This window comes from Medicago sativa, chromosome 3 (genome assembly GCF_051527215.1).
Source record: "Medicago sativa cultivar Bolivia chromosome 3, Bolivia_mono, whole genome shotgun sequence".
Lineage (NCBI taxonomy): Eukaryota > Viridiplantae > Streptophyta > Magnoliopsida > Fabales > Fabaceae > Medicago > Medicago sativa.
Genome location: NC_140751.1, coordinates 76,638,088 through 76,701,347, shown reverse-complemented (window position 1 = coordinate 76,701,347; position 63,260 = coordinate 76,638,088). Strand labels below are relative to the sequence as shown.

At 34.5% G+C, this 63,260-nt stretch overlaps 3 protein-coding genes and 2 long non-coding RNA genes across 5 annotated transcripts; 2 read left to right on the top strand and 3 right to left on the bottom strand.

The window, feature by feature from the left end:
• Nucleotides 1–13,124: 13,124 nt before the first annotated feature.
• LOC146940351 (protein MICRORCHIDIA 6-like) lies at nt 13,125–27,636 on the top strand. Its single transcript, XM_085754055.1, has 20 exons — nt 13,125–13,293; nt 13,797–14,151; nt 14,380–14,454; nt 14,551–14,585; nt 16,396–16,474; nt 16,612–16,701; nt 16,786–16,861; nt 17,708–17,786; nt 19,749–19,877; nt 20,782–20,880; nt 20,962–21,063; nt 21,148–21,297; nt 21,501–21,590; nt 22,522–22,573; nt 23,080–23,191; nt 24,369–24,460; nt 24,642–24,751; nt 26,703–26,782; nt 26,956–26,998; nt 27,260–27,636. The coding sequence occupies exons 2-20, from the start codon at nt 13,806–13,808 to the stop codon at nt 27,350–27,352; spliced, it is 1,932 nt and encodes a 643-aa protein (XP_085610181.1). The 5' UTR covers nt 13,125–13,293; nt 13,797–13,805; the 3' UTR covers nt 27,353–27,636.
• A 9,049-nt stretch (nt 27,637–36,685) lies between these two features.
• LOC146940350 (uncharacterized) lies at nt 36,686–37,011 on the bottom strand. Its single transcript, XR_015033491.1, has 2 exons — nt 36,830–37,011; nt 36,686–36,720 (listed from the first exon to the last, which is right to left on the bottom strand). It is a non-coding gene; the product is annotated as an uncharacterized LOC146940350 (long non-coding RNA).
• A 2,351-nt stretch (nt 37,012–39,362) lies between these two features.
• LOC146940349 (uncharacterized) lies at nt 39,363–43,973 on the bottom strand. Its single transcript, XM_085754020.1, has 5 exons — nt 43,746–43,973; nt 42,481–42,547; nt 41,493–41,909; nt 40,200–40,543; nt 39,363–39,940 (listed from the first exon to the last, which is right to left on the bottom strand). Exons 1-5 carry the CDS (start codon nt 43,830–43,832, stop codon nt 39,725–39,727), a joined length of 1,131 nt encoding a protein of 376 aa, XP_085610146.1. The 5' UTR covers nt 43,833–43,973; the 3' UTR covers nt 39,363–39,724.
• A 1,398-nt stretch (nt 43,974–45,371) lies between these two features.
• On the bottom strand, nt 45,372–48,301 carry LOC146940348 (uncharacterized). Its single transcript, XM_085754019.1, has 5 exons — nt 48,065–48,301; nt 47,758–47,834; nt 47,430–47,563; nt 46,424–46,846; nt 45,372–46,054 (listed from the first exon to the last, which is right to left on the bottom strand). Exons 2-5 carry the CDS (start codon nt 47,782–47,784, stop codon nt 45,640–45,642), a joined length of 999 nt encoding a protein of 332 aa, XP_085610145.1. The 5' UTR covers nt 47,785–47,834; nt 48,065–48,301; the 3' UTR covers nt 45,372–45,639.
• Nucleotides 48,302–56,260: 7,959 nt separating this feature from the next.
• On the top strand, nt 56,261–58,571 carry LOC146940347 (uncharacterized). The gene is made up of 2 exons (XR_015031983.1): nt 56,261–56,389; nt 58,198–58,571. It is a non-coding gene; the product is annotated as an uncharacterized LOC146940347 (long non-coding RNA).
• The last annotated feature ends 4,689 nt before the right edge of the window (nt 58,572–63,260 follow it).

Below are 63,260 nucleotides of genomic sequence, written 5' to 3'. Positions count from 1 at the left end.
TTTGATGGATCAGCTAGTGGGTGCACGTGTGTTTAGTAAAATTGATTTGAGGTCAGGTTACCATCAGATTAAGGTGAAGGATGAAGATATGCAAAAGACGGCATTTAGGACACGGTATGGACACTATGAATATAAAGTGATGCCTTTCGGTGTTACTAATGCGCCTGGAGTGTTCATGGAGTATATGAACAGAATTTTTCATGCTTTTCTAGATAAATTTGTTGTTGTGTTTATTGACGATATTTTGATTTATTCTAAGACTGAAGAAGAGCATGCAGAACATTTGAAGATTGTTTTACAGGTGCTGAAAGAAAAGAAATTGTATGCAAAACTATCAAAGTGCGAGTTCTGGTTAAGTGAAGTAAGTTTTCTTGGCCATATTATTTCTGGTAGTGGTATTGCAGTTGACCCGTCGAAGGTTGGAGCGGTATCACAGTGGGAGACTCCTAAGTCAGTTACGGAGATCAGAAGTTTTCTTGGTTTGGCTGGTTATTACAGAAGATTTATCGAAGGATTTTCTAAGTTGGCACTTCCATTGACTCAGTTGACCTGTAAAGGTAAAGCTTTTGTGTGGGATGCTCAGTGTGAGAATAATTTCAATGAGTTGAAGCGAAGATTGACGACGGCTCCAATTTTGATTTTACCAGAGCCGGATAAACCTTTTGTTGTATATTGTGATGCGTCCAAGTTAGGCTTAGGTGGTGTGCTTATGCAAGATGGCAAGGTAGTGGCTTATGCTTCAAGACAATTGAGAATACATGAGAAGAATTATCCTACACATGATTTAGAGTTGGCTGCTGTGGTTTTTGTGTTGAAAATTTGGAGACACTATTTGTACGGTTCCAGATTTGAAGTGTTTAGTGATCATAAGAGTCTGAAATATTTATTTGATCAAAAAGAGTTGAATATGAGGCAGAGAAGGTGGCTTGAGTTGTTAAAAGATTATGATTTTGGCTTGAATTATCATCCGGGTAAAGCCAATGTGGTTGCAGATGCCTTGAGTAGGAAAACATTGCACATGTCGGCTATGATGGTGAAAGAATTTGAATTGCTGGAACAGTTTAGAGACTTAAGCCTTGTTTGTGAATTGGCACCTCAGAGTGTGCAGTTGGGTATGTTGAAAATTAATAATGATTTCTTGAAGAGTATCAAAGAAGCCCAGGAGGTTGATGTGAAATTTGTAGACTTGATGGTTGCTAGTAATCAGAATGCAGATGGTGATTTTCAGGTTGATGATCAAGGAGTGTTGAGATTCCGAGGCAGGATTTGTATCCCTGATAACGATGAATTGAAAAAGTTGATTTTAGAAGAGAGTCACAGAAGTAGCTTGAGTATCCATCCGGGAGCTACAAAGATGTATCATGACTTGAAGAAACTGTTTTGGTGGTCTGGATTGAAGCGTGATGTCGCACAATTTGTTTATGCATGTTTGACTTGTCAGAAATCGAAAGTTGAACATCAGAAGCCTGCTGGTTTGTTGACACCATTAGATGTGCCGGAATGGAAATGGGATAGCATCTCCATGGACTTTGTGACGAGTTTACCAAACACGCAAAGAGGGCATGATGCCATTTGGGTTATTGTCGATAGATTGACGAAGTCGGCACACTTCATTCCGATTAATATCACCTATTCAGTAGCTCAGTTGGCGGAGATCTATATTCATAATATTGTGAAGTTGCATGGTGTTCCATCGAGTATTGTGTCGGATAGGGATCCGAGGTTCACTTCGAGATTTTGGAAGAGCTTGCAAGAAGCTTTGGGCTCTCAGTTGAAGTTGAGTTCAGCGTATCATCCGCAAACAGATGGTCAGTCAGAAAGAACGATTCAATCATTAGAAGACTTGTTGAGGGTGTGTGTACTTGAGCAAGGTGGAGCTTGGGACAGTCACCTACCGTTGATAGAGTTCACGTACAACAATAGTTACCACTCGAGTATTAGTATGGCACCTTTCGAAGCTTTATATGGTCGAAGGTGTAGGACTCCTTTATGTTGGTTTGAGTCGGGTGAAAGTATTGTGTTGGGGCCTGAAATAGTTCAGCAGACTACGGAAAAGGTCAAGATGATAAGAGAGCATATGAAAGCGTCGCAGAGTCGACAGAAGAGCTATCATGACAAGCGTAGGAAGGACCTTGAGTTTCAAGAGGGTGACCATGTGTTCTTGAGAGTCACTCCTATGACCGGTGTGGGTCGTGCATTGAAGTCCAAGAAGTTGACTCCGAAGTTTATTGGTCCTTATCAAATATATGAGAGAATTGGCACAGTGGCTTATAGAGTTGGTTTGCCACCACATCTTTCGAACTTGCATGATGTGTTTCATGTGTCGCAACTTCGGAAGTATGTAGCGGATCCTTCACATGTCATTCCTAGAGATGATGTGCTAGTTAGAGACAACCTTACGGTAGAAACTTTACCTTTGAGGATTGATGATCGCAAGGTGAAGACGTTGAGAGGCAAGGAGATACCTCTAGTGAGAGTTGTTTGGGGGGGAGCAGCTGGTGAAAGTCTTACTTGGGAGTTGGAGAGTAAGATGCAGGAGTCTTATCCTGAGTTGTTTACTTGAGGTAATATTTCGAGGACGAAATTCTATAAGTTGGGGAGAGTTGTAACGCCCCATTTTTATTCTAATATTTTAGTAGATGTGTGAATATTTTATATATGACTTTAATTGCTATATAAATGATTTTATGTGAAATATATGTTTTATATGATTTTTATATGAAATATGTTATGATGCAATTTTATTATATGAATATTGGGGTTGTGTATTATTTAAATGAATGTTGTTATTATTTGATAGAAATAATATGAGAAATAGAAATATTATAGAAATAGTATTTATTTTTGGTTAATGGGAATTAAGTGGAAATTAATAGAAATTAAGGGAGTTGGGTGAGAAAAGAAAAGAGAGATATTTTTGAAGTAAAAAGAAAGAAAAAGGGAGAGAAACATTTTCACGTGAAAACATTAGAAGAAAACCTGCTTTTGGAGAGAAAACCTAGAAGAGGCAAAGAGAGAGCTAGGAAGGAATCGATTGCGGTAGCTTGTCGTTTGGTGTTGCTGAATTAAGGTAAGGGTGGGATTCCTTTCAATAATCTTGATATATAATTTGAAAATTGATGAAATTGTTGTTCTTGAGTTTAGGGTTTGAGAGGTTATGTTAGATGATAATTTATGATAAAACATGTTGTTTAATTGTATGAATATAGGTTGTTTTACCCCTATGATGTATACTAAACCTGTAAACATTGTTCTAATTCATTTTGGGTGATTGGGGGATCAAAAATTGGGTTTTTGGAGTGAAAACTGGTCTTTCCCGTAAGCTGTGAATGTCCAAAATCGGGCCCCGAACTGCCAAAATCGGGCCCCGAATTCTGAGCTGATTTTTCAGCTTTGGTTCGACAAAAATCGGGCCCCGAACTGCCGAAATCGGGCCCCGATTTCCTGTCAGTCAAAACTGGAAAACACTCACTTTTTCGCCCGTTTCTGTTTTGAATTAGCTTTCGGTGTAAACATAAAAGTTGTAGATAATTGAGTTAGCCTTCTAATGGCCTTGGTTTGGAGTGGAAAAGATTTGTAGATTTTGAGTTATGATAAAAATAGTCCAAGTGGGTCTTTAGCAAAATTTAAGAAAACTTAGCATAACTAATCCCAAGTTAGTCCAAAAACTTATGGTTGGTTTCCCAACTTCAAACTTAAGTGTTAGGGCTTTAGTTGAGGTGTTTTATGGATATTTGACTTATGTTCTATTGATCAAAACTTAATTGCTTTTGGGGGATGTTTTAGACTTGAGCTGAATGTAATTGATTTATAAATATATGTTATGTTGTTGATTCCGTTGTTGACGTTGTTGTATCATCTAATGTCAAAGTTGGGGAGTGTGTCATAATTGTTTTAGGCACATATGTTGTTGTTGTAGTCGCTGTTGAAGTTGTATGTTGATATACACAAGTTGAGTCCATTTGCATACTCACATCTGTTGGGGGCTTATGCCCTGGAATGTTCATCATTCAACCCGTTGGGGGCTTATGCCCTGGAATGTTTATCATTCACCTGTTGGGGGCTTATGCCCTGGGATGCTTTAACCATCCAAATTGTTGGGGGCTTATGCCCTGGAATGCTTAGCATTCAACGCGCGTAGATTGGTACCACCTGCATGATGCATAGTTGTTGTTGTCGTAGCATTGTTGAGTAGTTGTTGTTGTCGTAGCATTGTTGAGTCGTTGTTGTTGTCGTAGCATTGTTGAGTCGTTGTTGTCGTTGTAGCATTGTCGAGTTGTCGGTGTCGTTGTGGATAATGTTGTTGTTGTTGTTGTTGTACCTTGTTGCTGAAATTAATTATGTTGTTGCTTATGTATTTATTTATATACTTTATTAATGATGCATGTTGTGATATGTTGTTGTTTTCATTAATTCGATGAATTATATATTATTATTATTGGATAAGTTTCTCACCCCTTCTGCGTATATGTTGCCTCGACCGTGGGTAATGTGCAGGTAATGATGGCTTGTAGGTTGATTGGCTCAAGTGTCTAGGGCTCTGATACATATTAGGATGGGGATCGTCGCGAGTGTCTTCTCATTCTTTTATGTATCACATATTTTGGAAAGGACTTGCTATTAGAATAAAGTTGAATTATGTTGGGGCCTTTGTGCCAAGATTTTTATTGATGTTGAATTTTGGTTGCAATTATATTTTTAAAGAATTATTCCGCTGCAGTTTATTAAGATATTCTAAATGTTGGATTTAAATAAATAGATATTTCCTATTTATGAAATTTTGATTAGCAGTGTGACACTCCGTTGTGTGGTTACTCTGATTAAATTAACTAATATTACGCTGTTGGGAGAACGGGGTGTTACAGAACAAGCCAACTTATTATCCAGATTCAAGTAGTACAGGTCTTCTCTCTTATCACCAGAACCAATCATCCTCATGGTTTTCTTGTCCTGAATCAAACATTGAAAACCATTAAAACTGACAATAGTATTCAGGGAACTATTCATTTTGGACACAGAAAGCAAATTGTAATTAAAATCAGGGACATAAAGAACATCATAAAGAATAAGAATGGAAGAAAATTTAACAGTTCCTGAATATATTGCCATACTAATATGACCTGTAGGTAACTTTATGGACATGGGAGCAATTTCATTGTAAGAATGAAACCACTTTAGATTGCAACAAATATGATGAGAAGCTCCTGAATCTATGATCCAGGAGTTTTGAGTGAAATTAAAATTTGCCAAAGAATTAATGAAACTTGTACCTTGCCTATCTGATGGTGAATGACCAACAGACATAGAAGTAACCTGATTGGAAGCATGCACAGTTCCTGAACTTTGATTAAGAGATGAACCTTGAAGAAGAGTCATTAACCTTTCATACTGCTCATGTGTAATAGCTGGAGCACTACCCTTGCTATCAACACTAGTTGGGGATTCTGCAACATTATTATCTCCCTCAGGTGCAGCATGATTGGCATAAGCAGAATTGAATTGTTTCTGAAGATGTGGTGGAACTCCATGCTTCTTCCAACATGTTTCAACGGTGTGATTGCTCTTTCCACAAAAGGTGCAAACACGAGAAGTACCTTTAGAATTTGATCCTTGAAATGATGATTTACCAAAAAAGTTGTTGCCTTTAAACTTCTTGGAATCAACAGAGTTGATTAAAACAGAGTCATCAACAGTAGGAGAAGGATTATATTGTCTTTCATATTGTAAAACCATGGAGAAAATCTTGTTCATAGAGGGAAGAGGATCCATTAACAGAATTTGAGATTTCACCATACTAAAGCTTTCATTCAAACCAGTAAGAAAACGAATAGCGTAGAGCAGAGTATGATTACGTCGTGCATTTCTCATGAATTCACAAGAACAACGTACTCTACAAGTGCAGTTTGGTATAGGCATGTAAATCTCCAATTCTTCCCAAAGAATCTTCAATTCAGAGTAGAAAGTGGTAACTGTTTTGGAATCTTGTTGTAAGGAGTAAATTTCTTGCATTAGTTCAGAGATCCTTACCAAGTCACCTTGTGCAAATCGTTCCTTCAAATCCACCCAAACATCACATGCATTTTCCATAAACACAATGGATTGAGCAATTGAAGGAGAAACCGAATTCACAATCCAAGAATGAACGAGCATGTTACAGCGATTCCAAGCGCGAAAAAGAGGATCGAATTCATCAAGAATTGGAGAGATTGATCCATCAACGAATTCAAACTTCATTTTCCCGCCCAAAGCTCTTCGCATTGAACGAGCCCAAGAATGATAATTTGATCCGTCAAGAACCGGAGAAACAGAAACTGAAGAAGGACCATCGCTTGGATGAACAAAATAAGGACTTGAATGATTTGTGGGATCCTCCTCGAAAGTAGAAGAAGTACCAACGTCTTTGTTGCGTGGCGCCATTGATGAAGAGCTTGAAAAGCTTCAAAAACTTGCGGAAGAAACGTGTTTAGATCTGAAGGCTCAATGATACCATATTGAGAAGATGAAATTCAGAGAAGAAAAAGAGAAAAATATGAAGAATGAAGAATAATTCTCATTAGCCTTGAATCACTGATACAACAGCCTTATATAGATGTATAAAATGAAGCTATACTATAAGCTACTATGAACCATCTCGCACAGGATTATAACTAACTAATTGACAGCTAAGCAAGTTAGTTACAAGAAACTTGGGCTGCAAGTTAGTCATATAAGCTAGTGACTTGAGCTAACAAGGCTTGTAACATGAGCTGCAAGTTATTGAACAGCAGCTTCTGGAGTACAGCAGCTTCTGATCATGTGCTTCTGAAGTACAGCTTCTGAACATGTGCTTCTGAAGTACAGCTTCTGGACAGCAGTTTATTCAACTCTAGCTTGTTTCTGCTTCTTCTTCATTTAACAGATGCATTTCTATCTTTTTCATATCTTCTTTCAACATATATAGACTACAATTACTTAATTAACTGTTAATGAAAGAAACCATGAAAGGTGAGACGTAAGTGTTGGCGTATACCTAGGTAAGTTGTATGTTTTTTTTAGAAGATACAACAATACTGTTAATCATCATAGTAAAATGTAAGGTCAAATACTACCAACATACCATTTCCAATTATACCATGCAATTATAGTTGAATTAATTGGTAGATTTTTTGTAGAAGGTAGAACAATACTAATTAATCAACATAAAATGTAAGGTCAAGCACTACTAAAATATCGTTTACAATTAAACTATGTGATTATAGCTGAATTAATTGGTAGATATTTTTTTTAGAAGGTGGAACAGTACTATGTGATTAATCATAATAAAATGTAAGGTCAAATACTACCAAAATATCTTTTTCAATTAAACTATGCAATTATAGCTTAATTAATTAGGAGTGAACTGATATACGTATTTTTTACGAATGTTGATTGCCCTCTTCATGGTAAACTCTTTCAAAATACTAATACTAATGACATATATTAATTAATTTTTATTTTAAATACACAACAAGAATAATTTATCATTTGTTATAAAGATATTTTACAGATGTTGAATATAGCTCCTTTTTTTTTTTTACAGAAGGGAATAAAGCTCCTTAAAATTGATTTTTTGTTTAAATTTTTATATCTTTTATAATTGTAAACATTTACAATGTTATAACAACATTATAAAGCTGATATATATATATGTGTGTGTGTGTTGCTAACTTACTCCCACAAAAAACATGAAGAAGTAAGTTAGCAAGTCTACTTCCACTTGTATTTTACCAAAAAACCAAATCTTTCTTTTTTACAACTAGTTAATATAGGGATATTAATGTAATTTACAACTAGTAAAAATATAGGAAGTTTTGTGAAAGAAAATGTGAGTTTTTGGTAAAATACAAGTGGGATTAGGTTTGCTAACTTACTCCTTCATGCTTTTAGGTGGGAGTAAGTTAGTAACCCCCTATATGTACATGACATACATATGTGAAGTTGTAACGTACAGTGCTAGTGCTATGAAGTTACGAACAATAGTTTTTATGAAATTTTGATTTTGATTAAAATTATTTTGATTTTATTAAAATTATAGGTATAGACATTTTTCAATTTCATATTGTAACAAATTATACTTTTCTTTTTTAATGACATCTACAATATAACAAATATAATATAAATTTTTATCTCTTTGAATGATACCTACAATATAACATTCTTATAGGCAAATTTGTTTAACGGTATAATTGAAAGTGAAAAAGTCATATCAAGACCATGTATTCTGTTATATATGGTACAAATACATGTTAATGACTTCAAATTATAACAATTTATGTTTATATTTTAACAATAATATAGCAAATATGATACTAATTCTTCTCTTTCTCAACGACACAAACAATTTAGCATTCTTATAACCAAATTTATTTAAGATTACTGTTGGAATAATGAAAAATTTAGCCCAATTACACTGTTATCGATTTTAATATTTTATATTACTTCCAATTAATTGGGAGCATACAAATCACAGGGTGGATTAAAGCAAATTTAGGTGCCTGTTTAAAGGAAGAGTGTGCCTGAGGCATAGGCGTTCTGCTCCGAGATGAAGATGGCAGTATGCTTGCAGCTGCTGCTTGGAAAAGGGAAGGCAATATGCATGCAGATTTGGCTGAAGCTTATGCTTTCTATAATATTATGAATCTGGCAAGAGATTGTTGCTTCCAATAAGTGGAATTTAAAAGTGACTGTAACAAGTTGATTAGGTTGGTGAATTGGGACGAAAAGGTTCCTAGAAATTACTTAGGGTATGTTTGGTACGAGAGTTTTGGAGGGGAGGGAAAGGGAGGGAATATTTTTAATTTGACATGTTTAGTTCGATTTTTAGAAAGGGAAGGAGAGGTGAGAGGAGGGGAGGGGAGCAAAGTCCTTTCAAGACCCACTTTTAACTTCCCCTAATTGGAGTTTTTCATATAAGAGGGGAGACGTTCTCTTTAAAATTTTATTGCATTGTCAAAATTATCCTTAGATTAATTTAAAATCTCAATTTTATCCTTGTAACAACTTTTATTATTATAGGTTATATTATCCTTGTAACAAATTTTTTTTGACAAATTGTAACAACTTTTATTATTATTTGGTTATATTATCATTGTAACAACTTTTATTATAAGGTTATCTATCATTATTATTTTTTACCTGTAAAAACCACTCTTCCAACCATAGTGCTACTTTGTTGCCGCCAACTTGTGGGTGCTGTTTTGAATTAACAGTGATGTGGGGTGTTGTTGGTGTGGGCATCACTAAATGGTGGTTGATGATGTTGAGTTCGAAGTTGTCAAGGTGTTTTGGGTGCTTTGAGTCTATGAAGTGTTGTTCAGATCCACTGTTTCGCTCCACCATTGGTTCTCTTTTACTCTTGCGACAGGTGTTTTCTTCTTGTCATCGACAACCGCCTTTTTACGATCGAGATTGTGTTTCCGCTTCAAACCGGCGTAGCTGCCCGTGCTTTGTGATGTAATTCGTTTTTAGCATCAAACGAGATAAGTATTTGTGTATCGTCTCCACAGGGAATAGTGCGTTATCAAGGACAGTTTAACATCAATTATCATTCCAAGTATTAAGAGTACTTGTTTGTTTGAATTGAAATGTAACTAGCTAAACTAATTGCAAAAAGTAAAAGTTGAGATAAATAAGGATTGAAACTTGTTAGGAGTAGAGTTCCTTAACCAAGCGTCACACGTAACCTAATGATCCATACGAATTCTAGCTTTGTAAACAACATTATCACAATCAATTCTAAACTATCCTTCGTGTCCAAAGTGATATAATTAACTCTAAGGTATCGTTTAAACATTCGTGTCCAAATCCCTTAAATGATAACAAAGTCGATCAAATAACCTAATCGACTGTGTCCAGCCTGATTAAGTATCCGAAAGCATTTAACTCTTGATTATGGTGATTATCACAAGATTAACAAAGATGTCAAGTAAGTTAACCTAAGATATATTGCTACTCTAGCTCTAGATTCAAGAGTTTGTGTCCAAAGCATCTTGAATCTCATTGAAAGCATTAAAAGCAAGAATAACAACAATATTGAATATAAATTGCTAGAACCATATATTGCAAGATCAAAAGATTACATGTTTAGCAAAGATCAAGTACCTCTCATCCCAACAAAGAGTATTTAGCTACACATCATCATGGAAGCCTTGCAAGGATGGATTGAAAAGGAAGAAACCATTACACTTGTGATGTCTCAACAAAGGAATAAAGATCCAACTTCCAAAACCACTCTCACTCTATATGATCTACCTTACTTCTCTCTATAAAATTACAAGTTAAAAGCTATGAAAAACTAAGAGAAAAGGATCCTAAAAATATCTAAGAAGGTCCCAACATAATATCTTCAAGGAATAGCAAGTGGGCTATTTATAGAGGTCTGCCTTGCCTGAGGTCGCAGCTGCGAGCTACACCACTCGCAGATGCGAGTTGAGAAAATACAAAGGATTCCAGAGAGATACGCTATTGGCGTATCTGGGCAAACCGCCCTTACTCGCAGTTGCGAGTAAATGAGCTCGCAGATGCGAGCACACATTTCCTCATGCTGATGAACTTTTGCCATTTGCACTTTTTCATGATTTTTCGTCTTCGCTTAGTGTCTTGGGGTAAATTCCTGCATAAAAGGATAGAGTAAGATATATAAAGCATAATAAGGCATTTCACACTTATTTCTCGGCTTTTCCTTCAATAACTTGCAAAACAAGCAACAAAAAGTGCATGAAATACAACATGAAATTAACACTTCTTGGCACTTATCACTTTGTTGTTGGGTTTCGTCTTCCTCTAGATCTATGTTTGTGTTGTTGTCTGTTTCTTAGTGAGGTTGTTTGGCGGCGTTGTAATGTAGAGGTGGTGGTGGTGATGCGCGATGGTGATGCAGTAGTGGTGGAGGTTCTTTAGTGGTGGTGGTGGTGGTGATGTTGTGGGCGATTTCTATCGGATCCCGCTTCTGTTATTCAGGTCCATACTCGTTGTCGCTAGCTCTTGTTTGAGTTAATGGTGTTTTGAGGGTGTGTGTCCTTCGAGTTGAGCTTTTTTCCCTTTTTGATTGTTGTTTGCTCCACCGCAAGTCATATAGTCTATCTTAATTATTGTATGCTGGGTTCTGATGGGTCGGTCATTTTGCTTCGAGATCGGGAGTTGGTGTCTAGCGACATTATTGTTTGGTTGGCTACAGTGTTTCTCTGGTGGACCGAGGGTAAGGGGTGCCCCTCTAAATTGGTTCTGAAGTCTGGTGGGCCGATCACTTTTGATTCAAGATCGGGAGTCAGTTCTTTGGTTCTAGTTTGGTTTTGGGCTTTTTTGGTGTTCCTTCGATGGACCGGAGGTTGCGCGGTGGTGGAAGCTGAATGATCTTTAGAGAAGGAGTTCTTCGGATGTGGCTCAGTGTTGGTGATGAGGATTGAGTTCTCTTTTACAAAGGTGTTCTTTTGAGGTGAGTAGTGGCGACGAGTGATATGGATGTCGTTTTTTCAGTGGTTGGTTAGCATAGGAGTCAGTTTTAAGGGATGTTTATTTTGGTGGGTGTTGTCATTATGGGCGTTGATCGCAGGGGTGTCTTTGTTGTGTGTTTATTTTCGGGTGTTCCGCCTTTATACGGCGCCTTAGTTTGTATTTTCTGTAACACCGGTCTCTGTTCGTCTTGTGTAGATATCTGGTTTTAATAAAATTTTGCTGATTAAAAAAAAAAACTGCTGCTTCAGACCTCCTCCAACGTGAACTATCAGTAATCCATTATCTCATCGTCTACATCGTGTTGTTATTGATTACATCGTTTTTGTTTCGTCACTTTATTATCCTTATTGTTATCACTGCCTCATACATCGTTTCTGTTTCGGAAGCCTATTTATATCGTTCATATATTTAATTAAGTTCAAGGGCAACACAATAAATTAATTTTAAAATCCTTCATTCCCCTTGTGAGTCAAACACATTTTTAATTAAAACTCATCCCCTTTGTCAAAAAAATAAAATAAAATTAAAACTCATTCCCTCCGCTCTTTTGAACTAAACATATATTTAATTAAAATATCTTTTCCCTCCCTTTCTCTCCCATCCATCAAAATCCCTCACCTTCTCTCCCTCCTCTCCCCTCCGTTGAACCAAACAGAGGAGACATTATTCTAGGTAGAAAGGATATGAAAGGTTCCTTGTTAGACATATGTTTAGTTGGACTAGTAGGGAGAATAATAGATTGACCCGTGACATGACCCAATATGTTTTAGGTGATCCAAACCATGTTTGGATTGAGAACGAGTCTGATCTTCTTAATATGAATCGTAACTCTAACTGGAACCATTAATAAAATTCTTTTTTGGTAAAAAAAATATATAGATCACACAATAAAATATTTAAATCAAAAATTAAATATTCAACTAAATATTTTAATTAATTGAAAGGAATGGGCTTGCGGTGTAGAAAGCCCACCAGGGTAACAAAAGATAGAGAGAAACACTATATATTGCCTCCTTCAATCTAACTTGTAATTTCTTTTTGTCGTACCTCCTTTGTTGTAGTCATCAATTAGTTTTGACGCTATTCAAAGACAACTGTCTCGTCTCTGAATTGAATCAAGACATCCCGTGGTTGTGGTGTTGACGATCTGTCTCCTCAAAACTTCAAGAGGTAAACATATGAATATATATTTTCTATGAATTTTTTACTTATGTAGTCTTTTTTTTGGGGGTACTTATGTAGTCTATGAGTTTAGTGTGCTTTTGATTTTAACCCTTTTAATGGTTACTATCTATTTATGTAGTCCTTGGTTGTGAGTTTATTTGCTATTGATCTTGATCCTTTTAATGGTTAGGTTATCTCACAAAAAACAAAACCAAACCTAATGCCTACTATAATTATAATTTTGAAATAAAATACAGAATCGAATACACTCATTCAGAAGACCTAATATCATATTTTTGACTAGAATCGTTTAATTAAAATTTAAAATCTTTTTGTTGACAATAATTAATATTCAAATCTTATACATATATTTCCTTCTTTTTTTTTTTTTAACCCAAGTAGGAGAGAAGAAGTACAGTACGAGTTTAGGGAAGTGACAGAATTACAGTTGTGAAAAGTATATTTGTTTATTTGTTTACCAAACTAATAAACAACCTCTCTCTCTCTCTCTCTCTCTCTCTCTCTCTGGCTTGTGTTCTCTCCGGTGAAAGAAAAAGTGAAAGTTGAGAGTGTCTGCATCTACATCCGTCACTCGCGAACACAATCTCCCTCCAATCTCTTCTCCAACAAACAACTACTTTCAATTATTTCTCTCCCGTAAGTTTCTACAATTTTCCTCTGCATTTTCTTCCAAACCCTAACTCTCTAACTCGCTTCAATTCGTTTCATTATTTTTTCCTTCCACATTCACTCTCTAATCATGCGCTGCATGTTTCCTTTTCACACTCGCCGTTCTTTTTTCTTTCTATTTTTTAAATTTTTTTTCCAATTATATAAATTAGGAAATTCATTCATTGCTTTTCTTTTATGTTTTCAACTTTATATGTTAAATTACCAATGTAGTTTGACTAACTTAACTAACCTGCATGTTCATATTTCATATCTTGTTGTTGAATTCTTTGAGTACCGACACAGATACCAAACACGACACTGACACGTCTGATCAAATTTTGAACAAATAGATTAATTTAACGCGTTAGTGTCGGTGTCAGACACGCTTTCTACCAGAAGTGTCGGTGCTGCATAGATTGATTGAATTTGTTTGCTCTTTTTGGATAATTTATGTTAATCTGTTTTTTTATGGTTTATTTTGTTTATAGGGATAAATTATGGGGAGTGTAGAGGTTATTGATTTATCCAGTGACGATGAAAGTGAAAAGGTTCGTGATCTTGTACCTGTTAAATTGGAGCCAGGTGTTGTGAAACAACACAGGCGAATAGCCAAGTGTGAGAAATCTCAAAGTCGCGCGACGGGGAAAGACGTTGAGGAAAATTTTAGTGGCAGTGTTCCAAGTACAGGTCATAGTAATTCCAGTGTGTTGGAGCAGGGGCCGTCGCCAATTGATGATACTGGTATCTCTTATGCATCACCCCTTTGCGCTGCTCCGCTTTCGAGGCAGTTTTGGAAAGCTGGAAGCTATGACGATGGACATGCTTCTCAAATTGCAGTTAAAGGTATACATACATATGTTCATGTGTATGTGAAATTGATAGAACTTACTATTTGGTTCTATGGTTGTAACTTCATTGCACAATCTTTTGTTAACAATTTTTTCTTTCCATCTGACTTTTGCGTAGGATTTTAGTTTTCAGATATCCTAAGAATTTTGCCTGTAGGTACATTACACTGAGTTTTGTCCATTCCAGATTTCTTATGCATTTCTTATTCTTTTTGGGTTGCAGATGGGAAAAACTATCTACATGTACACCCCATGTTCCTTCACTCAAATGCAACTTCCCACAAGTGGGCATTTGGTGGTATGTTCTTATTCTAATCAGCTATATAGACTTCTTTATGACTACTTTAATTGTCTATCTTTGTGATTATTTATGTTTGTTTGTTTCTGTTTGCAGCCATAGCAGAGCTTCTTGATAATGCTGTTGATGAGGTGATTATTCCTGTTGGTTAAACTATTATTATATGTATATATATGAAAGTCTGTCTGGTAACTGTGAGATAAAAATATGGATTAGACACGCTGTTGTTTGATTTAATTGACGAATGTGTGATATTTGAACTATTGTGAATGTGTATATAATGTGTCTGTTGCTCTATGTACCATTTATGTATAACCTTGAGATTATCATGATGGAAAAATGTGATTGCTTGTGTATACCGATTTTGAAATATGGAGTGTTGTGTGAATGATTTTGTATTTCTCTATATGAATATACGTGATCAGATTACTTGTTGAATACCTCAAATTGGTGATTTTTTTTAACGAATTATGCATTTGATGACTTGAGAAGCTACAATATTTATTGAATAATTATAAAATGCATATTGTGAATGATTGAATTGTGAATTTGTGATGAATCTGGCTCATGTCGAGGATGATGTGCTCGATGGAGTAGCTTAAGCAAACGAGGGGAGAGAATTATATGTCAGGGTCTATGATCCGGTGGAGTATTTTTGTCATCATGTAGGTAGGGTCTGACAAGACCCAGTGATTCGGGGAAGTACTTTTGAATGAGCCAGTGTCTCGGGTTGAGGAAGGGGTCTATGAGGGCAGGGCCAACCTTGAATTGTCCTTATGGGCAGGGCCGACCTTGAATTGTCCGAAAGGGCAGAAACCATCGTATAGATTCTGTATTAAGAATAAATCCCTAGAGGCACAAAAAGACCTAGAAAAACTATAAGAGAAACTATTAGCAACGACTTGGAGATTAATGAGGTGGAACAGAATACTGTTTATGATAGAACATTATGGCATAATTTGATCCATGTAGCTGACCCCACTAAGTAGGATAAGGCTTGGTTGTTGTTGTTGCTCAGTATCGGCCCAAGGACCGACTAATCCGATGGGTCCAATCCCACCCATTTAAAGCCATAGCAAAGCTCTATATGTACTAGCCCACCGAAATTGGCTCTGGAGGGAATCAAACCTGAGACCTTGAGAGGAGCACACTCCAAGTCCAAGGTCCCAGGCCAACAACACTAGGGCAACCCAAGTGGGTTTGAACTATTGTTATATTAGCTCTAATAGAAACCGAAAATGGCAGAGAATTCACGAGATAAAGTGAGGTAGAAAATAAGGGAAAGTCTATTCTCAATATTATATGTATTGAATGAATAAATTGTTAACTCTGAAGTGTGCTCTGTTATTTATACCAGAAGGATCTAATTGACTCAAGGTCAGTTAGCTACACAGGCTGTTAGTCTAGATGCTTACTCAGCATTTTCTATTGCAACATTTCTTTTTTTCTTTTTCCGGTAGATAGACGAAATGACAAAGCCATTATAAACTCACACACACAAGTGGAGGTGACGGGGTTCGAACCCCGGTCATGGCGTCCGGCCTAACAATTTCAACATTTTGCCGGTTGAACTAAGACTTGTGGACATTTCTGTTACAGTTAGAAGCCTTCTGCCATATTTTTTCATTTGTAACACACCGACTGGGCTATTGCAAACTAATAGTATTGTCTATTGCTTTGTGGTACTGGCATTTTCCTGTGCCAGAATCTTTTATAGATGTCGGCATTTCTGTTTTTGCTTCTGCCTTAGTAGCTTTCTGGTTTTTGTTTATTAAAGTATTTTTTAATTTTCATTGCATATGTTGTTGTAAAACCTTAATGTCTATTGTTGTCACTCGTTTATGTTTTTCAATGTTACAAGCCATCATTTCACATTCTACCACCTTTATTTATTTTTCTTCGTATCTTATATTTCATGGTTGACATTTGTTCTTAGGATAGATCCAAAATGGGGCTACCTTTGTCAGTGTAGATAAAACTTCAAATCCAAGAGATGGAAGTCCGGCATTGTTGATTCAAGGTATGTTGGTTCTGGAACTCTTTGATATAGGTAGTTGGTAGTCATTTTGGTTGAGTTCCTACGTTGTGAAGGAATATGCTTGCACTGAGTATGATCATTCTAATTGTTTTGATTTGGTACTGGCATTTGACAATCAGATGATGGTGGTGGCATGGATCCGGAAGCAATGCGACGCTGCATGAGTTTTGGATTTTCAGATAAAAATTCAAAGCTTTCTATTGGGCAGTGTATGGAGCGTGACATCCTTTCTGCAATAATTTTGTTATTCTCTTAAATCCCTTTCATATATTATTTTTTATTTGATGTTCTAGATGGAAATGGCTTCAAGACCAGTAGTATGAGGCTTGGTGCAGATGCTATAGTCTTCAGTCGCCATCTGAATAACGGGTATGTGTCAAAAAGTGAATATAATGATATGTTGGTCAAGGCTATATGCTTCCTGCTGTATTGGCAAAGACAATCATTGCTACATCTCCAAGAAAGATCAATTTTTATTAATTATTTGCATCCTGAAGGAAATGCTTACTCAGATGTATTTATTTATATATTATATATGTCCAATTTGGGTTTTCTACTAATACAGTCCTTTGAAAAAGGGTCCAAAGGCGGACCCTTACCAGGGAAGAGATATAATATTTTATTAAGATTTACTAAAAAAGAGTCAACCTTTGGACCATTTTTTAGAGGTCCATGCATATTTGACGCACCCATCCAGTTCAGCTATTTTTAAATTTTTTTCACCGACTTCCTGATTGGAAAAAATTGAGAAGACTCAAAAATTTATTTCTCTCTTTTCTGTCCATAACCTTTAGAGAAATGCGATGATTTAATAAGGTGTTTTATAACATTAAAACTGTTGAGAAGTCCCACATTGGGTGCGATATGACCTGGGTATGTGTTTATAAGTGGTGGGTAGTCCTTATCTTATAAGATAGATTCGTAGGGTTGAGTTAGGCCCAACTCAAAATTCAAGAGAAACAATCTGCTCTCTACTATTGGGAATCTACCCTTCTGTAGCATAAGGCTATAGCCTAATGCCAATTTATTCTATATACTTTTATTATAACAACCGTGAGTCTTCTTTCTCTTGCTCTCTTTCGACTGTCACTTCACTTGTTCACATGACAGTAAGGCACGAAAGGCTTTTTAAATAGACAGCAATATGTGAATTCATGTGTGAAAAGTAAAATTGCTATTTTGTTTCTCTTATCTTACTGTTTATACCTTGATCAGGATTTTGACTCAAAGCATCGGACTTCTGTCATATACATTTTTGACGCAAACACAACTTGACAGAATAGTAGTACCAATGGTAAGTGGTATTTCTCATTTTATTACTACTTAGGTTTTGATTCAAATCAATCTCACCAAATCCAGACTGTCATTGACTAGGTTGGTGGCTGGACTAGTGAGTCACTAGTTGAACGACCTGAACTGATATATATATATATATATATATTACACCTCTGTTTCTTTTTAAGTGTGATTTTACACAAGACAATGAAATCAATAAATTTGATGGGTATTTCTTTTGCAATTAATTGTGTTTTTCCTATGATGCCTTTGACTTTATTATCTTATTGCGCATATTTCCCTCTTTGCAATAAATAGTTAAGGGTATTATTGACAACAATAGTTAATGTTGCATTGAACATTTGTGTATCTATATTCACGATGGTGAGGAAACACCCCAAAGACGTGATGGTAGAAGTAAATGTAAATGAGGAGGAGGAGGAGTGGGTTGTTTTGTCAATTGTTAGACTATAGAACAGTAAACCCGCAGAATTCTCTTGCTCAAAGACCATTAAGTTTGAAGGCTTGATGAAGGCTACCCAATCTTACTTTTGGTCGACAGTGGAGCTAGACATAACTTCATAGCTCGAGAGTTAATGGTGTCTTTGGGACTGGCGGTTGCTGACATGAAGACTCATGGAGTTAGCTTGTGAACTGGCAATAGGTGTTATTCAGAGTTGTCTGTCCAGTAGTAGAGATAAAAATTAGGAATTGGGAGGCACATTGTGGTAGTGGTCCTAGTGGATGCTTTTATCTTAGACTTGAGAGGAGTTGATATTGTTCGAGAGTTGAATGGTTGGAGACCATGGGTAGAACTACTATGGGTTGAATGAAGAACGGGAATATGGTTAGACTCAAAGGGTATTTACTAGGTTCAAGATAAAAACAAACTGAAAATGGAGAGGAACACCTGCCAAGAATAGTACAGCAAGGATATACTTAGTTTTTGAAGAAAAAGCGCTTGAGTACATCCTTAGTAAGCATTCATCTATTTCACCGCACAGATGCCATGATCGTGCCATCACTTTACAACTCAATAAGTGTCTGACCCTGTCGATATGCGCATCACCATAACAATGAGATTGAGAAACAAGAGGGAAGGTTGCTGGCAGAGGGCAAAATTAGATAGTACCCGCCCTTTCTCTCGTGTCGAAAAGAAGGATGGGACTTGGAGGATGTGTTTGGGCTATTGGGCATTAAACAAGGTAATTATACCTGACAAACATCCGATTTCTACCATCAATGAGCCGTTGGATGAACAACATGTGTTACAAGTCTACAATTGAAGGCTCAAGGCTATTTTGTAAGGCCCAATGTTCGTGTAGGACGGGAAGGGAACAGAGAGATAATAAGTTGTTATATAGGAAGGGAGAAAGAATGTACAGGATATTCTGATTGTTGACCAAATTGTCAGGAGCTAGAGATTATTCTCTTAGCCGGAACCTTTTTCTCTTTATGGTTTTCCTTTCTTGAACACTCATTGAAATGCAATTTGCCATTACTGATAGTAGTATCTCCCAGACTATATATTATAGAAGACAACTATTGTGTGATTTGTTTTTCACCCTCTTTTGATTGGCAGTATGTATGTGCGTGCGCATGCATTTCTCTGGTTACTTACATGTTATCAGCTTAGTAATGTTATCCTAGATATTGCTGGGCCCACTTTCCTATATTTTCCTCTCGTCAATCATTATGACTATTAAATATAGAATGCGTGAAACTTGGTATTTTAGAATGTCTTGGTTTAGCTTCGTGATAGGGTATCAAAGCCTTTGTGGCCAAGCAGTCAATAGTTTGATCCTTGCCACTCTCATTCTTTCTATAGAAAGTTGAATTTAACAGGCCTGAACACTAAAAGGGGCATTTTAGATGATGATTTGATGCATTGTTTGTATATTTCTTCATCTGATAAATTTGTCTATACCGAAAATTATAGTAGTTTCAATTGACATCATTAAACCAATCTTGTCAATTTCAGGTGAATTACGAGTTTAATACATCAACTGGATCATTGGATATGTTAAATGGAAAAGAACATTTTAAGGCGAATTTATCATTGCTGTTGCGCTGGTCACCATATTCATCAGAAGCAGATCTTCTGAAACAAGTCAGTTTTTATGTTCCTCTTCCACCCCCTTATAATTTAATTGGCTCTCTCTTTGGAAAATACTAATGATTATCATACTAGTTTTTTTTCTTTGTTGCTGTAGACGATATCTGCTTAGCATCATGAATTTATTGTTTGGTTTGATAGTTTTCACTCTTGTTCCTTCTTGAACCTGTCCTGTCTTATTACTGCGATTCTATGATCTAGAATGTCAAATTATAATTGTTTTATTGTGTGGAAACCCATTTGTTGCTGGAGTTGAGTTAATCACACAGGCAGTGGGTGTTGGGTTTTGTCGAGGCACAAATGGTCATGTACGAGGCAAATGTTTGACATGGATGTTGATGTGGCCATATGGGTGGTGGATGGTGGATTTTGTTAAAGTTCTGCCATGGAATTTGAGTTTGTGTAAGGGCTGGTGTTGAATTCTGACGGTTAAAATTGTTTTGTTGTGGGTTCTGTTGAGGCCTATGTTGTCGAACACTGGGCAATCACGTCATTGCGGAGCTCTGATGACCATTCATCTTCCCTCTCTGCCAATTTTGTAGTTTGAGCAAAGCTTCTCAACAAGATCTATTGAGTCCATTTTCTCGTGCACCATCAAGACTCTTCGTGCGAAATCAAAAGAGAATGACTGTAGAACAATAGGAATTGCATTGAGAAAATTCTTTGGATCTGTAAGATCTTGAGGAATGAAGGAGTATACAGCCCTTAGGGCTCATTTGAGGGTGCTTTAAACTCTCCAAACACTGACTGTTAAACTTAGGTGGCAGAGTCAGTTGCTCAACCAGCAACTATACTTTCGAAGCTAGCTTTATAACATTAGTACATTGCATATAAATTTATGATACTCGTCTATACTATTACAGACTGTCTTGACTCACTATATTCATCGCTCTTGCAGTTTGATAACATGGGATCTCACGGCACTAAAGTTATCGTCTACAATTTGTGGCTCAATGATGAAGGGATTACAGAGTTAAATTTTGATACAGATCCCAAGGTTGTATTTTTATTTTACTAGTTTTCCTTTTAGCTCTGTGTTGAAATTGTCCTTCTCATGGGGAGAGTTATTCTCATGCAGGATATTTGTATTGCTTGGGATATCAAGAAGATCGGTAAAAAACCTGCATGGAAGCGAATCCAGGAGGAACATATTGCTAATCGATTTCGCTACTCATTACGTGTATGCTTAAGTTATTAAAATTGTACCTATGTGTCTGTTTCGAAGGTTGAATTTTATTGAGTCTAATTTTCTCATGCTGCACAGGTGTACCTTTCCATATTGTACTTGCGGTTACCACAAACTTTCCAAATTATATTGAGAGGGCAAGCTGTGAAGCCACATAGCATTGCCGACGATCTTAAACTTGTTGAATTTGTCAAGTATACACCACAATGTGGTGGTGGAGCTGTAGAGGTTATTTCAAACTTTTGAAATGTTTTTCATTGTATATATATATATATATATATATATATATATATATATATATATATATATATATATATCAATTGAGAGGATCAGTTTTCATGTGCTGTCAAGCAACGATTGTCTTATTCTAGCTATAGTTCTCCCATTTTTTTCTTCAAATTATTAATATTATCATTTGTATTAACGTGTAGGAACTTTTTGTTACAATTGGATTTCTTAAGGAAGCCCCTCATGTCAACATCCATGGTTTCAATGTATATCACAAACATCGGCTGATACTGGTAATTATCACCCTTAAATATTCCAACGTTAGTAGTTATAGGCTATAAATAGTTTTAGAATTTGGGCATATATAGGTATTAGGTCGCCCCTCCCCATAATTTAGTCCAATAGATAGTTCACTTTTGCATTTTGGCAACTTGCACCTGGAACTTTCTGAGAAACTAACCTACACATTTGTTGTCAAAGAGACATTTTGCTTATAACAAAATTGTTATCAAATGTCATGAAAAAGAAATGGTAATTGATTATAAATTGTAGTGAAACGTCTACAAGTAGAGCAAATTAGAACCCATCCCTTAAATTCAAGAGCCCTTACTTTTTAATGATGACCGGATGATGGTTTTAGTTGGAAGGCTATAATAGGAAGGTTTGCATGGTTGACTGGCAGTGGTTAGAATATATTGTATTTATTTTTGATTTGATACATCAAATATTATTGGAAGATAAGTGTTATAAAGAGACAGAAACACAAAAACTCCCGATGAGCAGGAAGACATAAAAGTAACTCAAACAAAATTACTTTTCTATCTCTGCATATTTATTGAGAAGATGCCTGTAAAGAAGCCATGCATTGAGCACAAAAGAAATGCCTCGAACCCAATTTTGTTTGATAATAGATCAAAGAAGAGACCTTTCACCATAAAAATCATCTTTTTAAAGCGGAAGGCAGTCAGGCACCCAAGAAGTGATGGAATTTATTTCCATTCACTTTTTCAATATTCTTGTTGAAGTTTTAAAACAAACATTATAATTTATAAGTTGCTTCGAATTCTGAATGCTCATAAAGTATTAATTACTTGGCAAGTAAAATTCAAATTTAGCACTATCAATTTACTTGAGTTTCTTTCTCTCTGTAAACATATGTATTGTGTCCTTTTTCCCTCCACTCTCGCTAATGCTATTGCTGCCTTTTCCTTTTCAATATGTCAGCCATTTTGGCACGTTGTAAGATATCAAGACAGTAGAGGCAGAGGAGTTGTTGGTGAGTAACTCGTTACTGTGCAATGACAAGTTCTGGTTGACGTTTATAGATACAAAAATGATATTTTGACCCAAATTTGACAACAAAAATCGAGAGCAATTTGGATGGTTAACACAATTTAAACGTGGTTAATTACGTTCAGTGGATGGTTAATGAATATAACAAGGTGTAACAATTCATTGGCCATGCAATGAACGTAATTAACCATGATTTCAGGTGTTCAAGTATGCATGATATCCATTATAACTGTAAATTATATTTAAATATGCATGATTTTCAGGTTTTCAAATATACGCCTGCAAATTTTGGTTAATGTTAACGACATTCAAGATTGTGTTTTGTGGTTGGTTGATGAGTTGCGAATGTAGTTAACCATATATTTGAACTGCACTAACCATCCAAATTGTCGTCGAATTTTGTTCTCCCATTTTGTGGCAAAATAACAACTCTTATAGATATACTGAATCTGTAAATTATGGATCCTAACCATGTTAACCTTGTGATAGGTATCATGCAAGCGGATTTTGTTGAGCCAACTCATGATAAACAAGATTTTGAGAAAACTTCACTGTTTCAAAAGCTAGAAGCCCGATTGAAGTCGATGACATGGGAATACTGGTGAAGTGTTTTTACTTGCATTCTTCATTTATGCTTGTCCTGCTCCCATATCCTGTCCGACTCTCACATATTCTCTACTTTTGAAACATGCTAGTGTTTGATTTGGATTAGTTGTTAAATAGCAATACACATGTATTTTTTGAATTAGTTTAAAAGTTTTAATAGTGTCCTTCTAGAAGGACTTTTAAACTAATTCTCTACTTTCACACAAGTCCTTCTAAAATATTGATTTTTCAATTAGTTTAAAAGTTTTAATAGTGTCCTCATGCTTTTGATAATTTTTAATTGGGTCCCTAATCTCCAACCATCATTATTAGACTTTATATGAACTTATATGAATTTTGAATGAAGTATAAGGGATAACTCAGCTACGTTAAGAAATTATCAACATTAATAGGGCTTTTAAAATTTAATTTAAAATATTAGAATTCTGCATAAAACCTTCAGGGTTGTTTTGGTGTCCAGGATAAGAAAGATAAGAAGTAATCCATCGTTCCTTAAGGAAATGGTATCCTATCGTGCTCATTAATGTAAATCTTACCCTAAAGCGAGTGTTAGGTTGGAAATGATTAGCATTTGATAGTCTTTTCACATTTTTTCAACCTTACCGGCCCTAACTTTCCTCTCTTACTTTTCTTTCCCTTCTTTCATGGTGGCACCTACTTGCCAGCATCCTCCACCACCAGCTTAACCGTCTCCCGACACCTTCACTGTCATTGTCTCCTGATACCCTCCACTGCCACTTCTAGGCATCCTATGTTTGCTTGAAACCCCTAACATCTGCCACTGACACACTATTGCCTCCTCTCCCAAAAGCTTTCACTCGACACACCATCATTCAACACCCTCTACTGTGGTATTATTCTCTTATTACCACCACCACTGTTGTACTCATTACTTTTATTATTACTGCCATATATTTGGTGGATTTTCAGGTGCACATTAAACATTGGATGTGATAAGCTTATCAAAATTCATATCATGTCCTACTTTTATCTAACTATTTTAATTAACGATCCTTGCTATCATACCATGGTCACTAAATGAGCCCCCAAAGTATAAGGACTTGGTAAAAGATTTAATAAAACTATAAGGACTTATAAAGAAATTTTACTAGTAAATAATTTTATTATTTTTAAGCATTAATATCTGACATGTTCAAGTTAAACTTTTGCAGGGATACTCATTGTAGACTTATTGGGTATCGTCCGGCAGCTAAGCCTCAAACTCCAGTTACCCAATCACATCCACCATTGAAGAAATCACTTGGTATGGAATAACCGTTCTCACAAAATAAAAGTTTCTCCTGTTTTCAATAGAAATATAGCATATTGGAATTCTGAACAAAACAAGATGAACCCTCAAAGCAGATCCGAGCAAGTTAACTGCTTCTGTGACATCACCAGCATATCCAATTTCATCAAACTAATGTTTCTTCTTTGTTGTTCAGAATATCATAATAAGAGGAAGACAGATGAATTGATAGACCTTCAGAATAGAAAAAAGCATGCAAGTGAAGAATGTGTAACTGGTACTGGTTTTAGTCAACAGAAGAAACAGGTATGTATTGGTTTCTTGGTCACTATTTTGAATTTTGATTTTGTTCGTACATATTATTTTAAGCAAATTTTTCATATAAATGTGTTCTTAAACATTTTATAGTCTCTATGATTTAAATAATGTTTGCTATTGTCATTTACTTTTCAATTTTAATTACAAAACGGCCATATTGTTTTTCACTTGCTTCATGTTTTCAAAGATTTGTACATTAAACCACGACTATTTTTTTTTTGGTGAATCACTTGTTTTCTATTCAAATCTTTGAAAACAAGAAACAATGTGACCATTTTGTAATTAAATATGGCAAAATTATTTCTGTGGTCCTTTTATGTTATTTAATTGTACCAGATTAGTCCTTAAAATATATTTATCCCAAACTAAATTCTTTATATATCATAACATGCATGGCGTTGTCCTCTTTTTGAGATTTTGTTTAACTTCATTTATAAAGCCCATCTGGCTATTATGGTGCCGATGTGTCTCTATTCTCTAATGGTGGTTATGTGGCAATGTATCATAACATGCACGGTGTTGTCCTTTTGAGATTTTGTTTAACTCCATTTAAAAAAGCCCATCCGGCCATTATGGTGGTTATGTGGCAAGCACAATTAAGCATGTAGCAATGTATCATAACATGCACGGTGCTGTCCTTTTGAGATTTTGTTTAACTCCATTTAAAAAAGCCCATCCGGCCATTATGGTGGTTATGTGGCAAGTACAATTAAGCAAATAAAAATTCATATATTTTAGGAAAATTCTTTGGTACCTTGGAGTTTTGTTGGGTACCTTGTACTGAATGTACTGCTACTAACTATGAACATGCGACCTGAAATGGGTCGTAACTTAAAAGCAAATTCCTAATTCATTATCTATTCCCCGAGTGAATATTGCTGCATCTGTCAAATCATTACTAAATGCTGAAACGGTCAACATCCTTGTGGTTGCCGAATTCAGGCAAGCAACAAAATCATGAAAAGGCGGCCATTAGAAGATCCAGGTTCAGGGTGGTATTGAATTACACGTGGTGGGAATGGTGAAGATGATTGAAGAGGCCTCAAATTTGAATGGGTTTAAACTTTAAAGGACCCTAATTAATTTGGGGTTTTTAATTATTAATAAAAAATCAATTTAAAAATGTAGAAAGTCTACTTGGACTTGCCACATGACACTGTTAGTTACAGACACATCACCACTGTAATTGCCATGCAGCTTTTTTCAAGTAGAGTTAAACCAAAACTAAGAGACTCAAAGGACCTAGTTGTAAAAATAAAAACTTAAAAAGATTAATCCGGTAGAATTAAATAAGTTAAATGAAGCACGGACACAGACACTGGACACGGACATGTCAACACAGATAAAATTTTAAGAAAATGACATAATTCAATTAATCACAAGTGTCGGTGTCGGACTCGATACATGTCGGACACCGGGACACGCCTTCAATCAGAAGTGTCCGTGCAACAGATTAAAAGACTGCATGAGCAATTTTGCCAATTAAAAATGTAAACGGATAATGTTTTCTCAAGCCAAATGAATCCTTAGTTCTTCATTGTATAACAATGAGATAGAGCAGATTTATGTGACAACTCAACATGACATTTAGTTTCTAGTCAATTCTGCTATCGCTATTGATAAACATTAGTAGAAGGCAGGCGAACGGGATTGAAAGTGCAACGAAAGACTATTTATCATAGAGACATAGACCCACAGTGTCTCTGACCTATCTTGGGCCACACCATAGTTGTAGCTTTATAGTACCAAGTTGTACTTTTATTGACACACACACTGCATCTTTTCCAATTTACTGTCTTTGTTTGATGTAGATAATGTTTTCCTCAGTACTCTATAGAACTGCCCATTTTAATTTACTTGATTTCTTTGTACTTCTGATTCTTGCAATCTAGTTCACTGTAACATATTTAATGCCACTTAACCCTTGCATTTTATGTAGATCACCACAACTCCCGCAGACCAGGTCGTTAACCCAGAGACTATAACATTGATGCAAGAAAATAATAAACTACATGCGAAGTGAGTATATTTATAATTAATGCCAGTCTGATAATTCTTGATTGTAGAGAGTACTATTGTTTTACTAGTTGGATTGGTTTCATTTTCTTTTTTTGATTTTAGAACACTTACCCGACTCAGTTTAGAATTAGAAATGATTGCTATATATCTTATTTGTATTATTTTCCCTGCAGTTGTTTGGAATTTGAAAAGAGAGAGGAAGAACTTAATTTAAAGGTAATGTTTGGTTAACTACTTCGATTTTCCTGTTGCCTAATTCATAGAGAACAGCTTTTGTACAGTGTACTGTTGGTTGAGTTGTATTCGAAGATTTATTGAGTACTGGAATTCTTCGGATTCTGCATTAAAATGAATTATTCCAAATTATCCACCCCTAAAATAATGACATAGAAAAGAAGATACACAAACCTTCATCGATAAATTGTACTGTTGAAATTTTGTATCACTGATCTAAGAGAAGTGGTTATGATTGTGCAGGCGACGGAGATAAGAAGTAAAATAGAGGAAGCCCGGCATGAATATGACCGGCTTTTAGCTGAACTGCATTCACTAGATGTGAAAGAGGAGTAGTAGTGTAGCTGTGACTCTTTCTCATCAATTTTTTCATTTGTAGAAGCAATGTTGTATCTATAGCTCAATCTTTTGTAGTCCGGGGCAAACCAGTTTTACGGGCACGTTAAAGGATCACAGGGTCTGAGATCCTGCCCTCTTTGTATAACCCAGTAGTGCTTTTGCCCCCAAGTTTTTAGGCATCCTGTGCAAGTAAATGTTAGCATAGCTAAGACTAACCACCTTCTGTACATGTAAAACTATGGAATATCAGGGCCTATGAGCAATTAAGTTTTGTTTTGGTCTCTTTGGTTTCTTTATTGAATTGCTTTTTTCGTGTGCACGTCTGTGTATCGCGATATTCAAACTTATGCAAAATTCATTAAACAAATTATACAAAAGGATTGCTTTCAGTCATCTTTTTTGAATTTTATTGTTGAATTAGAATCAATTTAAAATTGTATGGTACTAAAAGGATTAAGAAAACGTCCCAGAAGGTTAATGTGGTTGAGTTAACTTGAAAATATGATCTAGCTTTTCATCATATTTAAAACGTTACAATTATTTCGTTACATGTAAATAAAGTTTTTTGACGCATTACAACCTCATCTTTATGTTACATGTAAGTAAACTTTATGTAGGTTATGAGTAAGTTCACAAAAGTAAACAATAACTAGACTTTCGACCCAACGCAAGGGTCGTATTGACGGTAATAAAGATCGTTAAATTATATTATATATTTCTAATTTCTATATATCAAAATATATGATTCTTCTGCTGTTTGTGTAATTTACCACGATTTAAGTTTTTTTTTTTTTAGATAAACACGGTTTAGGGTTTGCTATATATAGTCGAGTTTGCATGGAAATTAGGGTAGCCGAGTTTGCATGGAAATTAGGGTATTCTGTTTGTAAACGTATTAAATAAGTGTCAACAACTTGTCAAAAAAAAAAAGTCTAGAGAAACAATAGATATATACAAACGATGACACAACATGATAGGAATGAAAAGCTCGTCAGTGAGGAGAAATATTAGGGATTGTTGCATTTTAGAGGGAATTCGATAGGTTAAATTGGTGCGCTGCATTTTAGATGGAATTTGTTAGGTTAAATTGCTGCTAACCTAATGCAGCATTTTAGAGAGAAATTATTAGGTTAAGTTGCTGCAGACCAAATAAAATTAATAAATAAGGATATGATTCTTCTGCTGTCTCTGTAATTTACCACGGTTTAGGGTTTTTTTTTTTTTTGGAGAGAAACACGGTTTAGGGTTTGCTATATATAGCCGAGTTTGCATGGAAATTAGGGTATTCTGTTTCTAAACGTATTAAATAAGTGTACAACAACTTGTCAAAAAAAAGTCTAGAGAAACAATAAATATATACAAACGACATGATAGGAATGAAAAGTTCATCAGTGAGGAGAAATATTAGGGATTGCTGCATTTTAAAAGGAATTTGATAGGTTAAATTGGTACGCTACATTTTAGATGGAATTTGTTAGGTTAAATTGTTGCTAACCTAATGCAGCATTTTAGAGGGAAATTATTAGGTTAAGTTGCTGCAGACCTAATAAAATTAATAAATAAGGATTATTATATATTGAGATCAATCTTAGAAAAATAGCTAATTTTTGCAAAGAAAAATGTGTATGTAGGACATTGATAAGTATTTTACTTGTATTTTTAATTTTTAATATAACATTTTCTTTTTAAGATTCCTTAAACAATGTCCTTAAGAAGCATACAGTAGCTTTATCCAAAAGAAACTTATTTTGTGTGCGTGTGACTAATACGTTTATTTGACCCACCCCAAAATAACATCCAAGCTCCACAATTGTATCCCTTTGTCAGCTTTTCTTGAACAAAAATTATGATTGAAGTTTTGGATGAGATTATATTACTTATGATAGTTGATATGGGCGAAGACTATCAAATCTTTTTTCCTCATAGATGGTTGAGGCTAAAAGTTGTAGATCTTGCTTTATCGACTATTAGTCATATGGAATTGGTTTGATCGTCCAAATTAAGATTTTGATTTGTTATTACTCATTTGCTTCTAATTTTTTTGTGTATCATAAGTGTGTGTTTTTTACTCTTTTAACCATTAGTGTTGGTCTTAAAACGTGGATGAGATATAACTCAACTCATGATCAATTTGATTTTACTAGCTTTATTTTCAGATTTCGCCTAATTAACTTATTTTTTTGGCCTTTTACATGGCGAATATTTTCAAACGTCGCCTAAATTTTTATTTTAAGAGAGTAAGGGCTAAAATATGAAGAATCCAAAATCACAAGGTAAAATTCGTATTTTTTTTACGGAGATTATTTTCAGATCTCACTCAAATTACTGGTCTATTTAAGGTATTAACTCATTTCAAAATTATTTAATTGTCCTTAAAATTTTAAATTTTTGTATATTTTGTTTTGTTTTTGTTCAGAAAGTTAGAACATTTTAACATGAGATGAATTAAATATGAATTTTTCAAATTTTAAAAGTTCAAGATAAAACTACCAAAAATTTCAAACTACGAATTAAATTTTGAGCTCATTTTTTCCGGAGGAACTTTTTTTAATATTATATATATATTAAAAAATACACATCAACTTAACAACAAAGACTAAAACAGTGTATACGAAAATTTTGTAGGGACGAAAAAATATCATTTTTTTATAGCGACGAAAAACAAAATTTAATAATTTTTTTTAAAGATATAAACTTATTTAACCCTTAATATTATAAACAAGTTTCATTCAAAAAAGAATTAAAACAACAAAAAGGACATGCATATGATTTTACACTGAGACCATATAAGTATTTAACATTTTATAAATTTTTTAATATACGCATTCAATCAAATCACTGACTATATACCATTTGAATATATAAAATTATTTTTTTGATATGTATAAAATTATTTTATATTTTTTTGATATGTATAAAATTATTTTATAACAGAAAATTATTTTGGCAATCTTACCCGACCCGTTGGCAACAACCCTACCCAACTAACTAACCAACTATTACCAAGTTGCAATGCAAACGGTGCCGCGGCAGCAATACGTAGCCCTAATTGTAGCCACCTTCTCTCTCTATAAAAACCCATCTTCTCTTCTCTTATCATCACACATCCTATCCTTCTGTCTTTTAGATCTGTTACACTGCATTCTTTCTCCCTTATTTTCGCTTTTTATTTCTTTTCTTTTGTTTTCTGGTTTAAGTCTTTGAATGTTTTTTTTTTTTCTTTCTAATGTATGAGCTTTACATATATATTATTATGTTTATCTATAGTTGCAAAATTCCATCCGCATGCGACATATATAGTGGGTATGACGGCCATCTTTTGCACAAATTGAATCTAAGTTTTTAAGCACCTTTTTTGTGTGTTTTAAGCTGCTTCAATACTAATTTTGAGGTTTATGTGATTGGTTCTTCCATGATTCCATTAACCTCATTCAAATTGAAAGCGTACATTTTTTTTTTCTTTCTAATCTTTGTTTAGATCGCATTCTGTTTGACTAGTTTTCAACTACATGAAAAAGAATATGCACAAAACACGTAATTGGCTACGTTGTTACGTGGGTACCTTTTTGCTTTGCTAAGTAAAAAGGCTAAGATTTGACCTATGATTTTTTGTTGAAAATGACCTAGAAAAGCATATTCTATAATCTTTACGGATCACTTTTTATTTTCTATAATTGGTAATTTCGTTGTTTTTTCACTTTGCCGAAAACATAGGGTCCAATCTAGAGACCCCACTCGGTTTTTCCTGGAAATTAGTTTGAGATTTGCTAGATTTATGGCCCCAATTATCTGTTTCTGCTATTATTTAGGTTTATTTGAAATAACGTTTTCTTTAATTGTATTTAGTTTTTTTTAAGGATTTAATTATATCTAGTTACTTACCTATAAAACTGGATATGATATTTTCTCAGTCTAAGTATGAAGAACCTGATCTAAAGGCAATTCACTAGCCGTGCATCTTATAATTTGGCAAAAATTGTTAAATTTGTGTACACCAAATGTGGTAGGTATTAAAATTTGAATGGATAAGATTAAAATTTGAATGGATAAGATTTTCTAAGGACAACCTAATGTATAGATTTGTATGTGGTAAATTTCAATTTACACTGTATACCATACAATTACCAATAATAAAAAATAAAATCAATTTGCATTAAACCCTTTAGCATGCTTACTTGATTAATCACAGGCTCAATACATATGGGTCAGTGGATTCCTCTGGCAATGCTTATATAAATTATTAGGAGTTTTTAGTTCCTTAGAGCATCCACAATGGAGACCCTCAACTTTGAGGTCTTAAATGGGTCCCACACGGACACATTACTTTTTAATAATTTTTTAATAATAGTACTTAATAGGTACTCAACCACTCCAATGGAGATCCTCTAACAAAAGGTCTAATAGGGTCCCACAAATATTATTTAATGGCCATGAAAATGATTATTTTAATAAAAAGTGATGTGGGCCCATTTAAGAATGGGGGTCTTAAGTTAGACCTTGGATCTTTTAAGACTCCCAATTTTTTTTTCCACAATGGGAGTACCTATTAGGTACAAGGTCTTAAATGGTGAAGACCTCACCATTGTGGATGCTCTTAGAACTCTTTTATAGTTCTTGGGGTTCGGGAACTCCTACAATTTTTTTACGCTATTCATTGAATTGTAATTTTGCATCTTGCAATTATAAATAATCAAAATTTGAATAAAAATATTATTATATTTAATTAATTTGATTACTAGAGACAAATTTATACTTGATTGGATCATTGAGCAAGTTAAACAAATAGTTAGTTTTTAGATTTCCTATAATTTTTGAGGTAGTTAAAAATATTTTATTGCTATAGTTTGAACTTCAAGACCACTGCTCTTCTTATTAGAATATGCTTTATCCTAAATAATCCAATGAACCTTACAAACAGCTTCACTCCCACCTAAAAAAAATAAGTAAATAAGGATTCAACAGAAGATATATTAAGATGACTATCCGTGGATAAATTTTACTCTCCCACTCATATCTTTACGATTTTGTCAACCAAGTGATTCCAATACAAAAGCCGACAAGAATATCCCCAATTTAAAATCCAGATAGTTCAAAGCTTCAACTTTATAATTTAGCACTAAAAACCTCTAAATATGAAATAAGTTCAAAGAGCATAAACAAATTGTAAGTGAGAAATGAGGTAATCAAAATCAGCACCGCCAACACTAACAGAAGCATCCAACACAACATTTAAACATTCGGCCGCAACAAGGAACTGGAATGGAAAACTTGGATCTCATTGCCGAAATCCTCTCTATTTTGAATTTTTTTAGTCAGGTTTCCATTGACCATCATCGAAGTCGCTGTTCCTCTGACACTACTTATTAAAAATTCTATCTTAAGCATCACAATATCTAAATACTTCCACTCAACAAAATTACAAGTCTTTTAAAATTCGATTTTAAACAAAATAAGCTCAATTTATACTTCTTTGCATCATCCACCATGTCATTAGCGATTACAATAAAAATCGATTTTTGTCTACCCTTCACAAAAGCTGTTGAGAATCTAAAGTAACACTACCAACGGCTAGCCCCCCAAAACTTTATATGCACCAAAGTAAAGAAATCTGACGAAAATCAGACATCCTTCGAAGATTATCAATTTTAGGAATAAAAAAAAAAATAAATGTTTGACTTTAATCATAATAATCCTTATTTATTAATTTTGTTACGTATGCAGCAACTTAACCTAATTTTTTCCCGCTCGTTTGCTTTATTAGGTTTGCAATTATTTAACCCAACAAATTCCATCTAAAAAAATGCATTGCACACCAATTTCATTCTTATCCTCTTACTTTTTTTTAAGAAAATATTTTCTACTATATCAATGATCTTACGGGTTAAAGATTATTTATTGGTCTCTATTATAGTCGAGAAAACCCGTGCGACGCACGGGTCAAAAGTCTAGTTAATATTATTTCTAAATTGATTATGGGTTTGTTGACATTATAAATTTTTACAAATGACATTTAATAAAAAGTAAAAATTGTGTGCGTGTGTGTATTGTATTTGACTTAACCATGTGGTTGAGATCAAATGATTAATAGGTTTTAATCAATGTGAATTGTTTGGGATAACCCAGACATGGCAATGGGGCGGGGTGGGGACGGATTTTGCCTTCTCTATCCTCATCCCCTACTCCCATATACTTACCCATTACTCTACCCATACCCAACGGGGATGAGAAATTGAATCTCATCCTCGTCCCCAATGGGTTTGGGTATTCCCACCCCACCCCCGTCCCTGTAGAAAATCATTTTTTTTTAATAAAAAGAGTTTTTTTAAGCTTCAATAGTAATGTTGTAATGCATTATCCAACAATTTGCACTCATTTTTACATTTTCTTAGCGAATAATTCGGTTTCTCCTTTAATTATCAGTGAAAGTTCTTATATCATGACAATTATCAAACCAAATAACATGGCATATCATTATCAACCCCCTCAACAAAAACAAAAATATGACATTTCTACATTCGGTAAGGGTTTGGGTATGGGTTCGGGGTGGGTACATATATCCCTGTTACCCGTACCGTACCCGTATTTTGAAACCGGGGAAAACCCAAACCCATACCCAAAACCAGTCAAATCGGGGTTGGTTTGGGCTGGTACCCATGGGCATGGGTTTTGTTGCCATGCCTAGGATAACTGAATTTGAGTTTTGGTTGTATAGTCTTTAATCAAACTCAATTAAATTTTCGACGGAACTCTAAGTTATCTGATTTTCTTTCTACGAAAACCGATGGATTATGACGGAAAAATTTACTTGGTGGATTTTTGTGTGTAAAATTGTAAAGTTGGCTTTATGTGATGATTGTGCGTTGTATGTTGACCATGTAAATTTTTTGACAAGGAAACTTAACAGAAAGTAAAACAATTTAAGCAATAAAAATAGAAAATTGTAAGGATAAAGTATATATTAGATTTAACTTAATTGAATAGTTAAAATTACATGGTTAATGAGTTTGAATTAATAAAGAATTGTTTGGCATAACCTGGGTTTGAATCGTGGTTATATAATCCTTGATCAAAATTCATTATCTCTGAAAGCTCTTTTATGTCCTCTTTCACTGAGAACCGGAGGGTTATGACAAAATAACATTGACCTGATATTTTCTTAATATAAAAATCGTAGACTTGACTTGATTAGTTAAGTTGTAGAAAATTGTAGACAAGACATGATGGTTGGTATCAAAAAATAAAAAGACTTGGCCTAATATTGTTTCTAGGGAAAAAAAGACTTAACCTATGTTCCATATTGTATAATGTATATATGTATGTATATTAGTCGAGTAGTTTAGTGGCTATAATTCACTTTTTAAAGTGAATAATTGGGTTGTTCGGGGTTCCAATCACAACTCTTAAATATAACAATGTATTGTCCATGTCAATTGAGTTATGCTTACGGGGATTATGTTCTTCATATATTAACGTATGATATTTACTCAACTAATGCATCTTACATTTTGTCAAAAAATGTTAATTCTACTAATATTTGTAGTATGGTAATACGTAAATTATTGTCAATGATAAAAATTATTTACATGTCTTTGTTTAATCAATACTTATATATAAAGGGGATATATGTTTAATATTCCCTTAATTTTATCATTTTAATTTGGCTTCTCAATTGCTACCAATTTTTTGTAAAAATAAAATAAAAAAGTTCATTTGCACTTCTCAATAAATTCCAAAAATAAAAGTTATTCAACATAACGTGTGCGGATTATATTGCATATATATTTTTTTTTATTAGAACGCATCAAATTAAAAATAAACATTGACCTCCTTTATTTGTGTGCTGGAAATTATTTCTCTCCATTTTCAATTTCAAGTTCAACTGAATCAATAAAATTACTTCATTCACTAGCATCATTAACATCATCGGTATTACTACTACTCCCTGTCATCGATTCCAACTGAGAGGGATTCAACCCATCAAAAAGGATGACGGTGAACTCGATTCGAAGTTAACCACGGTAACACGCATCCTCTAGCGGTAGGATGTAGGGATATTGGCGATGGAGATGTAGGGGGATGTATTGGATTAGGATTCTATGGGATTTTAAAAGACTTTTTAATTATGAAAAAGTCTTGTGGTATTCAATCAAGACTTTTTGCAACTTAAAAAAAGTCTTGTGGTATTCAATCAAGACTCTTTGTCATTTTAAAAAAGTCTTGAGGTATTCAATCAAGACTTTTCATCACTTAAAAAAAGTCTCATGGTATTCAAAATCATTCAAATTTCGAAGGATTGTTTAATAAATTGGATTTTGATGGATTTTGTGGGATTTTGTAGTGTGATTTTAACAAGAAAAAGTCTTTCATGAAAAGATGAGATTTCTTGAGATTGTTTTTCATTTAAAAGTTACTATCTCTTTCTTCTCCCTTCTCTCTCTCTCTCCCCTCCCCCCTCTCTCCTTTCTCTCTTCGTCTCTCTATCTCTCCATTCTCTCTCTCTCTCTCTCTCTCTCTCTCTCTCTCTCTCTCTCTCTCTCTCTCTCTCTCTCTCTCTCCCTCCCTCCCTCCTTCTCCCTCCTCTCTTCTCTCTCTCTCACCTCTCTTAGAAAAACTCAAACGACTTCTCTAATTTCAAACACAAAATGAGGGCTGACACAATATATTTTTTTGAAAGATTTGTAAGGGCTGTCATAATTTTAAATACGTACAATTGAATTTTGTGGGAATAACATTTTTAACAAATAAAAAATGTGTATGGAGAATAATGTGTTAAGAGTGTGTTTTATTCCCTTAAAATCTTATAAAATCCTTAAAATTTTAAAATCAATAGTAAAAGAATTTTTTATTGGTTTTATTTTTCTTTATTCAAACGCTAGAATTTATTTGTTCATTATTTTTATCATTCACGCTTGTAAGTTTGTTCTTTTTTCCCCTAAAATTCATTGAATCCTTTAAAATTTTAAAATCCCATAAAATCCTTTGAAATCCTTAAAAGTCAGTGTGATAAATCCATTAAAATCTTGAGTGTATAAAGTCTTTTACATAAAAAGTCTTTTAAAATCTCACAGAATCAATACAATCTCACACAGTCTTTTAAAATCTTAAAGACTTTTTTTATTAAAATAGTCTTTTAAAATCCTAATCCAATACACCCCCCGTAAATTACACGGTAGACAAAGATTACATATTGTATTGGAATTTTGTTGTAATGGAATAAATCAGAGTTGTTAAGAAGAAATAATCAACATTTTAGGCTAACAGAGTTAGCTTAGAGGGGAGGTGAGTATATTTTTAAAACTAGGGGGTACAGTGGCGGAGTTAGACAAAAAATTTTGGGGTGGCCGCCATCTCGCCATCAAAATAAACTAAAATATATAAATCATATTAAACACAACGCATTTAAGTCGTAATAAACCAAAAATAGATCATTCAAAATTTAAACTACATAATATAATAAAGTCGTTCATTACATACCTAAAGATGCACTTTACGCTTTCCGAGTGCCTTGAAATCATCAATAATTGATTCGGAACTAATACATGCGCTAATCTCCCTTTCAATATAAACTGTCATGCTAAGTGCTAGATACCCATGTCCCATCTTGTTTCTCAACTTAGACTTGATAATTTTCATTGCTGAAAAAGATCTTTCAGTTGTGGCGGTAGAAACCGGAAGAGTCATACATTACAGACTTGATAATTTTAATGGGTAAAGATAAAGATGCTAAGGAAGCTATATATTACGCTTCAGGATTAAAGTTCCTCTTGTCCTTCCCATCCGAACTCTTTACAAAAATAAAAAATAAAAAATCCCCTTTTGTTTTGATTAGGGTTATGTAAAAATTGAAATTGAAAACCAAATCAAAAATCAAATTCATTAACAAACAAAAAGAAATTGAAGCACTATCATTACTAACAGATGAAGAATCAAATTCAGAGATACACTTACATTTTTAGGGTTTGTAGAGAGATTGAGATCAATGAAACTTTGATTCTGGAGATGGATGCAGAGAGAGTAGATGTCGGTGGCGGTGGGTGTCGGTGGTGGGATTACCGGTGGCGGTTGGTGAGGGTGGTGGTGGGTGATGTACTGATGTTGTGTTATGATGCAAGGGAGAAGAGAAAACACGTTTCTTTTCTTTCCCAGTTTCACGTTCTAGAGGAAAAATTGGAGTGAAAGTGGTATAGTTGGCTAGTGGCATATGGTAGTAATATTAAAATTACCTCAGAGGTATTATGGTATTTTCACAGAATAAATGGGTAGGCCATGGCCTACCCCAGTCCTGGTGTAGCTCCGCCACTAAGGGGGTATGTGTGTTATTTAAAGAAACCTCATAGTAGATGAATGTAATTTATCAAACAATGGAAAAATAGTTATATTATATATATTACAGAGTAATTTATACAAAAGAATCATAATAAAATTTTATCATGAATGACATAAACTGTAGTAATATAGTATTTATTTAGAATATAATACCTTGCCAATAAAGTTAATATAATAATCAATAGTAAACATATTTGTTTATATATATTTGAGAAAATAGTCACTTTAGTCCCTGACTTTGCACCTCGCTGTCACATAGGTCCCTGACTCAGGATTAAATACAAACAAGTCCCTGACTCTACACTTCCGTTATCACTTTAGTCCCTGCCGTTAAAAAAATCTGTTAAGTGATGATGTGGCACGCTGACAAGGAGTATGACGTGTCACAGGGACTAAAGTGAAAGTAAAAAATGGTCACTTTGGTCCCTGAATCGAAAATCAATATCCTCAATTTACTGTTAGATCCCTGACTGTGTATACTTACTGTCAGTTAGGTCCCTGAATCGAAAACCAATATCCTCAATTTACTGTTAGGTCCCTGTGTACTTACTATCAGTTAGGTCCCTGACATTAAACACGAAATTTCACTAAGATCCTTGGCAAGTTGTTAGTTTAACATGCTACTTACTCAACACTAAGGTATTTGTGCTAAAGATCAAAATATTATTTTTTTTGACATAATATCAAAATATTATTATAACACTTATAAAAATGATTCCATAGTTTAATAACAAATGTTTCCATAACATAACTATTAAGTCATTAATGTCAACCATAGCATAATTAAAAGATTGCACCATATTTGGGCATATAATTCAACAAGTCATTACATAATGATTCAGCAAAATATTAAACAAAATATCGCACCACAGTTGTGCTTATAATTTAGCAATTTCGGTACATAAATAAACTAACAAACATCACATAGTTGGCCTCGGACCCCTTGGAGTTGGCATGAATGATGTAAGCATTTGTAGTTCATTCAGACGTGCATTTGGATTTTGACCCCTAAGTTCGTGTTTACTATCAGGGACCTGACTGACAGTAAGTATACACAGTCAGGGACCTAACAGTAAATTGAGGATATTGATTTTCGATTCAGGGACCTAACTGACAGTAAGTATACACAGTCAAGGATCTAACAGTTGAGGATATTGATTTTCGATTCAGGGACCAAAGTGACCATTTTTTTACTTTCACTTTAGTCCCTGTGACACGTCATACTCCTTGTCAGCGTGCCACATCGTCACTTAACAGATTTTTTTTAACGGCAGGGACTAAAGTGATAACGGAAGTGTAGAGTGAGGGACTTGTTTGTATTTAATCCTGAGTCAGAGACCTATGTGACAGCGAGGTGCAGAGCCAAGGACTAAAGTGACTATTTGCTATATATATTTTACCGTGCATCACATGGGTTCAATACTAGTTAATTATACATTGTTAGTTTAAACAAGTTTTGTACATATATAATTTAATTACTCAAAAACACATGACTAATATTCACATGATTGTCAAATTTGTTAAATAACGTGGCAATACATACTATTTATATAAATTAAACTCATTTTTTATTGATTTTTTTCAAGTGAATCTAACATCAAAGGCTCACAAGGTCAGAAAGAAAAAGCCTAAGAAAATAAATTCTTTTACCAAGTATAATTTGAATCCAACCAACAATAAATAGGGTCAAATGGTTAGGGACTTGGACCCCATAAACAAGGGGATTGATCCCCTTAATTCTGAGCATATACTTAAGAAAAACAAGCACATCATTCAGAACACACGCATGTCACATGCAGAAGTAGAACACATATACTCCTCCATTTGCTTCTTCAGTATCCAAAATCCTCAATTACAAATTCCTGAAAACATCCTTTATAATCTAAACGTGTCAGAAGATTTAGTAAATGTCCAATTAGAGTTAAAGAGGTTACACCCAAAAATATCCAGAGTACATTTACATATTCTGCCCAAAGATGAAGTAGGGGGTGCTTTGATATGTAAGATGACATTGTTAACGAACTTCACAAGAAATTCTGGACTTCACTGCATCGGGTTGGAAGCAGAAGGTATAAATCTCATGAGGAAGCTTGACAGGGACCAGATGCAAATCACACCAAGGAATTGTAGGACATTTAGAAGGGTACCCAAAGAGCTGTTTATAGCCATGTTATGTGAAGTCAACTCAGCTCCTCTAACTGTGAATGATAAAGCTGTCACCAGTTGTGCTGCTCTATTTAGTTGGTGCAGCCTATACACCTGTAAATAACAACTTAATTTGTTATATGAAATTTGAAAAAAGTTATCACAGAAGTATTTGAAATGTTTTAGTTTATTCAATCCGAGAATCAATCCAAGAAAAGATAGAGAACCAAGCAGAATTAAAATATAACAATTTATAAGCTCAGATTATCAAAATATGAATTTTGACAACCAATTAGGTAAAACTGGATAAATCTACTTTATTATATTCATTCATTTCACCAGGAAGACAAACTGAGGATTGGATTGTTCTTACTTGAAAGATTAATGGAATTGCAGACCATGAAGGTGACTTCCGATATCTTGCATACTGCTCAAACGCAAATTGGACGACTATACCAACCAGGTACGGAGCAAGAGTTGCGGAGGCTGCAGGGCCAGTCCATGGCCAGACCAAACCCATAGTGACCATGGGAATTACAAGACTAAGTACCAGAGTAGCAACAGAAGAGATTTTCTGTCCCAGTTGAGGGGGCAGTGTATCAGTATTTTTTGTTGCAGTGTCTAATTGTATGGGTCTCCGTAAATGGTCAAGCAGAAAAAGAAATACAGCAACACCACCATAGAAAATTGCTTCTGTGAAGAATAATATGAGGAAATCTGGAGATGAACAAAGAAGATACTTTAGAGTTTGGGTTCAAAGAAGACAACACAATTGAGAGCTAAGAAAGAAATCATTATAAAATTATTATGTAGAGCAAGGAATTGAAAATTTCTGTGTTTGAGGATATATAATCTCACAAGTCACAACTACCAATGTCCTAGCATAATTACGCTAATTACAAACTCTTCCCATGAAACTCAACAAATATCTTAAATTACTAATCCAATTCAAATTTTTGTAAATGTTTTGTTGAACAATGGTATTTAAGTTGGAGAATTTATCATCCATTATGTATCAGTATAAATCAATCACCATTTCTGCCCAATGATCCAATGATTGAAGTCATCCATTTTGTGAAGAAACAAATAGTTCCAAGTCAACCAATGAGCGCCGTATCCAAATTATGAACATGTGAGATGTTTTCCCTGGCATCATCGCCTAACAATAGTCCCAAACACATTCAATTTCTCTTTTCTCCACAGGTTTTCATCATCAGATGCTTAGTCAATACAGATAAAAGAAGATGCTACTAACTTACCAAGGAGTGCACCCGTATTGCAGAAAACAATAAAGGGATTTGCAATTGTACACTAACTAGCTTTTTAGGAGTATTTTCACAAGTTATAACTAAAAAAATGGTTAAATACATGTTACTAAAATACTCCTAGAAAAATAAGTGGGTTTAAGTAAACAGCTCCTATATGCATTTGCTAGAATATACTATCGCATTTTTTAGGAGTATGTATGTTAGCAAGTGTTGACTAAAAATTTGTTAAATACCTCTAAGGTGCATGTTGCTAAAATACTCCTTCACAAAAACTAGTGGGTGTATTCTGTGTATTCTAATAAATAGTAAGTTGTGCACATTGTAGCAGACAAGGGAATATAGCACCAAATACTTAAAACGAACAACCAAAATAGTTAATTATTCCGAAGAAAAGTTACCTGTTAACAATGAGTCCTCAAAAATGATTGAAAGCAATTTACGCAAATAGAGTGAAGGAAAAATGAAAGAAGCCACAAGGACTGCAGGGCCCACAAACCACAGTATGCTGTTTTGACTCCTCTCTGAATTCAATAAAAGAATCTCACTATCTCTTCTGTATGGGCGGTTATAAAATGATATGAAACCTGGTTTTCCATCACTCCCTGATAAATGAAAAGATGGGTTGCTAGCAGGAGAGATGTCTTGAGCAATATTATTGTCGTTTTCTGGCACTGGAGCAGGTATTTCGAGCTCATTGTTTTGTGACTGATCCTCAGAGACAACAAAAAGAGCATTTTGTTGTTTCTGGAACCTTCCTTTAAACTGTGGCCTTCCGTTTATAAACTTAAACTGGCATGATTTGTCTAACCATGATACTAATACAAAAAAAAACACAATGTTAACAAAGACATATCCAAGGGAGTGCATATAAAATATTGGGCAAACTGCAACTTACACCCTTCAACTTGGATCCATGCGCAGACAAACCCTTAAGATTTGAATTGTGCTATGACCACTGTGAACTTCACACGTTATGCAAAAACAACCTCCATCAAGCAAATGATTATACATTTATGGAACTGTCATATTACAACAACAGAAATAGTGGGGAAATTGCAAATGCGTCCTAATCTTAAAAGCTATCGTTCAGTATTTTAACGTTCAAACATTACCATAATTCATGATTATTTTAACGAAGGATTTTATTCTGACAAGGTGTGATGTTCAGCGGTCAATAGCCCCTAATGCCTAATCCACATACAGGCCAGAATTCAAAGGTGTAGGTTGCAAGTTACGCTAAAATATTTCCAAATTTTTACAACAGATTTATAGAAGAAATGTGCAAGTAATCATTCATATCAATCTTGGTACATCTTTTGAAGATATGCGCAATTGAGTTGGAAGCTTAATGCAGAATGTGGACCAACCAATAAATAAGCAAGCTACCTTTAGTGGATATCCGTAGCCGAGAACCATTTATTTGGTTGACAAACAACCGTCGTGAAAAGCTCAACTGAATATTAAATGAAAAGAAAGCATGTAAGAGGAAAAGTAAATAAAGCTATACTCAAAGATACAACGCCAAACAATTTTGAGTAGCAGTATAATATGGACTTAATCCTAGAGTTATTACTCAAATGGAAAATTCAAATAAATTGGTTCATTGGAAGTTCAATTTCACAGAAAATAGAAAAAATTATAGTACAAGTCATGTGTAGCATCATCAGTTTTCGGGAAAAACAATTATGCATATAGTCATTAATTGGCATTTAACATGTGTTAACTGTATCATTAACTGACTGATAAAAATTGAACTGTATAGGCCCTAGACTATTTTCATAAAAATGATGAATACAAATAAGAAAAATTCCAGATCGTATGAGATTCAATTTAATTCAAGGCTTTGAGCAAGAGAAAATAAAACATATTCCTGATTTGTTTTCACTTGACACGTTTGTTAGACATTGTTCATTGATCACAGTAGAACAACACCAACACCAACCAAGCTTTATCCCACTAAGTGGGGTCAGTTACATGGATCAAATTACACCATAGTATTATGTCAAAAACCATATTTCTCTTATCGTTTTTCAAGTTTTTCCTTTGTCTCTAGCGATCGAGTACCCTCCATCTGATATACTATTCTTACCACAAAATCTACATCTCTTCTCTCCAAATGCCCAAAGCACCTAAGCCTGATTCCCACCATCTTTTCTACTATATGTGCTAACTCAACTCTCTCTAATGTTGTCATTTCTTATCCTATCGAATCTAGTTTTACCACACATCCAACACAATATCCTCATCTCAACTATGCTTATTTTACTCTTATGTTGGTTTTTCACCGCTCAACATTCATTCCTGTCTTCCAGTTGTTCGATAAAAAAATTCCTTCAAACTTGAGGGATACTTTAGTATCACATAAAACACGGGAGGCTCTTCTTCATTTCAACCACCCCTCTTGAATTCGATGATTTACACATATGGTTCTATAGATTTTTTATTTTATTTTTTAATTTAAGCATATGCATCAATCCACCAATATGACACAAGTGGTTGTGGCATGATTTGTACGTAACATAAACAAAAACCAATTAACAAAAAAAAAAAAAAACGAGGGTGAAATTGAGTATTTTTGCGACCTAAGTAAACAGCAGAAATTGAATTGAAATTGATAATGATAATAGAAGAGAAGAAAGGTAGGTAGGTACCTGGTGGGGAGAAGAACGTTGAAAAGGAGAATGAGGTAAACATGGAAAAGAGGAACTACTACAACTATTATTTGTAGTATTTGCCATAACTATGTATAATAATGGTGGTTCCGTTCTGAAAGAAGAAGAAGAAGCAAACAAGTTGAATTAACGCCGAAATTGAATAATCGCTGCTACGCAAACAAACAGCCTCCGTCTTCACTGTTTTCTTCGCAAGGCAAAAAACCTGCCCTGGCCCGCCCGGCATTTACCAACATATATTATATTAATTAATAATAAATTTAAATTTTTTTATTTGTAAACCGAGTATCTTCTTATCTAAACATTTTTAAAATTGATAAAATAAGCTGATTAACATTATTTTTTTAATTTTATATTATAGAATCATAGAATAAATTAATAATAAAATATTTAAAGTTAATTATCATTCACATTTGAAGTTTTTTTGGACAAAAAAAAAAACTAGAAAAAAGTTCTTAATTATATAAAGAAAACAGATTTCTTAAATGGTTCTGAGTTAAAGTTAATTGTTATTATATAAAATAAATTAATTAAAACAGGTTAAAATGTACCACATATTTAATTTTCTATGTAGCATAGTGTAATTCAAACATCTCAAGAGAGAGGGAATATCATTTTTCCTAATATTTAATTATCAAAATAGAGGAGTGTATATAAATAAGAGGAGAAAGGAAAATGTAATACAATAATACAATAAGTTTATTTTCGTTCAAAGTTTTTTTTTTCTTTCTCTTTTTTGGTATTATCCCTCTGATTCTCAAGAAAAAAAAAATCCTAATAATTTAGTGGTGTTAACCCTCTGATTCTCAGAAGAAAGAGATCCTAACAATCTAGAGTTCAACAAGCAACGAGTAAAATGTAAACGTATTAACATGTTTTTTTTTTTCTCTTTATTGCAGCTTTCAAAAAGAATTACAATACAATAAAGTGACATAATAATGAAAGCTAATAAGCTATTTAGAGTGAATAGGTAAAATAGTTCTAATGAAAAATATTGAAACTTTTTTTGGCCAGAAAACCATATAATCAGGGTTTTTGGCACACGCAATGTTTGAGGATGCACCACCTCACAAGCCACAACTACACAGATTACGAACTCTTTCCATGATACACAACAAATATCTTCAATTATTGAACCAATTTCAATTTTTGTAAATATTTTGTTGAACATTAATATTGAAGTTGCAAAATGTATCATCCATTATGAATCGGTATAGATCAATCTACAATTTCCACCGCACCTCCACCGCACCATACAAAAGGTCTGGGGATAATTGGACGACAAAGTGCATCGCCATTGCCATGCAAATCAATGTACTCTTCTGATTATGGCTGACAAATGTTACACTCAATGAGACAAATATAAAACCCACAACATACAAAACATTCAGTTAGAAATCATCTTTGATCAATTGTAATGGTTGACAATGTATGAACATTAAGTCTAGCCTTGCCCATTCGCACCTCAACCAGAAAGAGGTTTGTTCATGAATTCTTTTCCCAGGTTAAACAAACAACATGATAGATGGTACAAAGTTTGTGTATGCAGGACAGTGGGAGAGGTGGGACAGACAGGCAGACAATGACAAATGAGTGAATGAGCAGTTGCAGAATGGAACCAATCTCATATCGAACCTTGTAATATAAGCAGCCATTCAATGACAAAAATCAATTACAACCTAATCTAAGAACAATATAAATTCAACATGAATTAGGAACTTATTTCCTCATTATCATTAACTTGCTCAAAACCCCAGCACCATAAAATGGGATTGGCCAGATCTCGTTGGAAAATTTCTATGCTATAGAATATCACCTCCAATCAAACCCCCTTTAACGTTTCTGAAGACTACCTTTAAGAATACATTCAATCTTAAATAAGATTAGATGTCTTCAAAAATCTGATTGCCCGACAATAATATGGCCATATTGATTCCACATAATCAAGATACTTGTCCGTTAACCATTCCTTCAATACTTTCAATATTCTTCTTGTTAGCTGTATATAATCAATGTCTTTTAAGCTCGATATAGGCCGCAAAAGATAGACTGCAATTTTTTCTTTGAGCCCGCCGCCAAAAATGTAGTAGTTTGCCAAAATGCACCAAGAAGGTACTTTCCTAAGTATTTTGACAGTCCGATTGAAGCTTGAGGCATAGAGTGCACACAGACCACGGATTATAATGATGTGTAAAGCCACAATTAGTGGCCCAAAAACCCATAATGGAGTTAGTTCCTTTGAAACTTCAGCACCATATTTTACATTAACAGCCAGGTACAGAGGAACACTGCAGATGGAAGATAAAATTAGGGACATAAAAGTATTATTGTGCAATCAATGTATTAGGCATTATTTAAAATGATGCAAGAAAAGTTGAACAATGATGCAGAAGCTAGTTACATAATATATTGACTGGGCAGTAAGCAAGTCATCCACTCCCCCTTCATTTTATTTTCCTTAAATTCCAACCTAAAGTTTGCTACGACCAAAATATCGAAGTTGAAGCATGATGAAATTAAATCAGACAATTGACGAGTAGACATGAATTAACTTAGTCTGAATAACAAAACATGTATATGGTATTGAAAAAGGTGCACGCGTCTTCCTTTCACAAATATATTATAACATGCTGAGAGAAAAATTTCATTATACTTACAATATCAACAAAGGTATCGTTATTGCGGCATCCAGGGCCAGAAAATGGGACAATGCCAGCTTCAAAACCTCACTTCCATCCTTACTATGAGTCATTTGTAGAGTTTCAGGTAAAACTGTGGAAGTCGTCGGTCTTCCAAAAATTCCCTCTACTTCATGACATGATGATTGTGTGCGCAACATTTTCAGCCATTTTTTGAAGAGTCCATGAAAAGCAGATGATGTTGCAAGGTTATCACCTGCTTCAGATGCATACGAGAATGGCACGTTGTGAGTGTCCCCACTCTCCTCAAGTCCAACAGAGGTTTTAGGTGCCCTCAACCAATTAGCCCTGCTTCCTGAATTATCATTTTGAGTTCTGCCTTTGAAGCATGAAATCCTCAAAGGTTTGATCTTGGAAACACAAAAGCAAGGAGGCCCTACACTGGAAACAATAAATAAACCCTTTATAAGAAGACAAATACAAGGTCATGAGCATTCAATTCATGCATGTTCCTGCATTAGCAACAATCACCAGGGAATGGAACTGAAGAAATTAATTGAATATCGAAATCGATGAATATGAATTATAATATTGATATTTAAAACAAAAAAGAGAAAGCGCATAAACACTTCATCAAACATTTAATGCAAGTAGTGCTCACAAGCACGGTTTTGTTTTTCTCTCCCCAAAATTCATTTTCCTTGCATAATACAAACCTCCAATTCTACAAGAAATTAAACATTTGAGAAAAAACATACTTAATTCAAATGTACTATAGATATATTTGGTCGATCAAGACTTGTAATTCATTTATCTTAGTCCATGGAGGCACCTTAGAATTGCATTTAAATTTGACTATACTAACTCAGTAAATCTTATCATTGGGCCATTTGTAAGATACTTCTACCATTGATGTTTACTAATAGGCAATTTCAAACTAAACTTCTTGAACTTGAAGTGACCCTGACACCAAACCAAACACGGTATCTAATTTTTCACGAAAAGGACACAAACATGTCTATACCTTAAACAAATATTTTGCTTTAATAGGTGATGCCAGTCTGTTCTTCCAATCATGTGATGTTTTGTCAAACACTGCTTCAATTTCATCCTTTTGCTCCATGACAAATGCCTTGTGGAAGATGTCACATACAAACCCTGACGACAAGAAAACAAATCATCTATGAAGTAATGGTTGCAAAATCATATAACCAAGCACTAGATATACGAACATAGATAGTTGTGATTGCAAAATCAAAATCTATAACATTAAGTAATAGTCATAAAATTATATAGCAATGGAAAGATCAAAATTAAATTAAGTTTAATAATACTTGAAGAAGTAAATATACCTGAGGTTGATGTGCTACAAAGGCCATTTTATTAAACCGCCTTTAAACTTTATCCAAATCCACTCAATCAATAGGACCTATTCAGAAATCAGTAACAATTCAGTTTATTACTAAAACATTAAGCTAAAGCTAGAAAAATAGCACAAATGGATAATTTATGTAATCACCGACTTACAGAAAATGAATTAACTGAAAAAGGATAAAGGCATTTGAGAAAGTGGTATTGAGAAGAGTAACAACAAGTTTATTCAGAAAAATAAAATGCGCAAAATGAGAATGAAAATTGAAAAGGAAAAGAGAGAATTACGCGGTGAAACCGTGTCCAATAAGAGGAATTGAAGTTGAGAAGCAAAATTGTTGAACTTGATAATGATGAATGTCAAGAATGGAAGGAAGAAAAAAAGGAAAGGATTTTGAAAGGAAATTGAAATTGGGAAGAACCCTAACATAACATAAATGAAGAAGAAGAAGAAGATGATAGACAGAAGCGATATGGTAAGACACCTGGCGCTTGCATCATCTCCTCCTACTATTTTTCGACTAACTAAATAATTATATTCACTAACTAATGTACTTTTTTTGTATTATTATTATTTTTTAAAAATTTAAAATTTTTTGTCAATTTTTTTTTTTAAATGGTAGAGTAATAATATTTGAATAACCAATTAAGACAACTTTTTTTTATCGGTGAAAAACAATAGAAAAAAGAAGACAAAATAAGTGCATGATGTGAGTATGATAGAAAAATTGTCACAATAGTTGGACAAATGTAATTTCTCTTTGGGAATATCATTTTTTAAAATAACTTTTTTGTCGAAAACAAAAAAAAGATTTATGTAGAAAACTCATTTACTATATAAAAATACTTTTGTAGAAAAAACATAAAGGTTAAATAAGTTTTTCGTCCTTATAATATAGCGAATGGTATCCCTGTGAGTTTAGTTCAATTGGTAGGGATATTGCATATTTTATGCAGAGACGGGGTACGAATCTCAGATACCCCACTTCTCCATGTTTAAAATGTGTGAGCTCTAGCCACTAGACTACTTGACAAAAAAAAATATAGCGAATTTTAATTTTAGTCCTTAAAAAATAAAATAGAATGTTTTCATCCTCACAAATTTTTTTATTTTGTTTTTGGTCCTTAATTTCCGATTTATATTCATATAAATGTCAAGATTATAACTCTTTTATGGTCAATATGTATCCATATTATGTCCGTTTATTATGTTTAACATTTTTATATTTATATTATGTTCAAAAATGTCAAAATTATATCCATTAGGGACCAAAAATAAAACAAAAAAAATTGTGAGGATGAAAACATCTCATTTTATTTTTTAGGGACTAAAATCAAAATTCGCTATATTTATAGGGACGAAAAACTTATTTAATCCAAAAATAAATTGTTAAGTGTAATACTTATTCTTAAAAATATTAAGCAAAAATTCATAGTGATTTTGGAAATAGTAATTATTTTTAAATGAAAAGGAGTGACATTATTATTAAATTGACATTAACGATCATTTATCAATGTTATTAAGGTTATAAGATACGTCCCGTGAATTTAGCTCAGATGATAGAAATATTATATATATATATATATAATATATGTAGAGGTTGAGGTCCGAACTCCGGATATCCCATTTATTCTTTTTAAAAAAGAATTTCTAACCACTATATATACTACTCGACCAAAATGTTATAAGATCCAACTTTAGTCATTAACGCCTCATGGAAGAAAAAAGAGAATATATATACAAATATGTTTGTGTGCAAATGTGGTGATGAGGTATATGTTATAAATTTATTAATGTATAACATCATTAGTATTAATAGATAACATTTAAACAATTTTTCTCAAAACTAATTACGTCTTAGCCCTAATAAACAATCGAAAGGGCGGTTCAGGCAAAAATGGGATTGAAAAATGAAAGAATGAAAGAATGAAATATTGAAAAGCGTTGACCACAGATACGAACATCCAATGTTTACCCAGCACTGACACGCCTAACAACGGCGACCTGTATCAAAGAATCTTCCAAGGGTCCCTCCTCTACAAGTTTTATTGCCCTCAGCCATGGTCTTGATACGTCTCAACGACGATCTCTCCAAAGAGGATTTCTATGTGAAAATGTTGCAGCACGAGCCACTACGTGCCCAATCTTCCAATGCTTTGTCTACCTCTGTGAAACTTCTCTGTCAAACTACAAACCAATCATGCATTTCAAGCATTCATATGTAACGCCCCATTTTTATTCTAATATTTTAGTAGATGTGTGAGTATTTTTATATGATTTTATTTGTTAAATAGATGATTTTATGTGAAATATGTGTTTTTGGTGATTTTATTTGATATATGGTGTGATGCTATTTTATTATATGATTTAGGGAGTTGTATATTATTTAAATGAATATGGCTTTATTATTTGTGGAAACATTAGGAGAAATAAAAATAGGAGTAAAATATTAATATTTTGGTTAATGGGAGTTAATTAGTAATTATGTTAGTTTAAGGGAGTTAAGAAAAATAAAGGAGAGGTTATGTTTATTGGGAAATAGAATAGAAAGAAAGTCAGAAAGAAACATTTCACGTACAATTGAGAAAAGGTGGGTTTTGAGAGAAAGAGGAGAAGAACCAAGAGAAGGCTAGGAGAAGAGCTAGGAAGAGAGAATCCAACCGTTTTTGCTGTAGAATTTGCTGAATTAAGGTAAGGGTGGGATTCCTTTCAATAATCTTGATATATAATTCTGAAATTTGATGAATTGTTGTTCTTAATTTTAGGGTTAGAAAGATTATGATAAATGATGAATTGTAATGATTTATGTTGTTGGATGCATGATTATATGTTGTTTTGCTCCCTATGTTGTCTACTGAACCTGTAAACATGTTTATGAATCAATTTGGGTGATTAAGGGATCAAAAATTGGGTTTTGGAGTGAAAAATGGTGCAAAAATCGTAACAGTCTGTGCCAAATCGTGCTCCGATTTTGCCAAATCGTGCTCCGATTATTTACGAATGAAAATGCAAATTTTGACCCAGAAAATCATGCTCCGATTTTCCAAATCGTACTCCGATTTGACAGCTTTCCCTGTTTCGCGTTCTTGCGTCTTTTTCATCCGTTTCTGTTTTGAATTAGCTTTGGGTGTAAACATGAAAGTTGTAGATAATTGAGTTAGCTTCCTAATGGCTTTGGAGTGACTAGAAAATTATTTGTAGATTTTGAGTTATGATAAAAATAGTCCAAGTGGGTCTTCAGAAAACTTTAAGAAAACTTAGCATAACTAATCCCAAGTTAGTCTAAAAACATATGGTTGGTTTCCCAACTTCAAACTTAAGTGTTAGGGATTTAGTTGAGGTGTTTTATGGATATTTGACTTATGTTCTATTGATCAAAACTTAATTGCTTTTGGGGGATGTTTTAGACTTTGAGATGAATGTAATTGATTTATTAAGCCATGTTTATGAAGTGAATATTATTATTGAAGGTTGTACTATATGAAATATATGTGTAAACACTTTTGTATAATAAAAGTTGTTGTTCCATTGTTGAAAATTATTGTGTCGTTGAGTCATAGTAAATTATGCACATTGTCGTTGTCGTAGATGTTGTAGTTGTTATGATGATAAATGATTACTGATGATGATGTCTTGATGATGATGTTTTGATGATGATGTTGTTTATGATTGATGATGATAATAGGATGATCCTAAATGGTTATTAATACTGATGTTTATGATGTCTGAAGCGGTTAAATATATGATGATAATTGATTATGAGTAATATTATGATGTTTGTTGACAATTATGTTGATGTAATCCATTCCTTAAATGATGTTAATGCATTCTATTATGCTATCTTGTTTCCTTTTCGTCGTTGACGTTGTTGTATCATCTGATGTCGAAGTTGGGGAGTGTGTCATAATTGTTTTAGGCACATACGTTGTTGTCGTTGTTGTTGTTGCCGTTGTTGAAGTTGTATGTTGATATACACAAGTTGAGTCCATTTGCATACTCACATCTGTTGGGGGCTTATGCCCTGGAATGTTCATCATTCAACCCGTTGGGGGCTTATGCCCTGGAATGTTTATCATTCACCTGTTGGGGGCTTATGCCCTGGGATGCTTTAACCATCCAAATCGTTGGGGGCTTATGCCCTGGAATGCTTAGCATTCAACGCGCGTAGATTGGTACCACCTGCATGATGCATTAGTTGTTGTTGTCGTTGTAGCATTGTCGAGTTGTTGTCGTTGTAGCATTGTCGAGTTGTTGTCGTTGTCGCATTGTCGAGTTGTCGGTGTCGTTGTGGATAACGTTGTTGTTGTTGTTGTTGTTGCTGTACCTTGTTGCTGAAAATAATTATGTCGTTGCTTATGTGTTTATTCAAATACATTATTAATGATGCCTGTTGTGATATGCTTTGTTGTTTTCATTAATTTGATGAATTATATATTATTATTATTGGATAAGTTTCTCACCCCTTCTGCGTATATGTTGCCTCGACCGTGGGTAATGTGCAGGTACTGATGACTTGTAGGTTTGGTCGGCTCAAGTGTCTAGGGCTCTGATACATACTAGGATGGGGAAATCGTTGTGAATGTCTTCTCATTTCTTTTATGTGTCACATATTTTGGAAAAGACTTGCTATTAGAGTTTATCGTTGTTGAAAATAAAGTTGAATTATGTTGGGGCCTTTGTGCCTAGATTTTCATTGATGTTGAATTTTGGTTGAAATTATATTTTTAAAGAATTATTCCGCTGCAGTTTATTAAGATTCTTTATGTTGGCCTTAAATAAATAGATATTTTCTATTTATGAATTTTTGAAAAGTAGTGTGACACTCCGTTGTGTGATTACTCTGATTATAATAATTAATATTACGTTGTTGGGAGAACGGGGTGTTACAATTGGTATCAGAGCAGGTCGGTCCGTCCGGCCAATTAGTAGAGTCGTGTCAAGCCTAGTAGTGTTGTGTGACAATTTTGTATTGTCCTTGTTGTCCTGTTTGTTGTTTGTTGTGTAACCCTTTGTATGGACTGGTTGGAGTACAACCATGTCCATATTAATTGTTTTAGTAAGTCGGTGTGTTTTTCTTCTGCCGAAGAAGAGAGTGGAGCAGAATTGTTATCTACTAAGCAGCTGAAGCAGTTAGAGCATGATGGAAACTTGATGTTCTCTTTAATGGCGTATTTGTCTGTGGAGAATCAGGCTGTGATTGATAGGTTGCCGGTTGTAAATGAATTTCTTGAAGTTTTTCCTGATGAGATTCCAGATGTGCCACCAGAAAGGGAGGTTGAATTTTCAATTGATCTGGTGTCGGGTACGAAGCCTGTGTCGATGGCTCCTTACCGTATATCAGCAGTTGAGTTAGCAGAGTTGAAGAAACAGTTAGAAGACTTGCTTGATAAGAAGTTTATAAGACCAAGTGTGTCACCTTGGGGAGCACCTGTGTTGCTAGTTAAGAAGAAGGATGGTAACATGAGATTGTGCATAGATTACCGTCAGCTGAATAAAGTGACGATAAAGAATAGGTATCCACTTCCGAGAATTGACGACTTGATGGATCAATTAGTGGGTGCTCGCGTGTTTAGTAAAATTGATTTGAGGTCAGGTTACCATCAGATTAAGGTGAAGGATGAAGATATGCAGAAGACGGCCTTTAGGACACGGTATGGACACTATGAATATAAAGTGATGCCTTTCGGTGTTACTAATGCGCCGGGTGTGTTCATGGAGTATATGAACAGAATTTTTCATGCTTTTCTAGATAAGTTTGTTGTTGTATTTATTGATGATATCTTGATTTATTCTAAGACTGAAGAAGAGCATGCAGAACATCTGAAGATTGTGTTACAGGTGCTGAAAGAAAAGAAGTTGTATGCAAAACTGTCAAAGTGCGAGTTCTGGTTAAGTGAAGTAAGTTTCCTTGGCCATATTATTTCTGGTAGTGGTATTGTTGTAGACCCGTCGAAGGTTGAAGCGGTATCACAGTGGGAGACTCCTCAGTCAGTTACGGAGATTAGAAGTTTTCTTGGTTTGGCTGGTTATTACAGAAGATTTATCGAAGGATTTTCGAAGTTGGCACTTCCATTGACTCAGTTGACCTGTAAAGGTAAAGCTTTTGTGTGGGATGCTCAGTGTGAGAATAATTTCAATGAGTTGAAGCGAAGATTGACAACGGCTCCAATTTTAATTTTACCAGAGCCGGATAAACCTTTTGTGGTATATTGTGATGCGTCCAAGTTGGGATTAGGTGGTGTGCTTATGCAAGATGGCAAGGTAGTAGCTTATGCTTCGAGACAATTGAGAATACATGAGAAGAATTATCCTACACATGATTTAGAGTTGGCTGCTGTGGTTTTTGTGTTGAAAATTTGGAGACACTATTTGTACGGTTCCAGATTTGAAGTGTTTAGTGATCATAAAAGTCTGAAATATTTATTTGATCAAAAGGAGTTGAATATGAGGCAGAGAAGGTGGCTAGAGTTGTTGAAGGATTATGATTTTGGTTTGAATTATCATCCGGGTAAAGCCAATGTGGTTGCAGATGCCTTGAGTAGGAAAACGTTGCACATGTCGGCTATGATGGTGAAAGAATTTGAATTGCTGGAACAGTTTAGAGACTTAAGTCTTGTTTGTGAATTGGCACCTCAGAGTGTGCAGTTGGGTATGTTGAAAATTAATAATGATTTCTTGAAGAGTATCAAAGAAGCCCAGGAGGTTGATGTGAAATTTGTAGACTTGATGGGTGCTAGTAATCAGAATGCAGATGGTGATTTTCAGGTTGATGATCAAGGAGTGTTGAGATTCCGAGGTAGGATTTGTATTCCTGATAATAATGAATTGAAAAAGTTGATTTTAGAAGAAAGTCACAGAAGTAGCTTGAGTATCCATCCGGGAGCTACAAAGATGTACCATGACTTGAAGAAACTGTTTTGGTGGTCTGGGTTGAAGCGTGATGTCGCACAATTTGTATATGCTTGTTTGACTTGTCAGAAATCGAAAGTTGAACATCAGAAGACTGCTGGTTTGTTGACGCCTTTAGATGTGTCGGAATGGAAATGGGATAGCATCTCCATGGACTTTGTGACGAGTTTACCAAACACTCAAAGAGGGCATGATGCCATTTGGGTTGTTGTCGATAGATTGACGAAGTCGGCACACTTTATTCCAATTAATATCACTTATTCGGTAGCTCAGTTGGCGGAGATTTATATTCATAATATTGTGAAGTTGCATGGTGTCCCGTCGAGTATTGTGTCGGATAGAGATCCGAGGTTCGCTTCGAGATTTTGGAAGAGCTTGCAAGAAGCTTTGGGCTCTCAGCTGAAGTTGAGTTCAGCTTATCATCCGCAAACAGATGGTCAGTCGGAAAGGACGATCCAATCATTAGAAGATTTGTTGAGGGTGTGTGTACTTGAGCAAGGTGGAGCTTGGGACAGTCACCTACCATTGATAGAGTTCACGTACAACAATAGTTACCATTCGAGTATTGGTATGGCACCTTTCGAAGCTTTATATGGTCGAAGGTGTAGAACTCCTTTATGTTGGTTTGAGTCGGGTGAAAGTATTGTGTTGGGACCTGAAATAGTTCAGCAGACTACGGAGAAGGTCAAGATGATAAGAGAGCATATGAAAGCGTCGCAGAGTCGACAGAAAAGTTATCATGACAAGCGTAGGAAGGACCTTGAGTTTCAAGAGGGTGACCATGTGTTCTTGAGAGTCACTCCTAGGACCGGTGTGGGTCGTGCATTGAAGTCCAGGAAGTTGACTCCAAAGTTTATTGGTCCTTATCAAATATCTGAGAGAATTGGCACGGTGGCTTATAGAGTTGGTTTGCCACCACATCTTTCGAACTTGCATGATGTGTTTCATGTGTCGCAACTTCGGAAGTATGTAGCGGACCCTTCACATGTTATTCCTAGAGATGATGTGCAAGTTAGGGACAATCTTACGGTGGAAACTTTACCTTTGAGGATTGATGATCGTAAGGTGAAGACGTTGAGAGGCAAAGATATACCTCTAGTGAGGGTTGTTTGGGGAGGAGCAACTGGTGAAAGTCTTACTTGGGAGTTGGAGAGTAAGATGCAGGAGTCATATCCTGAGTTGTTTGCTTGAGGTAATATTTCGAGGACGAAATTCTATAAGTTGGGGAGAGTTGTAACGCCCCATTTTTATTCTAATATTTTAGTAGATGTGTGAGTATTTTTATATGATTTTATTTGTTAAATAGATGATTTTATGTGAAATATGTGTTTTTGGTGATTTTATTTGATATATGGTGTGATGCTATTTTATTATATGATTTAGGGAGTTGTATATTATTTAAATGAATATGGCTTTATTATTTGTGGAAACATTAGGAGAAATAAAAATAGGAGTAAAATATTAATATTTTGGTTAATGGGAGTTAATTAGTAATTATGTTAGTTTAAGGGAGTTAAGAAAAATAAAGGAGAGGTTATGTTTATTGGGAAATAGAATAGAAAGAAATTCAGAAAGAAACATTTCACGTACAATTGAGAAAAGGTGGGTTTTGAGAGAAAGAGGAGAAGAACCAAGAGAAGGCTAGGAGAAGAGCTAGGAAGAGAGAATCCAACCGTTTTTGCTGTAGAATTTGCTGAATTAAGGTAAGGGTGGGATTCCTTTCAATAATCTTGATATATAATTCTGAAATTTGATGAATTGTTGTTCTTAATTTTAGGGTTAGAAAGATTATGATAAATGATGAATTGTAATGATTTATGTTGTTGGATGCATGATTATATGTTGTTTTGCTCCCTATGTTGTCTACTGAACCTGTAAACATGTTTATGAATCAATTTGGGTGATTAAGGGATCAAAAATTGGGTTTTGGAGTGAAAAATGGTGCAAAAATCGTAACAGTCTGTGCCAAATCGTGCTCCGATTTTGCCAAATCGTGCTCCGATTATTTACGAATGAAAATGCAAATTTTGACCCAGAAAATCATGCTCCGATTTTCCAAATCGTACTCCGATTTGACAGCTTTCCCTGTTTCGCGTTCTTGCGTCTTTTTCATCCGTTTCTGTTTTGAATTAGCTTTGGGTGTAAACATGAAAGTTGTAGATAATTGAGTTAGCTTCCTAATGGCTTTGGAGTGACTAGAAAATTATTTGTAGATTTTGAGTTATGATAAAAATAGTCCAAGTGGGTCTTCAGAAAACTTTAAGAAAACTTAGCATAACTAATCCCAAGTTAGTCTAAAAACATATGGTTGGTTTCCCAACTTCAAACTTAAGTGTTAGGGATTTAGTTGAGGTGTTTTATGGATATTTGACTTATGTTCTATTGATCAAAACTTAATTGCTTTTGGGGGATGTTTTAGACTTTGAGATGAATGTAATTGATTTATTAAGCCATGTTTATGAAGTGAATATTATTATTGAAGGTTGTACTATATGAAATATATGTGTAAACACTTTTGTATAATAAAAGTTGTTGTTCCATTGTTGAAAATTATTGTGTCGTTGAGTCATAGTAAATTATGCATATTGTCGTTGTCGTAGATGTTGTAGTTGTTATGATGATAAATGATTACTGATGATGATGTCTTGATGATGATGTTTTGATGATGATGTTGTTTATGATTGATGATGATAATAGGATGATCCTAAATGGTTATTAATACTGATGTTTATGATGTCTGAAGCGGTTAAATATATGATGATAATTGATTATGAGTAATATTATGATGTTTTTTGACAATTATGTTGATGTAATTCATTCCTTAAATGATGTTAATGCATTCTATTATGCTATCTTGTTTCCTTTTCGTCGTTGACGTTGTTGTATCATCTGATGTCGAAGTTGGGGAGTGTGTCATAATTGTTTTAGGCACATACGTTGTTGTCGTTGTTGTTGTTGCCGTTGTTGAAGTTGTATGTTGATATACACAAGTTGAGTCCATTTGCATACTCACATCTGTTGGGGGCTTATGCCCTGGAATGTTCATCATTCAACCCGTTGGGGGCTTATGCCCTGGAATGTTTATCATTCACCTGTTGGGGGCTTATGCCCTGGGATGCTTTAACCATCCAAATCGTTGGGGGCTTATGCCCTGGAATGCTTAGCATTCAACGCGCGTAGATTGGCACCACCTGCATGATGCATTAGTTGTTGTTGTCGTTGTAGCATTGTCGAGTTGTTGTCGTTGTAGCATTGTCGAGTTGTTGTCGTTGTCGCATTGTCGAGTTGTCGGTGTCGTTGTGGATAACGTTGTTGTTGTTGTTTTTGCTGTACCTTGTTGCTGAAAATAATTATGTCGTTGCTTATGTGTTTATTCAAATACATTATTAATGATGCCTGTTGTGATATGCTTTGTTGTTTTCATTAATTTGATGAATTATATATTATTATTATTGGATAAGTTTCTCACCCCTTCTGCGTTAATGTTGCCTCGACCGTGGGTAATGTGCAGGTACTGATGACTTGTAGGTTTGGTCGGCTCAAGTGTCTAGGGCTCTGATACATACTAGGATGGGGAAATCGTTGTGAATGTCTTCTCATTTCTTTTATGTATCACATATTTTGGAAAAGACTTGCTATTAGAGTTTATCGTTGTTGAAAATAAAGTTGAATTATGTTGGGGCCTTTGTGCCAAGATTTTTATTGATGTTGAATTTTGGTTGAAATTATATTTTTAAAGAATTATTCCGCTGCAGTTTATTAAGATTCTTTATGTTGGCCTTAAATAAATAGATATTTTCTATTTATGAATTTTTGAAAAGTAGTGTGACACTCCGTTGTGTGATTACTCTGATTATAATAATTAATATTACGTTGTTGGGAGAACGGGGTGTTACATCATACATGCATAATCATGCATTTTTTGTGCTCATACATTTAATAATTTTGTTATACCATACATACATGCTGCATTTCTAATTCCAACTTTCAATCCAACTCAGTTTCCACTTTCAATTCAGTTCAATCTCCACTTTTCAATTCAACCCAATTTCAATTTCCAATTCAACCCAATCTTCAATCTCAATTTGAATTCAATTCAATTTCAAATGTCAAATTCAACTCACTTCCAAATTTCAATCTAATCTCAATTTCAACTCAATCCAATTTCAACTGTCAAACTCAATTTCAATCTCCAATTTCAATCCAATCACAATTTCAATTTCAACTGTCAAATTCAATTCAATTTCAACCTTCAATCCAATTTCAATGTCAATTTAACTCAATTCAATTTCAATCTCCAATTCAATTCAATTTCAACTCTCAATTCAATGTCTATGTCTATGTCTCTGATTAATCTCAATTTTCAATCTCTCTTTCAATCTCAAACCTTCAATTCAATGTCTTTGTCAATATTAATCAACTCTCAATTTACTCTTGGGCCAACAAAATGGTCATGTCTATTTTCAAGTCAAGTCAATATCAACTTACTCTCAATTTGTATCTTTCCAAATCAAACTTCCAATGCATATCTTGTTACCGGTCAAGTGGCTAGTTCGATCCAAAGAACAGCTTGTGCCTGCTTATATACCTATACTTCCGGACAAACAACAAGTTCGATCCAAAGAACAGTTTGTACCCAGCTTATGCTTTGTTATCAGTCAAACGACAAGTTCGATCCAAAGAACAGTTTGCACCTACCCACATGATGTGGTGATGATCCAGCGGCGAGTTCGATCCAAAGAACAGTTTGTATCTACCCTTTTGTCTATATCTCCAGCCAAACAGTCAGTTCGATCCAAAGAACAGTTTGTACCTGTCTATCTGTTTGTATCTTCAATCAAGTGTCAAGTTCGATCCAAAGAACAGCTTGTATCTGCCTATATGTCTATGTTTCCGGTCAAGTGCCAAGTTCGATCCCAAGAACAGCTTATACCTATCTCTTGTTTTGTATTCCTTGGTCAAGTGGCTAGTTCGATCCAAAGAACAACTTTCACCCTATTTTCTATCCCCTGGTTTGTCTACCCTGTTAATGTCCACCTGAATCCCCAGTGACATGACATGCTCCATAGACTCCAGTTGTTTGTCTTGCATTCATAATCAAAATATTGCATGACATTCATGATTTTGAAAATCCGAGAGCGTATTTTTATGTCCAAAAACAGTGCAAATGTTGATATTTAAGTATCTTCGTCCTGTCAACTCAAAGACTTCGTCTCTTGACTCTCCGGACAAAGAAACTTAAATAGGGGCAGCTGTTATACCCTAATTTTGGACCTAAAAATACTAGCTCCATTCTTCTTTTCTTGCATTTCAAGTCATTTGAACTGTCTCTGATCAATTGCATCTTTCTCTGCATTTTATTTCAATATTACTTGCAAAATTTATGAAAAAGGGTATTTTAGTCATTTCCTGTATCCCAGCTTATTTTAGTCTTTAAAAATTGTTTGAGTCTTTTCAATTGATTTGAATAAGTCTCTATTTCAATTCCATGTCAAAATCCATTTCAAAAATCGCATTTGAAGTCATTTTGAGTCAGTTTAGCCCCTAGGGGCATTTTAGTCTTTTCATGTATTAAAACTCTGTTTAAATTCTAAAAATTGTCTCTGAGTCATTTCAATTGGTTTAAATAAATTCTTGCTTTAATTTCATGATAAAATCCATTTTAGAATTGCATCTGAGTCATTTTGAGTCGTTTTAGTCCCCAGGGGCATTTTGGTCATTTCACACAAAATTTTGGCAGAGAGAGGTTACTTTGAAGTACCTCATTTGTGTAGTTGGTTCATTTTAGTCCTTTTGTTGATTTTATTTTGGTTTCACTTTACGTTGTTTTTCAATTTACATTTTTTATCCAATTTTACTTTTAATTGCATTTTAGTCCCTAAAATTCCTATTATTTGCATTTAAGTCCTTTTTGTTTTTTTTTCAGGCCACTAAATCTTTTCTCAATTTACGTTTTGGTCCTTTAATCATAAAAAGTTTGCAGTCCAGTCTTTTTTCAAATTTGCAGGTCAGTCCTTATTTCTAACAAATTGCAGAAAGGTCCTTTGTCCAAATCATCAGTCCAGGATACGTGGCAGTCCCACATTGGCCCAAAATCACACATGGCAGCCTATAAAAGGCACATTCACTGCACAAGTGCCAACAGATCCATTGATTCAACGCCAACTCACACAAACAAATCAGAACCTTCTCTCTCCTGTTAGTTAGGATCAAAACCCAGAAACTCAAGAACTTCATCGAAGTTCATCAAGAACTTCTCTGACGCTCCAATTCCAAACCCTAACCAACTCCAAAATCATCATCAATTGCACAAAATAAACACAAATTATCAGAAAACCGAAACGAAAACCATGCCAATTCGATAGATTTTCATCAAGTTCGAATGGTTCTCAGTTGATTTTCTTCGAAAATCATCATCATCGAACTGTGTTGATTCCTCTTCTTGCAATTCAAGCCAAAGGCGATCACGAGAAGAAGATCGAAGAAGAGAAGAAGAAAAATCGAAGAATCAGTGAATACGAAGAGAAACGATTCAGCAAAATCAAATTCAACAAAGATTCGAAACAAGTTCATCAAGATTGAACTAGCTTCGTCCAAACCGAATCAAAACTCTCAGCAAAACTAGTTCAAATTCCAATTTGATCTAATCCAAAACCCTAGGGTTTCGAATCAAGTACCAAATCGAAGAACAGCAGTGAAAGGATCTCAAATCTGCGAGGGGATTGAAACGGTTAGGGGTCGAACATTTTCCAGAAATCAAAAGACGAAGGGAAGATCAAAGTGTTCTGTCGTCTTTTCCCTTTCTCCAATTTCAACGAGGTAAATTCTCAGTTCCTCCTCCTTCGTCTTTCGTTTTCTTTCACAAATTCGAACATCTAGGTCACACACTTGTTTGCTATTGGTGAATCAGCATAGATCGAAGGGTTTTTCTAAAAAAAATCGTTGTAAAGAACTCAAATAGTTTCGAAATCGTAAAAACTTCCATCGATCTATGATGATCTATGTGTTTTGATGGATATTCACGCTTAGATTCATGCTGTTAGGGTTTGTAGCTCAAGAATGAAAGAACGAGAGAATGAGAGAACGAGAGGATGAGAGAGTCTGAAAGGAAGAGAGAGAAAGAAGAGTTGAAAGTGGTGGAAGGACCGGTCCACATGTTTTTATAGGAGTGTGAACCGAACCGGTTCATCTGAACCAGTCTGGTTCACCTCCAAACCGGTCTCTCATCCCTTTTCCACCATCAGATCAACTCCGTGGTGACGTGTGAGGCTGTGATGCGTTTGTCTTGTGTGCCTATTCTCCCTTGTTGTGGTCTGCGTGTTTTAAACCCTTGGATCTAGGGTTTTGATGGAGTTGGATCAATCCAACGCCCCTGAGGCGTTTGGATGATCCAGATTCATCAAGAACTTTGGGCCTGGGCCTCTTTTTCGGTGTAATTTCTTTTCTTCCCTTTTTTTACTATTCTAACAATGTGTTTTGATTTTTACACCGCTGCTTTACCTAAAAATTCTTGTAAAATTCCTAAAAATATTTCTATGTGTCCTTGCCAATTTTCTTGATATTTTTTGGGATGTTGTTACATGTTAAAACCTAATGGGGAATGTGTGTGATATTTCTTGTTAGTTGTTTACTTCTTTGTTGAAATTAGTGAAGTTTCAACATATTCTTGGTCTTAGAATTTTGCTTTGATATATTGGTGCTTGATATATGAATATACCATGTATATGCCTTTGGTTTAGTACTATTTCTCCACTGTTTATAAATTGATTTGTGAGTTTGCTTGCTTTACAAGTTACATGAACACTTTAGTATGTGAATAAATGGTAAATGGGCTTATAATGAGTCATAATTTTTAAAAAGCTTGACATTGCTTTGTAATTTTCATGTTATGGCTGAAATGAACCTTTTGAAGAAACTTGTCTCAACATGAAGATTATAGGACATAACCTTGCTTTGATGTTATGATGCATATTAGGCATATTTTACCACCTTCTTTTGATTAAGTTTTTACTTCTTGCTTGATAATATTGCAATTGTGTCTAGTACTTCTTTTGCCTATGTCCTCTACCACTCTTTGCCTTATATTACTAACCCTCTACTTCATGTTTCATACATCTCATGAGCATTCCATACTTCATCTCCTTCTTCACTTTATTTCTTGCACTTTAAATTTTACCAAGACTTAGAATGTAAAGCCTAGGATTTTTGTATTTTACTTCATGCAAATTTTAAATTCTTGCAAGACCATAGAATGTATCTAGGCCAATGATGTAAAGGACAATGAACTCTAATAATGTACACCGACACAAGCACCGACACATGCACACACCTCACTTTAGATGTTTGGCTAGGATATGCATGTTTAGATGTATGTTTAGGATTGAATGTTAGATGAATGCTTAGGGTTTACACTTAGAAAAAATCATTTTTAAAAATAAAAAAAAACAAACATGAACAACATCACTCAAATCTTTTTCCTAATAAACTTTGGGGATCCAAACCCCATTGATTTTCTCTTTTATTTTCTTAATCAAAATTTCAATGAAAATTAATCATACTTGACTTTGTTTCCAA

Bases quoted from the DNA above. Each gene is read 5' to 3' on its own strand.
- LOC146940349 (XM_085754020.1), bottom strand. From the start codon at position 43,832: ATGGCAAATACTACAAATAATAGTTGTAGTAGTTCCTCTTTTCCATGT. The intron at 41,910-42,480 runs GTAGCTTGCTTA...TTTTTGTATTAG, and splicing joins GCTACGGATATCCACTAAAG to TATCATGGTTAGACAAATCA. The intron at 40,544-41,492 runs GTAACTTTTCTT...GTTCATCTCCAG, and splicing joins TGAGGACTCATTGTTAACAG to ATTTCCTCATATTATTCTTC.
- LOC146940348 (XM_085754019.1), bottom strand. From the start codon at position 47,784: ATGGCCTTTGTAGCACATCAACCTCAG. The intron at 47,564-47,757 runs GTATATTTACTT...TCTTGTCGTCAG, and splicing joins TTGTAGCACATCAACCTCAG to GGTTTGTATGTGACATCTTC. The intron at 46,847-47,429 runs GTATAGACATGT...TATTGTTTCCAG, and splicing joins AAGCAAAATATTTGTTTAAG to TGTAGGGCCTCCTTGCTTTT.
- LOC146940351 (XM_085754055.1), top strand. From the start codon at position 13,806: ATGGGGAGTGTAGAGGTTATTGATTTATCCAGTGACGATGAAAGTGAA. The intron at 16,475-16,611 runs GTATGTTGGTTC...TTTGACAATCAG, and splicing joins TCCGGCATTGTTGATTCAAG to ATGATGGTGGTGGCATGGAT. The intron at 21,591-22,521 runs GTAATTATCACC...TCAATATGTCAG, and splicing joins ACAAACATCGGCTGATACTG to CCATTTTGGCACGTTGTAAG.